The 71491-nt window shown below is 40.5% G+C and overlaps 5 protein-coding genes and 1 non-coding gene across 10 annotated transcripts in view; 4 read left to right on the plus strand and 2 right to left on the minus strand.

The window, feature by feature from the left end:
- Positions 1–387: 387 nt before the first annotated feature.
- LOC115681788 (protein TIFY 9-like) lies at positions 388–3578 on the plus strand. The gene is made up of 6 exons (XM_030605863.2): positions 388–566; positions 705–855; positions 1150–1237; positions 1372–1483; positions 1724–1781; positions 3175–3578. Exons 1-6 carry the CDS (start codon positions 422–424, stop codon positions 3212–3214), a joined length of 594 nt encoding a protein of 197 aa, XP_030461723.1. The 5' UTR covers positions 388–421; the 3' UTR covers positions 3215–3578.
- Positions 3579–7693: 4115 nt separating this feature from the next.
- LOC115681915 (small nucleolar RNA SNORD36) lies at positions 7694–7786 on the minus strand. Its single transcript, XR_004005835.1, has one exon. It is a non-coding gene; the product is annotated as a small nucleolar RNA SNORD36 (small nucleolar RNA).
- A 775-nt stretch (positions 7787–8561) lies between these two features.
- On the plus strand, positions 8562–14761 carry LOC115681906 (putative pentatricopeptide repeat-containing protein At5g13230, mitochondrial). Its single transcript, XM_056308844.1, has 3 exons — positions 8562–11984; positions 14159–14283; positions 14370–14761. The coding sequence occupies exon 1, from the start codon at positions 8768–8770 to the stop codon at positions 11273–11275; it is 2508 nt and encodes an 835-aa protein (XP_056164819.1). The 5' UTR covers positions 8562–8767; the 3' UTR covers positions 11276–11984; positions 14159–14283; positions 14370–14761.
- Positions 14762–37818: 23057 nt separating this feature from the next.
- LOC115681910 (protein LAX PANICLE 2-like) lies at positions 37819–45277 on the plus strand. 4 transcript variants are annotated; one of them, XM_056305634.1, is made up of 4 exons: positions 37819–39073; positions 39168–39242; positions 39391–39463; positions 44720–45277. In XM_056305634.1, exons 1-4 carry the CDS (start codon positions 38187–38189, stop codon positions 44894–44896), a joined length of 1212 nt encoding a protein of 403 aa, XP_056161609.1. In that variant the 5' UTR covers positions 37819–38186; the 3' UTR covers positions 44897–45277. The 4 variants fall into 4 exon arrangements, with proteins under 4 accessions (XP_056161609.1, XP_056161612.1, XP_030461876.1 ...); XM_056305637.1 differs by having other exon boundaries at positions 44723–45277; XM_030606016.2 differs by having other exon boundaries at positions 39192–39242.
- Positions 45278–65483: 20206 nt separating this feature from the next.
- On the minus strand, positions 65484–66641 carry LOC115681813 (uncharacterized). Its single transcript, XM_030605889.2, has one exon. It carries the CDS (start codon positions 66568–66570, stop codon positions 65623–65625), a length of 948 nt encoding a protein of 315 aa, XP_030461749.2. The 5' UTR covers positions 66571–66641; the 3' UTR covers positions 65484–65622.
- Positions 66642–69001: 2360 nt separating this feature from the next.
- The window catches only part of LOC115664919 (uncharacterized), a 6121-nt gene continuing 3631 nt past the window's right edge, over positions 69002–71491 (plus strand). Inside the window, exons 1-4 of one of the 2 annotated variants that reach the window (XM_030586792.2) lie at positions 69002–69252; positions 69335–69437; positions 69528–69641; positions 69912–70009. In XM_030586792.2, coding sequence (XP_030442652.1) covers positions 69160–69252; positions 69335–69437; positions 69528–69641; positions 69912–70009 — 408 coding nt within the window. In that variant the 5' untranslated portion in view covers positions 69002–69159. The remainder of the gene's footprint in view (positions 69253–69334; positions 69438–69527; positions 69642–69911; positions 70010–71491) is intronic. The other variant, XM_030586795.2, reaches the window with a different exon arrangement.

Below are 71491 nucleotides of genomic sequence, written 5' to 3' on the forward strand. Positions count from 1 at the left end.
AAAAAAAAAAAAAGAAGAAGAAAGGGGAAGAAGGAGAGTAGTAAATTGAGTCACGGGAGTTGGACAAAGACCTATACTAGTCCTACTTGCCCCTCCCTTATTTTCTACCTGCTTTTGCCGTAGTTTACGTTCGGACCTCCCTCTCTGCTGCCTATTCTCTCCAAGACAGACCACGTGGAAAACGTGCGCCCCCGCCCCCTCCCCCCCCTTATTTACAATCTTGCCATCGCCCCTCCCCCTTCCTGACCTATTCCTCATATGTAACTCGTGCCCCTCTCCATTCCCCTCCTTCATCATCTCTCTTCAGTCTTCTCTCTCTCTCTCTCATCCTCGTTCTATAATTCTCGCCCTCGCCTGCGCCTTTTTGACCGGCATTCGTTCCGCCTCGCGACCCGTCGGGAAGAAGGAGAAGGAGGAGGAGATGATGTCCAGGGACGCCGTCGAGCTCGACTTCCTCGGCGTGGCGGAGAAGGAGATCGGCTCCTCCCCCGCCGTCTCAGCCGCCGCCGCCGCCGGGCCTCGGCCCCAGCAGCGCCGGCCTCTCGACCGCCTCTCGAGCTTCCGAGGTCGGTCCGGCGTCGCCGGCCTCTCCGCCCTTTTTCGTGTTCTTTCTTATTTTTTTTTTGTTTTTTTTGGGGTTTTCCTGGGTGGTCCCGCGGCGGGCTCTTCTCATCGCGTTCCGCGCCTCTCTCTCTCTGGAACAGGCATGCAGAGCGCCATCTCGAGGATCCACCCCGAGCTCCTCCGGTCGGTGATCGCCGCCTCCTCCGGCGCGGCGGGTCGGTCGGTGCCTTCGACCCCGAAGGCGGACCAGAATGCAGCTGCTGCGTTGCCTGTTTATGCCCCTCTTGTCAGGTCAGCGTTTCGTACGGAGAGATTTGGAATCTGTTTGCAGATCGAGGACGATGTGATTTTGACATATTCCGGGCCCCTGATTTTTAACAAGTCACCTTTTTAAACAAAATTTTAAATTATCATTCAAATTTCGAAATTACGAAAAATTTGTACGCGAAAATTTCGAATGATTTGGGAAAAATAACAAATCAGAAGTGCGTTCACCGCAAAATTTAAATTAAATTGAAAAACAATTTTTGTTTGGGATTTGGTGGTGTTCCAGAATTTAAAATCCTGTGAAAAAATTCGCTGCAGGCCGAGCTTGGAGACCCACGGAGAAGTGGCTCCGCTGACGATCTTCTACGGCGGCACCGTCGCCGTCTTCGACCTCCCTCCCAACAAGGTTCTTTTGCTCGCCGTCCGGCGCCCTTTTCCTAGCTAATTGAGCTTGAACTGAGTAAATGCCGTTCCTTTCGCCGACGGCTTTTCCTTTTTCGTCGTCGTTCTGATCGGCGGCGGCCTCGTGTTTCGTTTCAGGTGGAGAACATCCTGAAACTTGCGGTCCAAGGAATCCCCAAATCCACCGGACCGGAGAGCCCGGAGTCCGCGGCGACCCCGACCGGCCAAGAGCAGCTGCTCGGCAACGGAGGTCAGTGTGAGAAAACGAGTCGGGTCGGTCGATCGATCGATCGATCAATCTGCTAGTGATTTTATTGATCCGGGACGTATCGATCCGTCTTTGCGAACGCATTTTACATCGTTCATAAGTCCTATACAAAGTGTCGTACCACTCGAACACCTAAATATTTTCCGATGAATAATCTAGATCTATTTATTCATGGTGTTTCATTTTTTTTAATTTTTTTTGCTTTAATTTTACTTTTTGCAGATTTCCCGATCAGGGGGAGAAGGTCGCTGGAGAGATTTTTCGAGAAACGTAAAGAGAGGTACTGCCCCCTCAACTTTTATTTATTTATTTATTTATAGTGCTTTTGCCCTCTTTTTTTTTTCTAATTAATTAGCACGTGGTATGAAGAAGGGTATGAATACATTAAAACTTATTTTAAAAAGATTTAAGAAACGTGGCGTTTTGCAATCGTTTTTTTTTCCACTTGTTTTGTTGTGTCGGGGGGGGGGATCGGACGGACGGTCGGGATCTTCGACACCTGGCATTTCGTCCTTTTCCCACGACTCTACTATTTAGTTATAGTATAAGGAAATAGAAAATAAGATTAAAAATTAAAATAATTGGATCTGCAACTCTGTCCTCACTAATAATTTACCAAATGAGTTTTATAATTATATTTTTTATCAGGCGATGATGCATGACAAACAAGCTCCGGACATAGAGTTGAAGGATCTTTAATTTAATTCCCCGGAAAAAAAAAAAGATCGGGTTAAGTATCTTTGGTATAATTAAAACCAGTTAATTATTTTTTGTCACTGATCGATCTACCTAGCGACATAGGGAGCGGGTGGCGTCGTAGCAACAAGAGATTAACCATTACGTATTTCTAGATGTAGGAGAAAAGAATTTAGAAGTCTTGTGCACATTCCTTAGCTCATATTAGATCGAGATGGACATTCTTAAAATATCTGAAGAAGATCATGCCGGTGATGTAGGGGGGCGTACGAGAAAAAAAGAAAAAAAATAGGAACTTGTTCACTGCTCATAGAGTGTTGGAGCGACGGCAGCGCTAGAGTTTCGCTTGCTAGTGGAAATAGACGAGAAACTCGAATTTGGGTTGGCTTTAATTTAGCGTCGATAGTTCTTCTAATTTTCACGGCGGTGGTTTTTTACTTAATCCGAGAAATTACGAGGGGGAGAAAAACATTACCAAGTTTGGAAAAATGTCGTCATCTATGCGCGAGGCGTGAACCGTCGGGAGCAACGACGCAAATGGAAAATCAAGCAAAACACGTTCCTTAAATTAGGGGAAACCCCATAGGAAGAAGATAAGAAAAAGTACTAAGATTCCTTAAGCCATGTTAAAGTCGAGGACGACGGTAGTGGTCGTGGTCGGTCCTCCTCTAATTCGAACATCGGACTGTTTCAAAAAGGCGCCTCGGTCCCATCGGCCCCGCGCATGCTCCCCCCAAAAAAAAGAAAGAAGAATTTGCCGCCCCGAAATTTGCTGTTCGGTCCTCCGCCCAGAGGAAATCCCGTTTCCGCCCCCCTCGTCCCATCCACCGAAAGAGGCTTCGACTGGGTCGTCGCATGTGTTTTTTAGCCGCGACGGCGTCGTTTCTTCTCCGAGAACGAACCGCGTGCGCGTCGTTCGGTCCGAAATCATCGTCGTCGACTGACCAAACAAACGCGCGTGTTTAATGTGGTGGCAGGTTGACTACTTCGGCGTCCCCCTACACCCGCGGCAAGTGAAAGCGCGTCGCCTCGAGGAAGGAGCCGAGGCGAGCCATCGGTCTTTCCCGCACGTGGAAAAAATGCCAAGGAAGGAAGGAGTCTAAGAAGCATACAGTCGTCCTACGGCGTCGTCGCCCTTAGGAGTTAGGTGGACTATTCTTATTTTTTTTTGTCTTTGTTTCTTTTTTGCTCCTTCCCTTTCGTCGGAGGAGTTAATGAAGTGGGCTACGGCGTATGATCGTAGTTTGCCTTTTTGGCCGGCGGCTGATTGGGCCCGCCGGCGGCTACCGCACGTGTTGATTCGCAGGATCTGGGAAGTAGATGTATGTAGTATTCGCCTCGTCCTTTGCTGTCTATATACTTCTTCGGTGGATTTCGTCAACCATACGTGTCGTACCTATGTCGTATGTACACCATGTCCGTCTCTGTCCCTGATGTTTCGTGAAGATATGTATCTATTTGTTTGATTTTAAGGGCCGCATGTATAGTAATACGATATATGCTATACGATTATTGTATACCATCTTCACGAATCTATCTGTTTAATTTGCACGTCACATAAACACACACTCTCTCTCTATCTCTCTTTGATCGAACATAATTTTTCATTTAACGACTCTTCAGCTGACGGTAGTTTTAATGTCACCGTTGTTTCCTTGGAGAATGACTTCGTTTGTTGAGAATTTGTTATATGTTGTTGTCGTCAAGGCTAGACAATTGCACAAATTTTAACCATTTCCGAGTCATTTTGATGATAGCATCAATATTTTTTTTTTCCATTTATAGGAAACAATTATTTTCCGTACGGTATCGGGCGACGACGGAGTACGGCGAATTATGTGTATATTTGTTTTTATTATGACGAAACATGAATGATTGTAGACAGAATTGAATAAAAAAGACACGATCGCATAAAAAGAATCTTAGCGAGCTGATGAAAATTATGATAAACTAATTTTTTCGAGAGAAAGTAATTTCTTCGTCAGACTTTCTTTATACCTTAATTTGCTAAAATGAACTGAATTATTATAAGAAAAAAACAATTTATGGAGAAAAGCCAATTAAGAGCCTAATTGACAAACTAATATATGTGAATATAAATATATAAATGCGTGAGTAGTGTCACTAGCGGGGGGCCATGACAAATAAAACATATGAAGGACCTCTTCTAGATACACCACACTATGGAATGCGAATTAAATAACAGAGAGGTTATTAGTATTACCGATATCATTTGACAATAGTTTCCTAGAATTCCAATCTCTCGACCTAAATTTTATAGGGTTAATATCACGAAAAACCCAAAACTCATACATTTGTGACAAATTTACCCTCCGTTAAATTGGATTAATACCACGAAAAATCACAAACTCGTACACGTGTAACAAACGGAGGATAAAAATCTAAACTAATACACCTGTTATTTATTACATGTCATCCAATTTAGAAATTTGACGATAAAATTTAAAGGAAACAACGGAGGGTAAAATTGTCACAAGTATACCAGTTTGAGGTTTTTGGTGATCAAAAAATTAGTTTGGGGTAAATTTGTCACAGGTTTATTAGTTTGAGGTTATTCGTGATATTAACCCAATTTTATATTTATATGACAATTGGGTTTAGATTAGAAAAAAACAAGGAATGAATCACTCAAACTTGGAGTTGATTACGTAATACTTTCCAAGGCTAATCAAAAGAAGTTTAAAACAAAAGAAAAGAATAAGATCACGAGGGATGCATTCATGGATTGATTTGGAAGTATAGCTTAATCAAGGTATCAATTCCATGCTTAAAAAAAGTGGAAGAACAAAAATATAATTAGATAAATGAATAAAATAAAAATATTCCGTTCGTTTCGCGGAAAATGTGACGTTTCTGGAAAATGTTTTCTAGAAAGTCATTTTTTAGAAAAATGACAATATTTTCTGGTGTTCGGCTGAGACCCGAAAATGAACTGGAAAATATTTTCCATGGTTCAATATCCGATTTGATTTTCAAGGAAAAATTACGAAAAAATTCGAATTTTTTTTAAATTTTTTCATTTTTCTTCTTCCTTGGCCGGTCGCTGGTCACGGTGACTTTAAAGAAAAGCAATCCAAAAGTAGTTGAGCCACCGATAGAGTAACACAGAGGCACGTCTGCGAGGTAATTGAAATTAGGAAGAAATGGATGTACATTTTTTGAAGGAAGAGTTGTCATTTGAATGTTAAAGCCACGCGATTTAAAAGACAGAGCCATGGAGCAATGCCAACGTAAGACAGTTTTCGATGGACCATCACCAGTCACCATCAAAATGAAATCGTAGTTAAAGGCATAACCATTGTAAATAATGTCAAATGTTCAACTGAAAGCCCATTGCATAAATCAAACAAATTTACTATCTTTCGGTATCTTTACTTTGCACTTTACTTTCGTAATAGTAGTTCTCGTATTTGCGTCGTTGATTAAATTCCAGCGTGTATCTCTATCCCGGGTGTCATGTCGTCGGTTAAATTCTAACGTGATATCTTTATGTTCTCAAGTTTCGTCGTTGATTAAATTCTAGCGGGGTCTGTTTACGTTTGGTTTGTTTGTAATGATTACGCCTTCTGGATCCCGTCGTCAATTAAATTCTGGCACGAATCGAGTTCGTGTAATTTTATCCAAAGTGAAGTTGTTGATTCCTTCATTTGCTTGGATATTTTTTGTCCGGAATCACCACAAGACCCGGCTCATTCTAATCAAAAGCCGAAGAACTACTTTCGGCAAATGATATTTCGTCGCCGGAGCAATTCCGACGAAACACAGCCGTACCTTATTCAAAGATCATTTCATTTCTTCCATGTCACAAAAAAAAAAAAAGTACTATAATCTCCATCTTCATTCTATAAATCTGAGTCCCCCTTTTCCCCATGCATCCGCAAGACCCGCTTTCCACGAAGGTTCTCCACGGTGCCGACGTAGACCAACAAAACGTTTTGCCTTTCTGGCTAATGCTGTTCTTGGCCAACCGGCCCAACCCCATGTGATACGCACCAGCAACGTGCTCGTGCTTCTTGATGCAATCGAGTAACATGAGGAAAGGACGTGCACTTCATAGAGAAAGAAGCAGACACACTTTTGCTTAATGGCCTAATTCCACCCTGCGAAGAACTTACCCAATCGATCCCGTGCGGATGCCGAATCAATCTCAAATTTTTTAATTTCGTCAATTGAGCCATAAACCTCTGCGTAATCCTTCTCTCCAATTTCGGCCGACGGTCGGCAATGATTGGACCACCACGTCGGTGACTTCAAGCATAAACTGGCCGGAAGGACTGCGAGAAAGGGTTAGGACTCCATTGGCAAAAAATTGCAAAAGTTCGAAACTGAATTGGCGTCCGCGCACGATAAGTGTAGAACTGATTGGGTAATTTTCTTTTCCACCTATATCTCGAATGCGACATTATCGTCTTGATTAAAATGAAAACGGGGCTTGGATATTCAATCCGAGCTCACTCCGTGGGATGATCAACATCCTCGACTTATTCGATTTGATTGTAGATAGTCGCGTAGTGACCTCAGATTTAGGTTGATTTGAGCTCAATCTAATGGTGATAAGTTTAAGTGCTTGGACTTTGGCGGGTTACATCAGGGGGCAAGAGAAGACCTCAAGGGGGCACTTCCCAAACATCAAAATTCTGTTCAGGATTCCATGTCCCAGCTTTAGCTTCGCCAAATAATGGGCGCATAAAGTTTAACTCTCTCGGTAAGCATGTGACAGTTCACATGAGGAATGAAGAGGGTCGAATGGAATGACATTTGACAAAGGATGATGATGAGACATCCTCAACCAAGTGAAATTGAGTTGAAGAGCTCTTTAAATAAAGCGATTTGCACTCGCGCTCGTCAGATATACACAACCGGCCTACGGTTTAGGTTGCATAAACCCAAACGAACGAAAGCCTGCCGAGAGAAATTGGACTACTTATCCACCAAGCCCTTCGAGCCTTACTTTGCTCAAAAAAGCTTTGACCATGTATCCAATCTCTTTATCTAAATGAAAAGGAAATGCTACTATGCAGTTTATGCCATTCCAAAGGAGAATACTCCCATTTGGCATTTTTTATATTGAGAAATTTGTACGAATGGTTCCGATCATTTTGTCCATCTAATAATGTGCAATTAAGTTTCGGAAAAAAGATCAATCAAATCCTGAATGTATCCTGACGAACGATTGACCGCTCAGGCAAATTCATTTACACACGGCGATCGAGCAATCTCATTTTTTTATGTTTGCAATTAACTGGGATTCCGATTCTTAACGCAATTTACAAGCTCGCTTTGCAAGTCTGAAAAATCTGAAAAAAAAAATTAATGTGGTTTAATTCCCCCAACATTCGACCCAAAAAAAAAAAATAGAAAAAATAAATCCGGCAAAAAGTTGACCGTGCATTGAGGCTGAAAAATTAAGAACCCAAAAAAAAGAACGAAATTTTCCATGAGAAGGCAGAGAAAGAAAGGAGAAGGTGGTGAGCTTGAGCATCAGTTTTAAAAAGCTCGATTTTGGTGAAACTTCATGGGGTAGTGATCCAATCAGTATTCAATCACATCGTTTCTCATCATCTGCTCAGCCCCCCTCACTCATTCACAGCACCTGCGAACTCGCGATTCAAACAAGAAAATAGTCGTATCGAAAGGACGACGCAGGACGCACGCCAACGAAAACATCAGAGCCAGCCCGAGAAGAAGAAGAAGAAACAGAACAAGGCGTCGTATCGAATGGGGAGATTCAGATCTATAAAGAGACACGTAAGACGAGTGCCGCACTTCGATGCGTAAGCGATGTTGGTTTATATATAGAGCAGTACCTCAAGAAGATGGTCTGCCTCAGAAACCCTAATTGCTCCCGCCCCGAAACGCCGCCGTATGCGTCGGGTCACCCTTATCTCGAGTCCCTAAAACTGCGTCGTTTTTAACTACGGCCTAAAAACAGGCCCAAGGTCCAAGGGGGGGACCTGTGTAGGCAAGTCGGAGGCCCCACAAAGGGAAATTCCTTTCTCCAGGCTAAACCCCGGTTCGCGCTTCAAGCCTCGCGGGCTCGAGCAGGGGCTAAACATGCCGCCGAGCTCGCGATCAGGTGTATGTAAGCTCGTGCCATCGGCACGATCGGAAGGTGCCTTTATTGAGTTGACAAAAACAACCTTAAGCCGATCGAAATAATCGAAATAACAAATGGAAAGGATGAATGTTGCTTTTTATTGAAAATGCGAAAGTCACGCATGGTCTCGAAAAATGCAAGATTGTTTGTATCGATAAAAACAATGATATTTTACCCTACCGACTTATATTACTTTCTTTTCCATTTTTTATACAAACCTCATTTCCTCTCTTCTACGTATTAACGTGCTTAGGCTGATTTTTATAAGGGATTTCTTTTAGTAATGATTATGAATTATTATGTAATAATGCGTTTGAATAGATATAGATCGGGTCCATATAGTATAAAAGTCCATGATCGAAAATACATGCCGAAAAGAGACGACGTGAACCGAACATCGAACACCTGGCATGCGGGACTGGGTTCTTCCCTGAGCAGAGGAACACGGTCGCATGATCAGATTCCTGAGCACGAGAGCGTTGCGATGTGTGAGCGTTGCGACACCATGCGGTGGTCGTGCACTCAATAGCTTCCTTCACCCGTCAGCATGTGGGTTCTCGGCCCAAGCCGCCCATCTGCTCGAGCAATGTCCAAACGACTCGGAGCTTCCAACTTCGGACTTCGACTCACATTCCTACGCCAGTATGCTCCAAGACTGCATCCGCAGCGGCGACCCCATTCTGGCCAGGCCTCTCCACTGCGACGTCATCAAGCGGGGTGCTTGCCTGGACTTGTTTGCTTCCAACATCCTTCTCAATGCGTACGTGAAGTCCGAGCTCTTGGGGGATGCACGGACACTGTTCGACGAATTGCCCGAGAGGAATACCATATCGTTTGTGACGTTGATCCAGGGCTTAGCGCAGGCCCTCCGGTTTGGCGAGGCCGTCGAGCTTTTCGTTAAGCTGCATAGGGAGGGGCACGAGCTGAACCCATTTGCTTTTACTACTTTCTTGAAACTGCTTGTGAGTATGGAGAGGGCAGACATGGGTGGGGCTGTTCATGCCTGCATTTGCAAGTTGGGCCATGATCCGAATGCATTTGTTGGGACAGCTTTGATAGATGCTTACTCTGTGGGTGGATCTGTTTCCTGCGCCAAGGATGTTTTTGGTGGGATTGTTTTCAAGGACATGGTTTCGTGGACTGGGATCATTTCCTGCTGTGCTGAGAATGGATGCTTCGAAGAGGCCATGGGGCTCTTCTCTCAAATGAGAATTGTTGGGTTTAAGCCAAATAACTATACCTTTGTCAGTGTTTTGAAGGCTTGTCTTGGTATGGGGACTATACACTTGGGGAGAAGCGTTCATGGATGCACGCTGAAAACGCATTATGAGCTGGATGTACATGTAGGTGTGGGATTGCTAGAATTGTATAGTGGATTGGGTGACATGGAGGGCGCACGGAGGGTCTTTGAAGAGATTCCTAAGAAAGACGTAATTCCTTGGAGCTTTATGATTGGGCGGTATGCTCAGATTAGTGAGAGTAGAAAAGCGATGGAGCTTTTCTGTCAGATGAGACGAGCATTTGTCGTCCCCAATCAGTTTACCTTTGCAAGTTTGTTGCAGGCATGTGCCACTATGGAGTCTTTACAATTGGGTGAGCAAGTGCACTGTAACGTCCTCAAGGTTGGTCTTGACTCGGATGTGTTTGTCTCAAATGCTCTAATGGATGTCTATGCTAAGAGTGGAAGGATTGACATTTCTGTTAAAATATTTGAGGAATCACAAGCTACAAATGATGTGACTTATAACACTCTGATTGTTGGCTTTGCACAAATAGGTGAGGGTCAGAAGGCATTGAGTTTGTTCTCAAATATGCTTGATCATCGACTGACGGCAACTGAAGTGACATATTCTAGCGCTCTTCGTGCTTGCGCTGGCTTAGCATCTCTGGAGCCAGGAAACCAGATCCATTCTCTGACCATCAAAACTACTTATGACAAGAACACAGTAGTTGGTAATTCTTTAATAGATATGTATGCCAAGTGTGGGGCCATCAAAGAAGCTCGACTAATGTTTGATCGGATGCATGCACGAGATGAAGTTTCATGGAATACTATGATCTCAGCGTATTCTATGCATGGTCTTGGTGGAGAGGCTCTAAACATATTTGAGATGATGAATGCAAGCAAATCTCGACCAAATAAGCTAACTTTTGTTGGCGTCTTATCAGCATGTAGCAATTCTGGACTTATGGATCAAGGTCAACGGTATTTTCATTCTATGGTGCATAACTATGGCATTGAACCTTGTGTAGAGCATTACACCTGTATGGTTTGGCTTTTGGGAAGACTAGGCTATCTCGATAAGGCTATGAAATTGATTCAGGCGATGCCATTTGAACCTAGTGTCATGGTGTGGCGGGCTTTGCTTGGGGCTTGTGTTATCCATCATAATGTTGAGCTGGGAAGACTTTCAGCAGAGCGTGTGCTTGAGATGGAACCTCATGATGAAGCAGCCTATGTTCTTTTGTCCAACATTTATGCAAATGAAAGGAGGTGGGAGAATGTCGCTGCTGTGAGGAAAAAAATGAAACGACGAGGCATAAAAAAGGAACCAGGGTTAAGTTGGTTTGAATATCAGGGAACAGTCCATTACTTCACCGTTGGGGATACTTCACATCCTGATATGAAGCTAATCAGTGGGATGTTGGAGTGGTTGAACATGAAAGCCAAAAAGGAAGGGTTTGTCCCTAATTGTAGTGCTATATTACTTGCTGTTGAAGATGAAGAAAAGGAGCGCTTGCTGTGGTTACACAGTGAAAGATTAGCTTTAGCATTTGCGCTTATCAAAATGCCCTATGGAAACCCTATACGTATTATGAAAAATCTTCGAATATGCGTGGACTGCCATGCTGCAATAAAGCTGATATCAAAGGTTGTGCCGCGAGAAATTATCATCAGAGATATCAACCGCTTCCATCATTTTCACAATGGAGCATGTTCTTGTGCTGATTATTGGTGATTGGGAATTTAAAATTTGGCATAGGATCTATTGTGAAATTAACGCAGAAACTAATGGATCTTGCAATTTAGTCTAATGCGAGAAGAAGAAATTATCAGAGAAATCAATGAGAACCGATAAGGACACTAGAGATTTATGTGGTTCGGTCTGAGTGTCGGATGTCAAACTACAAGTCCTATTCAGATTTGGAATTCTTTCTTGGATCGGGTTTCTTTCACAGGCTTAAACTTGAAACATAGTTTAACAGGATCATCACCTATCTCTCCTCCAGACCTGAGGATTCTGCAGGAGAAAATTTAGAACTTCTTGTGAGGTATGAGCTGTTTCACCCATGAGTTGACAATGAAATTTCAACATCAGTTTAGTACAACAATCTGGTACCTCAAATTTCAGTTTGCTTTTCAAGAGCAAGAACGGAGAAAAAAAGGCAGAGCTCAATACTGTCCAGAGACTGAGAGTTGATTTCTACAGCTGTCTCACTTATTGAAGAGATTTATTTTATATCTCAAATCCCGGCGCATGACATCAACTGCTGGTAGATTCATCATTGAAATGTGTTATTGAAGGATATTATTTGCCAAGTTGGAGACTAATCAGTCATTCCCACCATTCAGTGTGGAGTGCAGAATGCTGGGACTGGTCTGAATGCTAGACTCGGCATGTTTTTTTGGTCGGAAGACTCGGCATTTGAATGGGTGCAATATTGCAGGTACTTTCTAGCATATTTGTCTGCCTACTTAGATATAGTCAGTTATCTTAAATTTAATGCTTTGTAAAGTAGCATGACCGTTGTAGATAATGATGAATGTGTTTTAAGTAGAGCAGTGCATGATCCTTTACAGGGCTGGGGCTAATGTGGCTTATCCATGGTTTCTCCTTCCCCAACCTTGCTCAAGGGAAATTAATTTCCGTCCATGACCTGCAAGAATTGCAATCATTAATTTGTCTTTGCACTGCCTTGCCTTTCTTTTTGTTTTTCTTGTGTTAGCTCATCATATTAAACGAATCTAAGTACCGCTGAGGAAAATCTCATTTTAGGCCCATTTAATTCAGGTGATACAAAGGCCAGAGTAATTTCTGCAATATTCAAATACATAGAATCAGCAAGAGTAAATATTTGATTGGTCTATTATAGTTCAAGCAATACTGAGCCTTCCTTTATCATTCACAAAGAAAGGCACCTTTGAACAGAGAAAACATCATCTTATATGCTAATGCATTTTAATCGGACAACAGATCATTCTTGTCTAGTAAATGTTGCATTAATCCAAGTATGAGAAGCATTTAAATCATGAGTTTGATTGACAATGACAACAGTCTTTGTAGTTTGAAAACATACACCTAGGTATAAGTATTCATGTATATATCTATGATATCATGAAATACTTTATAGATATGTTCTACTCTTTGCAAGCTATAGTACATCAATCTTCTATTTACTGGTATATAATCACATAAGGGTGAATAAGAAATAGATAATGATAGGTGTTGATACAAAGGGTCATGTATGTGCATCATCTAATACTGCACATGCATCTAATAATACCAGCCTTGTGATTGTGATTTTAGTATTTTGATAGCCTTTCAAATTTCAACCCCTCTGATTTTAACTTAGACCTGGTTGGTCGTGCTTGGTTTTGCCACGCGCCTCACTGCCTCTGTCCCATCTCTCTCTCTCTCTCTCTCTCTCTCTCTCTCTCTCTCTCTCATGTGCGTACTCTTAGAGCTGGATATGAGGTCACACCTTCAGCCTTGGATGTTGCTAGGCTTAGGCAACCTCCTCTGTGCAAGCGATTTGCGCAGTGGTCTTGAATCACCCGCACGGAGGTTGCAAGGAGAGGGAGGGGGGGACAAAGCTGCTCAAGGACGTCCATGGTGAGCTGGTGGCTGTGAGCAAGGAGATGTGCGATGAGGCAGAGAGGGGATCGACACCACTGAGCGCAAACAATCCTATGTTTTGGTCACCCACCTGTGTTTTAACTTGTTATTATTTGGTCTATGAGGTTAGTAGCATATTTCATGATTGGGGGGTTTGTCTATCTTAAGCAAGCCTCCTCATCATATGAAAAAGAAGAAGAAAGGCTCTCTACCTTGACCGACTTTTGCTCCTATAGTGCTAGTAAAGTTAATGATGTTTAGCTTCATGAAAGGAAATTTGCTGGATAGGAATCAATTTACTCTTCATTAGATTTGTATATTTGACATGCAATTGAGATGTACATGGAAAAATTATGCTTGTTTGTTCTAGAAAGGCTGTTCCTGTGAATAGTCATTCTCCGAGGCCAAAACAACATTATTAACTGTTTCCAAATGAAAATTCCTTTTCCTTCAGCTATATTGTATCTTTTAATTCATTTTTAGTGGCTGGAGCTTTTTTGGGCCGTTCTCCTGAAAATGGTCACACTAATTTTCCCAGGTGGGCCAATATCTCCAATGACTTTATTAAAACTTCATGAAAGCAATATTTCAGCAGAAGAACATGGCATTTGACTCAGTTCCCCGTTGGTAGGATTACGCTTTATTGACAACTGACTGACTAACAATGTCTTCTAGTGTTTCGACATCACCTTGACCTCGTCCACTCTTCCCAATTGACCCGATCATGGATTTCTCCTACTGATAAGATACATTTAGCCTTATTGTCCCGAGACAGCACACCTATTCACTATATCTACTTGTCCCTCATTACTGGTAATGAGTGTATTGGCTAGAATCAAACGATCTGACGAATGCTTTTGCTTTTATGCAAACTCATATAATTCAGGATCAGAGTTGATTCTTCAGGTCCGGTTCTTTGAAAGCTTGGCTTACTTATCGTGTCCATTTTCGTAGAAATTCTTGATTTGTTACGATTCATAATGTTATTGGTATTCATTATTTCAGGTTGATAGCTGTCCCTCGGTCAAGCATTCTCATTTTGGTGGAGTTTTATATGTACATAATCTGGCTTCTGTTCATCTAGAAGATCGCTTTATTCTCGACTATCATCTGATCACATGATGAGTCATGTATTTCCAAAGTTCCCCCAGCTAGCAGCTCAACTTTATCTGAGCTTTTTCACACTTTCACGCATGAGATATTGGTTGTTCTGCAGAATCACGAGAGCCATGCAAACTATTATGCGAATGATAAGATGCATCTGTGGTCGTTGTTGCTTCTAGAGATTACCGAGTCATATAAAGTTGGAATAATTGATGTTCTTGTATGTTTTCTGACGAATTAGATGAAAATCATTCCAACAACCACTCCGCTGAAATGACTTTGATTCTCAGCTACAAAGTGGCAACTTTCGTTTATCGTGACGTGTTCAGAGTGATCTTTGGCTTATTGTATTACTAAATCTACGATACACTTCGTCCTAACGTTGTAAAATGTGTTTTGCCTTTTTACTTTACGAACGTCATAAACAAGTGTAAGGCATCGTAAATACATGATGCAGCATTGTATCATAGAAAATCTCAATGCAGCGCAGAGGTTAGCTGAAAAGTGCGAGAAATTCTTGTTTTCTTCCCCATGTCCACAGTTCTCGTTCAATTTCATCTTTGGTTGGAAGTCCAATATTTGTTTCCTTTCCTAGGAACGAGCCTGAAGCGTGAACTTGCACGTGAGGCTGGCTGAGAATTCTTTGTTCAAATTGGATGATGTAAAACTCTGGATGTTTGCAGGGGTCTCTTCTTCATATTGTTGGCTTGGATATTTCAAAGGGGCAGCATGGGCCTTTGTCTCTTATTGGGCCCTCACGCTTTGCGGTCCATGGATCCAAACTCTCTTGGCCCTCTTATTTGATTTTTCGTTTTGTTTTTTGGGTGAACAAGGCTAATTAGTATAAATGAGCGACAAGCTATCGGTAGTTTGTCGTAATTCAACACGGCACGAACATGGGCATCGTTAATACACGACATGTATGCCTAAGTTGGAGGCGGGAAGTCATCGGCCCGCGACGGGGCGGGCAAGGACATCCGCCCGATTCGAGCTTTCATTGCACACAAGCATATATTTCCATGAAACTCGATACAAGGGAGGCTTTTCAAGCCCAAGGCTTTCATTGCCGGACAGTTTCATGGGCAACAAGCGCACGGAATCAGTATTTCCAAGGCCGTAGCAGACTGGCCCAATTGCTCGGTCGGATAGATCGACATCGAAAATCACTTAAGTGGCTGCTGTGTCTGTTCCATCCTTCCTCTTTTTTTTATTTTTGCCTTTTTGGATATTATTAGAGATACCGAGACTCGACCGGTATACAAATTTGGTATACAAAGTGATGTGACAAATCGTGATGAGTTCTTTCAATATGACCCACATACTCGAGTACCCATCTGGAGTTGATCGGGTAACCTTGCAAACTGCTCTCCCATATCGATTTCGGTATCTCCAGCGTTCCCAGTCCTATGCCCGCATTCTGAGTTGTGGACCATCATTACCAATCTTTTACTTCTCGTCCCTACATAGGTTTTGCACAAAATGGAGCAAAGTGCAGGGTCAGCGCTCGAACTATTATGTTGCTGCAAACGTTGATAGCCGATCAATTGGCTATTACACCATCCGGCCGTCACTCGATGTTCCGTCCGCCTTCCTAGTTTTTCTAGGAATATTGATGGCGGCTGGTGGTTATTGCGGTTGCCCGTTGTTCACAACGACGCCACCAACACCCAAACCCGTCTATCTTTTGGAAGTAAGGTTCAAACTTTCATAATTTTAGCTGGCCTAAGTGAAAGACCCTTATGTTGTCAACTAACCTTGCCTACTTAAACTTGCTCGCCAATCAGGTTTACCTAGTCACGGAACAAGGAGATGCTATAAGAATCGGCTTAACGGCGCGGCAATGTCTCTAATTTGAACGTGGCCCGACCTTTCTCAAAAGATTACTTATGAGTATCATATCAATTTCGTAGACCAAAGTTTCCATACATCGGAATCAACTAGCATACTCTATACTTTTGCCATATGAAACAGCATGACTCGATTCATTAGAAAATCGAAGTGGACAGACACGTTTCTGGGGATCTCTCCTCCCTCTAAAATGCCCAACGCATGTCGACTCTCTGAGCCCAAAGTCGACCAACCACACACCCCAAGATGCATGCCATGAAAAGTATACAAGAAAAAAAAAAAAAAAAAACGGAGGAAAATCGAGAAAAAGGGGGGGCCAATTTGCAATTTCATTTTGCTTTTCCTCAGGTTTAGCCCCCTTTTCTCGCATCGCTTGACAAATCAAACGTCGACGTGACTCAACCGTGACAGAGCCCATCTCCCCCATGATGTTCTCGGGTCTTTCTTAATATCTTCGCATAAAGGAAAAAGCCAAAGCGCTCTCATTCCAATCCACGACGTACATGAACAATCATTCCTCGGTTTGACAAAACACGCAGAAAAAGAAAAAAAAAAAAAGAAGAAGGAAAAATCCGTGGGACCCGCTCTCCATTGATTATCCATGATCACCCAAAATAAATAAATAAATAAATATAATATTGGAAAGAAGAAGCATCGCACAAGTGAAACAAAATTTGATCGTTCGTGGCCTCCTTGGCCTAGGATTATGATGACGCGATTAGAATATGTGATTTTAATTACATGCTAATTGACTAGAGGTTGTGGCGTGTGGCGTGCGGGGGGGTCACATTTGAGAAGGTGGATTAGTAAGAGTGAAAAAAAGCATGGTGATTATGGCGGTAATGAAGGGCGGAACGAAAGTCGCGAGACCAATTAACGTGGTATACCGATCGAGCTTAGGTTTTTTTTCTCTTTTTCGTGGTGCGTTACACGTCGAGGGCGCGTTTACCGGTCTTTTCCGCCTGTCCGGACACCAGGAAATGGATCGGTCGACGGAAAGTCCCACTCGCCAGAATCGATATGCTGAGATTTTGGAAAATGATTTCTACTTTGGAAAATGATCGAAGGGGAAATCATTTTCCTCCCGAAGGAGACGTCATTGCGGTGGTGCCAATGCGGCACCGTAAACATCTCTGTCTATTACTACTACTACTACAAGTAATGCTTCCCTCCCGTTTTCACGATCACATTTAAACAAAGAAAAATCAGTAACTTTTCTTGAGAATGAATTCCGAGTCATTTCCTTGTCCGTGAAATAAACGTACTCCCAAATCTGCCAAAATATCCCGCGTCTCTTGTCTATAAGATTCACATGCTCTTTATACGTGCATGTTCTTTCTCACTAATCGGTTCAAGTTTTTGAATCGAACCTTCTAATATGACATCGAGAATCAGGTTTCGCCCCAATTTATTTCGATCGTGCAGACATCCATTCGTCAAATTCCGTGTGCCATCAGTATCTGTACGTATCCCCGTGTCACAGGTAGGTGTACATGTATTTACAGAAAATAGGTCATGTAACTCTTTTCTTTTACGTGGGCTTGGAGATTTTTGCGTAGAAAAGGGTAACATAACCCGTGTACTGCACCGTATATACGTGTACGTATACTGTACGCCCCACGAACGGGAGTTAGATGGACGTGTGGAGCCCACAGGGAGAGCCCCCCCACCATGAACTCCGGCTTTGCACGCGCAGTCAGGGAGGCGGGCTCCACAAACCAAACGAAACAGCACCACGCACGTCCCATGCAAACATAATAAAACTTTTTTCCTTTTTAAAGAAAAAAATAAATCTTTTTTAATTCGTTCTTTTTCTTTTTTTATGAAAAAGAGGGAAACTAATTAATTTTCAAAAAAAAAAGGGGGGGAAATATATAGGAAAAAAACGGGAAGGGAGGTGTGGAATTCTATGGCCCCAGGCCTCTCGGGAACTACGAGGCCCTGGAAACAGAACAGCGATCCTTTGCATGCGGGACTGATCTCTCTCTCTCTCTATCTCTCTCTATCTCTCTCCATAACCCCAAACACATGTCTGAAATGTTTTTGGTCAATGCAGCGAGGAGGACAAAGTTTTGTCCTAACACGACGACACAAGCACATGACAGTCGAACACGGCACGAAATCGGTCGACTTGGGTGAGGGCTCACCGTCTCCCGGGGTCCATCTCGTGGCCTGTCCTCGTCTTCAAATCATAGTTGCGCGTCAAATCCGCCGGATACGGAATCGACCGGGGTACAGCACGTTTGAGTTCATGGGTTAGTGTCGAGTCGAGGATGGCATTCGTCGCCTGGACACGATTAGCTAAGAAGATTGTTCTCTCCATGTGTTTGGTGTTGAGATTTTAAATTGATGATGTTTCGGTGGTGGCCGGGAGCGATGTATAAATTAATCGGATTTGCTAATATTTCGTCGACGGATTGCTTCGACTTGGAAATTGATATTAGCAGTTGAGGATGTTTCGTATCGAGTTCGTTTTGGCGGGTTGATTTCGCGTCGGCGAGTCTGTTTTTGTCATGTCGTGTCTTGTAATTAAGTCGACCTATCAAGTGATAATTTAATTGTATTACATGGGTCCTGTCATGTCGCCTATTAATTTTCGCATTGTGTTTGTGTCATGTAAGTCCACATGATTAGCTAATCGTGTCACAGTCGGGTTGACCTATTTTGTAATTACCCTTGTGTTGACACGACTGCGAACAAAACTCGTCATCTCCACTATTGGCCAAAAAAGAAAAAAAGGTACGTACCATAAGCTTATAAATAATTCTTAATATGAAATAGTGAATGATGACTCTGGGGGTACTTGTTGTGTAGCTAATTGCATCTATATTATAATTTTCGACGCATTAACTATAATTTAAAAATATATCACGAGTATTAACCGAAAGATTCCTCATTAATCAAGGAAATATTGAAGTTTCATGCACTAACTTTATTATAAAGTGTGTAATTTAGGGATGATCATGAGCCGAGCGGGTCGAATCTCGATGTTTTCTTTATGGTTTGACCCTAACATACAAGGCCTAGAAATTCTTGACCCTGCCTGCTGGCCAACCCAAATTTAAATAAAAATGCTCGAATCGAACTAGACTAGGTTAATTCGACCTAGCCTGATTTTTATTATTTGTTTTAAATAAATGAGTTGTTATATTTTCAGCCTTAAAATAACCTTTTCATATGTTTTACTTTTTTACTTATTTATGACTTTATCAAAGTGTTCTGAGCATATATAATAAATTTTCTATTACTTACTTTTTTTTTTCTATTTGATATCTATGAAATATTTTTTATATTTAAAAATAGTCCAGGCCATTTCGAATCTAAATATCCTAGTCGATCTGGGCTCTCTCAATCCTCTTTGTTGCCTCGTATGTAATTTGTTTTGAAGATCGAAACAATTCTTAAGAACAAACTTGATAAGTGCCTTGAAGGTACTCATTGAGAAAGTCCTACTTAATAATTTATATCAACATTGAATAGCTTAACTTCTTAATGTTGAATGATTGCCATATAAGAAACATTTATCAGTTCATAACATTGTACATCATGTTAAATAATTGAGACTTGTTAGAATTATTGATTAATGGGTGTTGAGACAGAAATCGTTGTATATTTCCATTAAGCTTAGTTGGGTATTTATATACCCAAGAGTACATACTAGAAGATTTACTAGCAAGAAAAGAAATACATAAAATAGAAAACTTTCTAACTTCTAAAGATAAAATTCCAAATCTTCCAAAACTGATAGCCCTATATTTAGTAGATATATATTTGGTTGATACACCCCCTCAAGTGGAAGAGTCGAGGCTGCGAATCTTCAACTTGTCTCGTAAAAATGCAAAACGTGCTTTAGGAAGAGTTTTGGTGAGAGCATCAGCTAATTGGTCAGCTGTGGAGATAAATTGCACACTAGGTTGTTGTTTGGCGACACGATCATGAACAAAGTAGGAGTTAATTTCAACATGTTTGGTACGGGCATGGAAAACCGGATTTGCAGACATATAAGTGGCACCAATATTATAACACCAAAGGATGGAAGGACCTTGAAGAGGGAACCCAAGCTCTTGAAAGAGTGACTCAAGCCAAATGAGTTCAGCTGCAGCATCGGCAAGAGCTTTATACTCAGACTCTGTGGAAGAGCATGCTACGGTTCATTGTTTTTAGGAGCTCCAAGAGATCAAATTAGGACAAAAAAAAAAATAGCATACCATCCAGTTGACTTCTTGTCATCAGAGCTACCAGCCCAATCCACATTGGAAAAAGCTTGCAAGCGATTATTATTGGATTGGGAAAGAAGCAAACCAAACGACCTTGTATGTTTGAGATAGCGCAATATGCGTTTCACCATATGCCAGTGGTCTTTAGTTGGTGCATGCATGAATTGACAAGCTTTATTAACGGCAAAGGAGAAATCTGGTCTTGTTAATGTCACATATTGCAGGGCGCCAACTATAGGCAGATAAAGAGTAGGATGAGACATTAGAGCACCCCCTTTCTCAGATGGTTTTGTAGTCGTGGCCATAGGAGTTTGAACAGGCTTGCACTCATACATCCTAGCCCTGTGAAGAAGATCATTAATATAACGTAATTGAGAGAGAAGCATCCTATTAGAGTGAGGGACAACCTCTATCCCAAGGAAAAAGTAGAGCAGGCCGAGATCCTTAATGGAGAACTCTGCAGATAATTTCTCTAAGATTACGCTAATAGTGGAAGATGCATTACCTGTAACCAGAATGTTATCAACATAGACCAAAAAATAAATGACATCAGTGCCTCTTCGATAGATAAATAATGAGGGATTTGTTTGTGACGCTGAGAATCCCAAATGAAGCAAAAACTGTGAGAGTCGTTGAAACCAGGCTCTCGGAGCCCTCTGGAGACCATATAGAGAATGATGCAACTTGCAAACATAGTCACGACAAGTTGGGTCTTGAAACCCAGGGGATTATTCCATGTACACCTCTTCAGAAAGAACCTATAAGAAAGCATTGTGCATATACAGTTGTCGCACTTGCCACCCTTGAGAGACAGTTAGAGATAATATTGAGTGAACAGTGGTAATTTTCACAATTGGATTGAAGGTTTCCATATAATCCAAGCCATGTTGCTAATGAAAACCCTTAGCGACCAGGCGAGCTTTATAGCGCTCAAGATTGCCATCCGCTTTGCACTTAACTCTGTAAACCCACTTACACCCAACGAGGTTTATGGAGGAAGTGTGAGGGACCAAAGACCATGTGCCATTTTTTAACAAGGCATTAAATTCATAGGTCATAACTCCATGCCACTCAGAGATCTTGTTGGCTTGGGTGAATGAAGTTGGTTTCGTGAGAGGGGTTGTGGCAGTATTAATTTGAGGAGGACGAGAGTGAAGTTACATGGTGTAGGTGCGTGTTGGCCTAGGTGGGGGCCGTGGCAATGGTGGTGGAGAGGATGATGAGGAGGAGGAATGATAAAGTTCATGAAAGGGTCTGATTCTTAAGGCAAGGGAGATGAATGAATCGGTATTGGACGACACTGCGGGAACCGGTGTAGGAGTCTGTGATCTCACTATATTGGTAGGAGGAAGAACGCCAACAGGGGCCGAAGCCTATGGTATCATGATAGGTGTAGGAAGTGATGAATTAGGTGATGGACCGAGAATGGAAAGAGTTGCAAAGGGAAAACAAGTTTCATCAAAATGAACATGTTGAGCAATGTATAAATGATTAGTGACAGGGTTTGGGCAACTATATCTTGTGTAAGAGGAACTGTGTCCCTCGAAAATACAAGGAACGGAGCGGAAATCCATCTTATGGGCGTTATAAGGACGTAGATATGCGAAATAGCGACACCCAAAGATTTTTAAGAATGAATATTCAGAGGGTGAATGGTTTATGCGATTAGTGACCTTGGATGGCATCCGGTTGATAAGGTAGACCGTCGTTTCAAATGCGTAGTGCGGGTATTGGTGAGGGACAGAGTCATGGGCTAATAATGTTAAACTGTTTTTGACTATATGCCTATGACGATGCCCAGCCGCCCCTTGTTGTGCATGAGTATAAAGGGCAAAAATGTGGTAAGCAATATTAATTTTTGAGAAAAAGGAGGGGAGGGCACAAAATTCCCCACGCTAGTCCATTTGACTGGCTTTTTATTTTTCGTGAAAATTGACGTTCAACAAGAGCTTAAACGTACGAAAAATAGAGTAAACATCTGACTTTACTTTAAGAGGATAAAACCAAATAAATTTGGTGCAATCATCAACAAAAATAATGAAATAGTGATGACCATAAGTTGAAACAAAATGAGAAGGACCCCAAACATCACTATAAATTAAATCCAACGGAAATAAATTACGAGTTGGAGACAATCCTAAAGACTAACGACTAACCTTGCCCAATTGACAAGTTGTATATAACTGACTCAACAATGTTGACTGACTTGGCAAATTATTCGTTTTGATCATAAACCGTAAGAGACGCTCATGGGGATGGCCAAGACGTTGATGCCAGCCATCCATGGAAGTTTGTTTCGTAATACTGGCAGTAGGCATTGAAGGTTGTTGCGGTTTGGTGTAAAAACCACCACTACTCGGGTCAGAAAGAAGAACCGCCATGGTCACTAGATCCTTAACAAGAAAGTGGGTAGGATAGAATTCAAAGAAGACATTATTGACAGACGCAAAATTTTGAACCGAAAGTAAACGCTTAGAAATGTCAGAGACATGGAGAACATCATTTAAATGTAAAGAAAGATTTGAAATAGAAGATGGAAAGATAGTTTGGCCTCTAAACTTAAGCGGATAAAGGACATTAATAATTACATAATTTTAGTACGACGCTTCCTTTACTACTATAACTTTTCAAGCAATCACTTAAACGCTTTAACTTAAAAAAAAATGTTTATTTGAGTTGCGTCGACTATTTTCCAAATTGATGATTTAAGGCTAAATTAGAATTCAATCGAAAACCCTAGACCCTATCTTCATTTGCAAATATAAAAATTGCAATGGAGAACAGAAATAACAGAAGCAGCTCACATTTGTTTCAACAAATCACTCACCTTTTCCCAATTGCAAGATTCCTCGCTTGTCTCCAAGCCATCATTTTTTCCATCCAAGCCGTGGCCTTTTCTCCCTTTCAGTTTTTGTTTGGAGAGAAAGAGAGTTTGTAATGAAACTACTAAACCTCCATTAACTCATCTTCGATATGTCATCGTTTAAGGTTGGTTTGGCCCCGTCAGTTGGCCGTTTTTGCACTTTAAACTTAACTGTCTTTGAAGCTACATTAGACATTGTTATTATTAAAATAAATCCGACATGATTTGTTCTCGGAGACATGTTACCGGAGTAACTGAAGCGGACATTTTTTCATAATTATGATACTTAAATGACCGATTGAAAAATTGTGATATCAAAATGAGTATTGTACAAAAATTATGATACTAGTGGTGTCATTTCTTCAAAATTAAGCTAATAAGCTATGTTATTGAGTATTAAGACAAAAAAGACAAGTTAAGTAAGCACTTTTCGGGATGAGAACAGTGCATCGGGAACGTAACTTGAAAATGTAATCATACATTTCGGAACTTGAAGTGCCTAACTTATCTAGTTGAACAAAAGTTACCCGAGATAACTGTTCTCGTCTCGGCAAAGTAATAGTAAGACAACTTAACAAATAGGATGTACTAACAAATGATGATGCTCACCAATAATACTGTTAGCTGTTGTGCGCTCCATTTTGGGGATGATGCACCAAAACCAAGATTAAACATGTGCTTAAGATTATATATAGAAAGGGTTTTGCTAATGCATGTCTCCGGCACTTGTTCAATATACTTTATTTGAAATAATTCGATATTTAAGGTACTAATTGTACATGCTACATGGAAAATCGGTGCCCTGAAAATCGTAAAATTTTCTTAATCTGGTGCTCACCAAATGCTCTTTCAAAAGAATATTAATAGTTTTGGCTCTGGGGTTATCAAGAGAGGGTTGAGTAGGTTATGATTGCATTGTAGATGATGATTATGTATTAGCTGGTATCGTTTACGGAAACCTAGCAGTAGGAGGTCCGTGATCATGATTTTAGACTACATTGTACATTGTACCACTTTATTAATGTGCATTATTGATTATGCTCTACATACACCTTTTTCATGTTGCAGCACTAGGTTTATGATCACCAAACCGTACCCAAATCCGTATTTAGAGATATATGCGTGGCTTTCTTTATTTTAGCGATCTATAAGTTTTAAGTGTAAAAGATATAAGATATAATAAATCTCAAGCCATAAAAATATAAATCTTATCTTATTATTATCTTTGAAGCTTGACATTACCGCATAATTAGTATATAATGCAAAGTGCCCATTGGCAGTAGAAACTAATTATGACCACGCGGGCACACGTTCAGGGGAAAATAGGGATCCTATGTGGAAAAGTGGTAGGTTTTGAAATGATCAGTTCCAAAAGAAAGTTAAGTTTTGAGACAAATGCACTGCAAGTCCTAAAACTTGTCACAAAAATGCGTTTGAGTCCTAAAACTTACAAAAAGTTCATTTGAGTCCTAAAACTTGTCAAAATGGTTCATTTGAGTCCTAAAGTTAACACCGTTAGATTTACTAACGGAAAATGCTAACGTGGCACTAACGTGTCATTTTTAATTATTTTTCTTGAGACACGTGGCGCCACGTCAGCAAAAAATAAAAATAAAAATAGAAAAAGCTGAAAAAAAAAAAGGAAAAAAAAAGAACCGGTGGTGGCCAAGCCCGGCGTCCACCGCCGGTGGCCGAAGCCCAGCGGCCGGGAAGGACCGGCGGAGGTCGCCTAGGCCTTCCCGAAGCCCGGCGATCCTCGTCGGCCCCGGGCGAGTCCCCGGCGAGGGCCGGCGACCCTCGCTCAGATCTGGGGCGAGGGTCGCGCCCTCCCCCAGATCGAGGGTTGCCGGCCCTCGCCGGCCCCGGCCGAGGGTCGCCGGGCTTCGGGAAGGCCCATGCGACCTCCGCCGGTCCTTCCCGGCCGCCGGGCTTGGCCACCGCCGGTTCTTTTTTTTTTTTTTTTTTTTTTTTTTTTTTTTTTTTTTGGTTTTTTTTCAGCTTTTTCTATTTTTATTTTTATTTTTGCTGACGTGGCGCCATGTGTCTCAAGAAAAATAATTAAAAATGACACGTCAGCGTCACGTCAGCATTTTTCGTTAGTAAATCTAACGGTGTTAACTTTAGGACTCAAATGAATCATTTTGACAAGTTTTAGGACTCAAATGAACTTTTTGTAAGTTTTAGGACTCAAACGCACTTTTGTGACAAGTTTTAGGACTTATAGTGCACTTACTTTTCGAGCTGTTTGTTATGCAATCAAATCCCTTCAGGTTTTTGCAATCGAGTCCATACATTAGTATGGAACCGCCAAGACGAAAATGTATCATTCGGTTCTGATGAGATGTTGACATGGGGCCGGCGACCCTCGGCTCAAGTCACCGATGGTTTTGGCCCTTTGCCAGCTTAGCAAGGGCCGGTGAGCCCTCGCCAGGGATCATGCCGGAGAAGGTCTCGGCTCTCCTCCAGCGGCGTGTGCGCAAAATCTCGCCTCTTCCTCTCGTTCAAGAGTCTGTAAATTTATTCTGTATTGCTGATGAGATATCTGACATCGCGTACGACGTCATCTGTATGATCAGAAGACCAGGTTACACGCGAAGGAGACTAGACTAGAGAGGACTTGACCCTTGAATAAAAGAGAAACTTCGGCCGTCCAAGCAAAGGAAAACGTTAAGGAAAAACAGATGATGAGGCTGCTGTGTAATGATGATGGCGATTTGGAATCAGCAACGTAAAGGAAAAATAATTACGACAGAAGGGGGAATATTTTGGGCCGAGTGACATGCAAAAGTGCCCTCTTTTTATTTTTATTTTTATAATAACACGAATAATTTCTAAACTTTAATCTAATATATAATGTGGTCCATAAACTGCAGCTCAATGAGCAATATATTCCATGAATGGGGTTTGTGGACTTTTGGTACATATTCAACTTAGTCCCCAAATTATATAAAAATATTTAATATTACCATTTCATAAATTCAATGACAACATTAAACATTTTCATATAATTCAGGGACTATATTAAACATACCACATTGAACAAATTAAAAGTTCATGGACTACATTGTACATTGGGCCAAAATTCAAAAATCATTTGTGTCATTTTCCTTTTTTTTTCCCCTCTCGCTAGCTCTTTACGAGAGGCGGGTCTATGATCTTTGAGCGACACCGTGTCTTTTGGACTTTTTGACATTGGATCGAGAAATAAAAAATCGGAACTGTCTATGCTGAGATCTAATAAATGGCTGAAATCTATTGTATTTCAATTCAATAATGAAAAGATTAGAAGCAGGCAATATTTACTTTGCTCTTTAATGAATAGAGGAAAGGAAAAATCATGGCGGAGTAGAATCGCCGTTCATCATCATTACCATTTTTCTACTATATTTTTCCTCCTATACTAGCGCGTCTTGAGCAATAATGAAGGCGTTCAAAATGATTGTTTAAAAAAGAGAGGATTTTATCCGTGATTTCTAAGAAATCTTATTATTACCATTCACTAAATATAATTATTTCTTTCAACAATTTTCTTGTCGTCATGATATGGTTTCAAGAACTCTACCCTTTTATATACTATAGATCGTGAATAAAATGAGACGCTCATTGATAAATTTTCTTTGTCACAGTAAATGGTCAATTATCCTATATAGAAAGTAATTGATCAATATGATGTGGATGAGGTGAGTATGTTAATCCTTAAATCAGTGAACATCTACCAAGTTATTATTTTATTTATATTAGATTTGAGATAATTGGGAGAATCTTGTTCTAACTCGCCTACTTAAATAAGCATTAATACCGCATTTGGAAATTATTTTACTACCATATACTATGTAGATGCACAATGAAAATAAGAGAGATTTTAAGAAATATTCAAGGTAATTAAATTCCAAGTGACAATAAAGAACTGTTGACGAAATGAAAGAAATAAATTACAGATCGACGAGAAACATGTAAAATTACTTATTTCTTGGAAATCTAAATTGAAAAAATTGAAAATAATAAAAGTGACGAGAAAATGAAAATAAAATTTTAATGTAATGTACATCATATAATGGTAGAGGAATCTATTAAAAGGGAATAAGAAGAATAAGAAAATGTTAATATAAGGTAAACAATCAAAGTCCACCAGCATTAATTCCTTACTCTCACTACTCTTCGTCCCAAAGCTAGAAAAACCTCTTCTTTTATCCTCTTTTTTTTTTTTTTATATAGATTTTGTCTATAAATTATGCGTCTTGTTTTATGTACTTCTGTTTGCCCATACATCACTGTTTTTCCTCTCATCCCCGCAAGGAAAAAAAAATCACCAATAATATTTGGATATTTGTTGCCACATTAAAAGATGGGGTTTTTCAAGATGCATCTTTTACAAGTAGATTAAAAATTACCAAGTCTCGATTGCTCAGACGAAGTGGGATCTTACTCATGGATCGAGACCTTCTAAATTTATATGATACATTTAAAATGTAATTTTTCTCTCTTGAGAAATTGACACGTTGGCATCAAGAAATTTGGACGGCTCATGTCTATTCTCTCCCCCTTTTTTTCTTTTTCTTTTTCCTTTTCTTTTCTTTCCGTTTTCTCTTTTCTTCCTTTGCATTTTTGCCCTTCTCCTCCCTCGCAAGCACAAGCACAAGCACAATCATAGCTTGCTAAACCTTGCACAAAGTCACCACCATCATCGGTGCCCCGTCATTGTCATGAAGCCGCACAACACCACGGCATGTTGTGTCACCATTAGGATCACCACAACCATCCCATGCTCGACCCTTCTCGCTCTCCATTTCTCATCCTTGTCGCATGCCCTTTTTCTCTGCTTTGCCCTTGCTGTGGCGAAGGTCACAGTCTCCGATTTGTGACAGATTTGCATAGCGATCACTACTGCGTGAATCTAGCCCCTGTTTGTCATAGAGGCAGAGAGGGAGAGATGGTGTCATTGACAGTGGCAAGGACATAAAAGGGTGACGAGTGACAATCGAGAGAGAGAGAGAGATGTGTTTTTGGATACGTGCTTTAATTTTTTGGGTGAATTTTCTCTAAACCTAAGGGCGTTTTGGTCTTTTCGGAGTCACTACACTTTATATAGTTACACCTTAAGTGTAGATAATCACTAAAAAGGAAAAAAATTCCGATGTGCATGCTAAAAATTGTTTAGTATGTTAATAGTTAGTTGAAATCATATATCCTTTGGTACCACCACTAGGCGAAAAGGTAGAGAATATTTCCTCGGACGTGAGGGTTACTTGCATTGCATTCAAAGGGGGGCATGCAACGCAATAAAAAGCCAATTCCAAACAAAAGGGGGGGCTCTCGGAAAGGTGTCCCTCTTTTCACTTTTATTTATATCATACACACTTTGGGTAGAATTTAGTTTGCACAAATTCTCTTATGCAAGTCCAAACTAAATAATCGACTCTGCTTTTCGAATATTTACTACAACATATATATGCATACATTTAGGTCAGATTGTGCACAAAATAACTATCAATTTTTATTTTTTTGACCCACCTAACTTTGGGAAGGCCACCCCCACAACCCACTTACATGGAAGACATGACAGAACTATTAAAATGAGCCTACAAAAGGCATGTTCCTCCCGGAAATCCTTCTTTTATTCCCACTATCGAATTCAAAAATCACACAGAGAACGTACCCCAACATTTCTAGCATAGTCATGTCTCCATCACAAGATTGCAAAAGCAAGAATATTTATGTGTGTGTATGAGAGAGAGAGAGAGAGAGAGAGAGAGAGAGAGAGAGAGAGAGAGAGAGAGAGAGAGAGAGAGAGAGAGAGAGAGAGAGAGAGAGAGAGAGAGAGAGAGAGAGAGAGAGAGAGAGAGAGAGAGAGAGAGAGAGAGATGCTTTCGCTACCTTATCATCCAAGGTATGTAAAAGCAAGAGTGGTGTAAAAGCAAAATGGTTTTGTGTCTCTTTCTCTTGTTTTCAATAGGGTTGGTCTAGTTCTAATCCATCACTTTTAGACAGAAACAATCAAGGGTGTCTATTACAGCCTTGAATGCTGCCAAAGGAGCTTCTGTTGCTTGGAATGTCAATGAAATTGGCGTTGGTCTTGCTGTTCAGATAGTTGAATGCTTGTTCATGAACTAGATATACGTTCCGCTGAATAGTAAACACAAAGGGTGCAATCGATTAACCAAGTGGTTAACTAGTGTTTTACAACGCTTCCTGAAATAATCGACTCATCAAGAAGTAAATAATTAGAGTTTTAAATTTAGTAAGATCACCAAAATAGAAAGCTGCTCAGTGGGGATTCCTGGCCGTTCAACGTTGAGCAACGATTCTATTGTCCGGTTGAAACATATCTCGTACTTAGTGATTTTGAAACTTCGAAATTTAAAATCTACTATGCGCTGTCTAATATCTACTTGGTACTATCCTGCCACGTCCAGTTATGCCGATCCCACGAGTTTTTTCTTGCACAACCCTAGTTTACATACAATTGATAGAATTTAAACGTGGGACTTTCAATTCTTGAGCTGGAAATCTCTTGACATTCTACCCAATTACGCCAAATCTGAAATTATAATGATGATCACTTTAACAGTAAATCCTACTTAATTTAAAATATTTGAACACTTAAAGGCGCTCAGGGCAGCTAATTGAGAGCCCTTTTGCTTGCAATGGAGTTTGTGATCGTTGCCTATGACCGCGTGAGGGTCATCTACTTCATCCTGCCCTTGCTGTTAAAGGAAGGGCGATGATGCCATCTATGTGTGTCGACTTTTTTGGGCAATTTCTCTTTTTATTTTTAGATTCATAAACTGAAAATATTCATAAACTTAATAGATACATGAATTAGAGAGATTCATAAACTGAAGAGACCTGTGCATTGAAGAGACATGTCTCGTTATGCTCACTTTTGTATATTCATGAACTCATAATTACATTATTGGGCAATGCAACATGTACTTGAATAAACGTTATTAAAAATTTGATTATTGAATGATGTGGTAATTTTTCATTGGAGTTTTAAGGAAATCGATTGTCCAATTCACGGACCTCACTTATTCCACATTCAAACATCGTTCAATACATTTTAATAAGATTTGTACTGCATCCAGCGCTTTTCTGTGGTGAATTTGTGAAAAGAAATCGATACAGAAGAAAAGAAATCACATAAAACATAAAAGGGGCTCAGATCATGATAGCATGTTTGACTAAGTTGGGTTGACGGGCTTTTCACAGGGGGCAAAAGGAAGTAAAAATGAAAATCGGAAGCAAAGTACACACATGCACTCCAGCCCCAAGAATCAAAGATGAAACCCTGACAAATTTACAGCAGCAGTAGCAAGCAGCAAGAGAGTCGCCATGCACTCTTCCCTCGATTTCAACACTTTAAACAAAAGCAAAAGCGACACTAAAACGAATATCCCACTTGTTTACAATCCCCACAAATTCACATGCATGGACTGACATTGGCACTCATTATACCCACATGCACATGCAAAAATGATAACCCTCTAACTCTCTCTCTCTCTCTCTCTCTCTCTCTCTGTCAAGCAATGTCGTTTTGATGGAGCTTTGATGATGATCATGATGATGGTCTTGATGATGAATCGATGACGAGATTAAGACAATTCCTCCTCCCTTTCTTTCCCACCCTCATCACTATCGCTGCGAGCTGAGCTCCAACTATTTAGTGGACGAAAGGCAGTTAACGAAAAGAGGTCACTCTTTTTGGTCTCACGGGAATATGCAACAACATCAAAAAAGTTACAGTGCTATGATACATATTGGTCCCCCATACCATCTCTCTCTCTCTCTCTCTCTCTCTCTCTCTCTCTCTCTCTCTCTCTCTCTCTCTCTCTCTCTCTCTCATGAGGGGATCCCATGCATGATATTTACGTATACAGCAAAACATGCTTTTCACATCTATCCGTCTTCTTTTTGTGGGGGAGTTCTTGAGTGATGGTTGAACTTACGGCATTTACTACTTCATCAGTGGACCTTAGAAAAAATGGCTTTCGGGTCCACACACCCACAAATACACACACAGATGGACGTTTCCCATTGATAAATATACAAGGTTTTCATGCGTCCTTGACATGCTTTATTTGGCATATGATGTCCAATGGTATGTATAATCCTCAGAGTTAAGCATGGTTGGTTGGACATCAAGGATTTCTAGCTTAAGAACTAGAGATCATATATTCAACTCTCACAGTCTCACCAATTGCTCTTGGATAGGCAATTTGCATAAGCCAAAAATTTCGATTTAACCGATCATGGGACCATTAGGGTACTCCATAAAACTTCAAGTAACCTGAACTCACTATCTAGTTGCTCGTGTTCGTCGCCTCCCTCCCTCTCTTTATTTGAAAGCGTCATTATACTGCGACCTAAGGTTGCCAACCATAGGAGACCCTTAGTCGCGAGAAAATTATCATAAAAGTCCTAAACTTATTGTGCTTCTGCCAATTCAATCCTAAATATTTTAATTTGGCCAATTTAGTCATAAATCTTTCGATTGTGCTAATTTTTTTTGGTAAAAATTGTGCCGAATTAATCCTATACGTTTTGAAGATTTTCCAATGTAGTCATTCTATCAATTTTGGTTGAAAATTGTTGACGTGGTGGTTTAATCAGTATTGACCGTCTTACGTGGCTTGGTCGGCACTAACGTTGAGGATTTTTTTTGAATTTTTTATTATTATTTCTTATTTTCTTTTTTCTTTCCTTTTCTTTTTATAACCTTGGGCTGGCGAGGATAAGCCGGCAACCTCGCCAACCTAAGGTTAGGAAAAAAAAGAAAAGAAAAAAGAAAAGAAGAAAAAAAAAAAAAAAAAAAAAATTACCCATGTCAGTGCCGATTGTGCCACATAGGATGATTAACAATGACTAGACCGCCACGTTAGCGATTTCCGGCCAAAATTGGCCGGAAGGACTAAATGCAAATTATCGAAAGTTTTAGGACTAAATTGGTACAATTGAAAAGTTTATAACTCAATTGGCCAAATTAAAAGGTTTAGAACTGAATTAGCACATGTGCAATAGTTTTAGGAAACCCCAAGTCGCCTAAGGTTGGGCAGTCATTGCTTTGTGGTCATGATTTCTGTGGTCGTGACTTCATTTGTCTTTGTGACGGGGGAGGGGTAAATTTGTCTAAACTTAAGGGTATTTTGGCCATCTCGACTTCATAAGATCCACATCCTATGTTGTATTTATATGCCGGTGTGTATAAATTAGTGAAAGATGGAAATCATCTTTATAATCGTGTAGAAAGATATGTGTTGAATCGTAGGAAAGGAAGTAAAATCAATCAATTAGAGAGAGAGAGAGAGAGAGAGAGAGAGAGAGAGAGAGAGAGAGAGAGAGAGAGAGAGAGAGAGAGAGAGAGAGAGAGAGAGAGAGAGAGAGAGAGAGAGAGAGAGAGATGCCAATTTAGTGGGGAAGAAGAAAAATCAAACTTGACAATCTCAATAACAAAAATTATTCATCACTGTTTTTTTTACTAAAAAAAATTATTCATCGCTTAGTCTAATAGAATTGTTGTCTTGTTCTATATTTGTAGGCAATATTAACAAAGTTAAACGGAGAAAGTAAATCTAACTTGAAAGAAATAAATTAAGATAAAGATCCCAAATCCTAGATAATACCAAATTATCCAATGAAAGAAGGAACCAAGTCAGTTAGGTGGTTGGGAGAATTTTACCTGTTGGGTCGTGTAGTTGAAGCTTGACCTTCGTAGAGGGAGATCTCAAGAAGGAGCACGATTGAACCTATCAACATATTTGGTTGGAATCACTTTCGTTCAAAAGCTTAGATTAATGGGTAGGGGTTGAGTAGGATATATGAACCGCTCAATCTTACATTGCATCCCCGATCTAGGACTTCTTTCACCAAACACTTTTTCGCTCGCACCTTAACACTGCGCATAAAATTAGGATAAGCTCGGTCAGTGAGCAACAATTTTCTCTCAAGAGAGCTAGAAAATGCAAGAAAAAATTTCTTTACCAAAAAAAAAATGCAAGAAAAATTAAGTATTGTCTATCCCGACACCCTCTTGATCCAATTAATATTCGTGCTAATTAATTAGAATCGCGGTAATTAAGGAGGGAGAAGAGAGGAAAGCCAATCACACATGTACCTTTTGCAAGAATCTTGAGGGTGAATATTGAGTAGAAAAGTATCGGCATCAAAGTCCCCTTCTTTGCCATGCTTTATTTGCAAGCTTAAGTCATTCCATGCCCATGCACTGCCTTCATGGGCCACTTCCTCTCTTTTTCAAACTCCTGCTTCTTTATCAGAAGAGCCATCACCCCATTTGTCACTTTCTTTTCTTTTTTCCCCCCTCTTTCTTTTTTTTTTTCCCCATACACCATCCAGATTAGATAACAGAAGTGAAATATAATGCACTATCGGGTGAGAAATAAATCGAACAATTGTCAGGAAAAAAAAGAATTATGCTACTTGAAAGATGGTGCAACATCACTAAAAACTACTTGAAATACATAAAAAACCCTAAACCCCATCTCAGCCAGGGACACATCATATATTAAGAAAGAAATACAGGCTCGTTGGGTGAACTCCCCCAAGGAGTTGTTCAAATATTAAGCGTATTCATTTTTTTCGCTCAATTGCTCTAGATTTGAGTTCGAATCATCGTGTCTGTGCATTCTCTTGGGTCGCTCCTAAGAATACAAACAAAAGTGTCTCCGATACATTACTTGGAGTGTGTGGGAAAGGAGGATTATCACGCTCGAACACTCACCTATATGAAAAAAAGAAGAAGAGAAGATATATTTGTTTCATTTGATCCAACTATGTCTACATGAAGGTTATTTTAATGTAACAAGTATATAAAATGATGCGGTAAGCTAAACGCAAAGCTTTAAACGAATGGATCGTGTTCAAAACGAAACAAAACTCTAATCCCTTTCGTTTAGTGTATTGGGTAAGTTTATTCTTAGGTCGACCCTAATAAAGATAATATATCTCAGTCTGTACTCAGTGGCACATCATGGTCTAAACCTGTCTTAGACACCTTTCAGACTTCAGTTGTTGGAGAGTTCAGTGATTGACCTCTCCATGAAAAGTCGCCTTGACGAGAGAGAGCGCATGTCTGGTATGGGCTGGAAAGAGGGTCAGCTTTTCAGGAAGTCATCAGTTTGTGGAATATCATTAACTCCCTCGACATTGCAAAAATTTTCTAACTGAAAAAACGAATATTGTGTACACGATAGCAGAGAAGGGCCAACGGAGACGATCAAAGTATATAATATTCATAACAAGTTTTAAATGTGAACATCGTTGCCTTTTGAAATTGGGTGGAACACCAGTTGCATAATGAATATGGATACTCGATATGGTGTCTTCGTAAAAACTATTGATGTCATGAACGGAGTTAATCACAATGCGAAAAACACAACCGTTTTTTTTTAAGAGTGATGTGTTTTGAACAGTTAACGTGTAGAGCAATTTACACGTAGATACTAACATATAAACATATGATCTCTAGTTTATGAATTGAAAGTTCTCTCATGCCCGACCAGCTACCTCAACCCTAGAAGGCTAATTTTTCAATAATTTTCATGGAGAAAGATTGAGAGGAGAAAGAATGAAGGGGCATCATTTACATTCAATACACATGTAACCTATCCACAAATATATATGTACACATATATCTGAACTTATATATATATTCATATCTGTTTTTATATATATATACACAATGCAGAGTCCGTATAGGTGTTGCAGGGAGGGTGGGAGGCACATGCTGTGGAAGCGAATGTCCAAAGAAGTCCCACGTCGCAGTGTTTTGGTTCTCGTAATTATGGGGAAACACCATCATGCATGCCAAAGTCCCGCCCCATTAATTTGTTTATAATCACCCGATTAAATAACCTACCTTGTTGTAAGTGCTTCAATTAATATCCTTAATTAATTGATTAGTTAACTGTGTTAATTAATGCCAGGCAAGTGTGTCATCTTGCAGAGGTCAGACATAAGGGCCCTGTCTTTTCCTGATGAATAGTGTGAGTTTGTGCAAAAAGTTAGGATTTATAAAAGAGTATTGTTAACGAGTGGCTCTTGTACCGGTTAAAATTACTAGAATTAGCAATAACCTATATAAACGCATTTTGAAATTTGAAAGGGCATAAGTTCCAAAAAAGTAACGCGCTTCAAATAGATATATTAACATTTCAATGGATGAGTTAATCCTTAGGAACACTCTTTGATATTTTCCTTTATGAAAAGGCGTCATGTTAGCAAGTGTACCTTGAGCAATTATCAAGCATACTCGATTTAAATTTTCCTTAATCGAGTGTTTGACTGTGCTCCAAGGCATTTGTTGGCAAAATCCTTACAAAATAAGGATATGGCCGGATTGCATTTTACTATTTTTCACCTTTTCTGATTAATATCTTGCAATTCACGTTCTCTTTTTACCTTTCTAACACCCGAAACACTCGAAAACTTCACATAATTCAAATAATAACACACGGATTTATTTACGATGTTCTCGTAATTCTAGTATTCTTTTTCTCTTTTAATTAAGTCGAAGCATAAATTTTAAGTTAAATAATAAATTCACATAAGATTTAAGTATGAACTCTTTTTCTTGCAAAGCTCATTTCTAACTTGTCATAGCATTACTCTCTTCCAATAGAGAGCAGCTAAGTAAAAATTATGTTTAAGGTATCAAGAGAAAAAGCACGCCCATTCCAAATGCTATAAATAAATCACTTTGTCAGTTGACTGTAACTCCTAAGGTTACGCCCATACTTTATTCCCATTTTCATGTCATAATAAAAGCAACTTTTCTTCTTTATCCAGACATCGGAACAAGCGTACCAAAACATAAACGCCGCCCATTATCCACCATGACACGAGCAAAAAATGAGGAGAAATCTAGAAATAGGGTTAGAAAATATCATGTCGGACTTTATTAAATATCGAATTTATGCGGACGAAACTGTTTTCCTTCTTAAACAATCCAATTCCCTCGATGGTGGGATCTTGACTCAAATAGGAAGTTCTTGAATGAAGTCCTGATTGCTCAAAGCTCTGTGTTCTTGATGAAGATCGATCGGACTTGGAGCTTGATCGTGCAGAGATTCAATTAACTCGATTCGGTGAGAGATTGCTTGGGCCTTGGAGATCCGACAGAGCAATTCGATTTGAGTTGTGCAGCTTGGAGCTTGATCTTAGAAGACACATTGATCAGTGATGTTCGATCTCTATGCGAGACTTGAAGTAGAGGGCACTCGATGGTTTTTGACTGAATGAGCACCTCCCCCCCCCCCCCCCCCGTTTATAGGACCCAATAAGGGGTTTCGGTGTAACGAAAATTGCATTTCGTGAGCTTACGGAATTTTGGTTGTTTGAGATACGAGTTCTTTTCTGCTGATTAAAAAAGGTGGGAATGGACAACCAACAAAGCGGCAGTGTTATAGGAGTTCCATATCCAAGGTCGGAAATTTTTTGTAGAGCCATAGCATTTAAGCCCACACAAGAGAAAAGGAGAAATGTACTAATTCAGTCTTAAATTTTTCAATTATGCCAATTTAGTCTTTAATATTTTCACATTTTACCAATTGAGTTTATCCGATCAATTTTAAATGGAAATCGCTGACGTGAATGTCAATCATTCTATGTGGCTAGGCCGACACTGACATGGACATTTTGTAATAATTTTTTGGATTTTTTTATAATTTCTTTTCTTTTCGTTCTTTTTTTTTTGTGGCTTTTTTCTTTCTATAATTTTCCTTTCATTTTTGTCAGCGAGGGTAGTTGGTCGCTGGGCGAGGGCCAGCAAGCCCTCGTCAGCCACTAGCAAGGGTCGCTGCCCTCGCTTGCATTTGGCGAGGCCGCAAAAACGAGGGCAAGAAGGCTTGAGGCCAACACAACCTTACTAGCCACGGGCGAGGTGGCCCTCACCCAAATCTGGCGAGGGCCTTTGCGCTCAGGCCCGCGGCCAAAATGGGGGGTGAAGGCCTCGCTCAAAATCTGGTGAGGGCTTGGCGGCCAAAATGAAAGGAAAAAAAAGAAAGAATGAAAGAATAAAAGAAAAATTAATTTTTTTTAATTGTAAAAATTGTCCACGTCGGCGCCGGCCATGCCACGTAGGACAACGACCTTTACGTCAGCGATTTCTGGCCAATTGAAGGACTTAATTGTCAAATTATGAAAATATTTAGTTTAAATTGGCACAATTGAAAGGGTTACGCCTGAATTGGCACAAACGCAATAAGTTTTTGACTTTATTTTTTGGTGCTTTTTCCAAGAAAAAAGGAATTTGTCCACCTAGTTTCTTGAATTCGAAAGGCACATAGTGATATCATAATTAAAGCGTGTTTCTAAGGTAAAAAAGCAGGAGCTCTACTTCTCAAAAAAGGATTGTCATTTAGGGCTAAAAAGGACCTTTTCGTGATATTCCAAAAAGCAAGAACCTCAAAAGGTAATTTTGATCTCTTGGGATTTAGCCCTACTTAAGCCATTAGCTGGAGCCTCCCCAGATATAGTTTTTCTCCTATTTAATACAGGTGGAACATTTTCTTTCCGTCTGAATAAAGTCAAGAACTTTATATTACTAACCTTCCACCACCCTTAGGAACATATAAATGACAATGTACTTGTTAATTAATATTCAATTTAACTCACTGACCACCATCTCCCTCTCTCTCTCCCTCTCTCCTCTCCACAAACTTCCAAACCAAGAGAGAATTGATGGAAAGGGAGATTCATTGCAAGTTTTATTCTCTTTGTTGTCCTCTGATAAGTCCACGATGAAACAGCAAGCAATCACTCTTATCTGCTCAATCAGCCCTATTCTTGATCCCTCCTTCGATTTTGACAGTCCCCAGAAGACATGCTTTTGGTGAACCACAAACACCTCCCTCCTTGCCATTTCACAAATTGCAGATTCAAGAATCCTCAACCCCATGGCTCACCGTGAGATCAAGAACAGCGAGACGAAGTTTGCCCGTTGCGGAACAGGCTCGTGCTCCACTGGGTCACTCTCGGCTTCTCCAATATGACCATGGTTCCTGCTCAAAGCCTCTCTGACAAACACCACCACCGTCATCGACAAATTTGCAGCAGCTTCTTTGGTTATGCTGATTGTTGTGACACAATCGGTAGCAATTACACAGCTAGTTGCAGGGTTATGAGCCGAGCCGACGCCAGGTCACATGATTTTTCCGGTGAAATTACTTGCATAGGAGGATCTGATCTGGTGATTGGTCCGACAACAATGGCCGAGGACGAATCAAGAATCACAAGCAGTCTCAATGAAGCAGCAGCCTCTACCTCAAAGGATGTGGCTCGTCACGACAACCACAAGGACGATGAGGGTTGGCTACAGTTGAGTATAGGCGGCGGTCACGTCTCGACCACGATTGCCACACGGGGCGAGAACCACGACCGGACAGATTTGAGTGTCAAAAGAGGCACCGGACTCGTCGAGCTTGATCTGCTATCCGGCGGAAGTTTGCAACGAACGGGGCCATCGCCATTAACCCCGGCCCTCGCTGTCCCTAAGGCTGAACTCAATCCGTCTCCTAGAACGCCGCCGACGAATTTCACAAGTGCGGCAACTAGTTTTAGTGCGTCATCGTTTAGCTATTTTCACCACCCGGTTGGCGGAAGTAGCTCTACTAATTTCCCTCATCACCAAGAGATTAACTGGGCATTTAGGCCTCCTTATTCGTACCCACAAAGCCTCGCAGCTTCTCCGTCGTCCTTGCCGTTGCCGTCATCCTCCTCTTTATCTTTGATGCCGCTCAGACCATACTTCGCGCGACCATATCAGCTACAAATGGGAGTGGACATGGCGGGGCCAAGCTCGGACATTAGGATCATCGATCCCCCGAGAAGACCCCATTCTGGGATTTGGTTTATGCTTCAAGCATCCCAAAACCAGTAAGTATTTCATATTCGTAGAAATGATGTAGTCCCATTCGAGTCTTGATCGACCCTCAGTTTTCACCCAACGATGATTTTATTTGTAATATAGTTTTCATTTTTTTCTCGAATGCAGGGCAAAAGAACCGTTCTTGCCTCAAATACCTAAGAGCTACCTGAGAATCAAGTAAATACTAAAACCGTCTTGGCTCTTCAATTGTTCTTGAAATTCATCTAGCTGTTCTTGTTCGCCTCGTTAGTTTCTATTGGAGTTCCTGCATTATTGTGGAGTTTTGGTCAATGGTTAATTCGTTTTACTTTTCTCAAACATGAAGAGACGGAAGGATGACCGTAAGATTAATAATGAAGTATTTGGTCAACAAGCTGAGACTCGATAGCGAATCAGAGGTATGTCAAATTAAAACCATCACATTCTTGCACTTATGGCTTTGTTCTTCTTAGAAATGCTGCTATTTAAGGAAGAAACTCTAAGAAAAATGCTGTTTATTACATTAGTTCAATTCTTGCATTTTTTTTTGTGTGTTAAATTCTTGCATTGAAATGCTCCTTTTTTCTTCTTCTTTTGTTGAGTGGAAACATGTATGCCAAGGGTGCGTTTTAATCTTTCCATTAATACTTGGTAATATTTGTCCAAAATAACCCAAATTAGCAAAAGTGGTTGGTGTTTGAAACTTGACAAACATAGAATAACTAAGTTAATCTTCTCTGGTCCAAATAATTTCTCTCTTGATCTGTCACCACCATATTTAGGTGGGAAGTACATGTCCGAGAGTCCAGTCGTCTTCTCGTTTTGTTCTTATTAGCTTTCGAAGTCATTCATCGATGGGTCATGTTGAGAATAAGAGATCAAACTCAACTATTTCTGGACTAATTAAGAGATTAGATGAGTCTATGGAATGGTCGTGAGAGTGCTGATTAGTGAAAGGATTACTGTGCGTAGGGTTTCGAAGAGGAATGTCCGATAGCTCAGAAAAGCACCTACCACCAAAAAATGTGAAATGGGAAGAAACGTAGCTCTCATTCTTTGAGCGAATGCCTCACTGTATTAACCCACATACACTAGTGACAGTAATGTTTCAATCATTCGACATGCCTTGCATTAGAAACAGGAGAAAGCACGCCCCAACTCCCTTCTATGGGCAAAAAGAAACTAATTCAAGAAAATATATACAAAATAAGAAAAACAAGCCACTACTTTATTTAATCGTATATATGACTCATAATAACATGTGCTGCTGTATGTGGTTCCTTGATAATATAATGGGGTCTCTCTCTTTTTGCCCCGTCTTTTCCTTTTTTAAAATTTACCTTCTCCACTTTTGGGTCAAGACAAAGCACAACTGAGTTCTAGGGTTCTTGTCTTCATCATTATCGATCAATCATCATCACCGTTCGATGGATGTGTATGAAATCTTGATAGCATCTGTTGTTGCTTGATCCTTGGGAAGAAGGTGTCTTAGAGTCCTAAGTTTATATCGAACTTACAGCCACCTCTCGTATATGTTTTTCTCATTGCTTTTAATGAGATTATCTGCGAGGACGTTGGGAGTTTTTGTGGGAAAATGAGAACTTGTCACTAGTGTAATGAAGGGATCCAATGATGGTTTTTCCAAGTAATTTTAAGGAACAATCATTACTAGAAAAACGTAGTTCTACAAGGCCAATAATGTTTGCCCGAGATGGAAAAACCAATCATTCGAGAATTGAGTAGATAGGTGTGCGTCTATTTGTGCATTACAATGCGTCTCGGGCACACTAAATCATGTCATACATTCCAAATTATTGTGCATACTTCTTTTAAAGGTGCTTAACGAAGATGAGGATCTATGATCAAAATGTGCGCAATAATATATAATGATTATGTAATACATTCCGAATAATGCCTGCTTCTTTTAAAAGGCGCTTATAGATACATGATACCCTGATCATCAAAATTAGCATGCTTCATGTGATATTGTTTATTTATTCAAGGATGTAGAGTTTTGAGCCTTAGGCTTGGATACCATACATAAGTTTTTTTTTAGACTTCCCGAACGTAGTTCAATTTAGAGGAATGTATTCTGATAAATCTAGGTTTTAATTCTATTTACTAGAGGTTTCATGAGGAAGATAACCTTAAATATTTGAAGATTTCATTCTGTTAGGCTTAAAAATGGAGTCTCAGCTTAGCCAGGGCACCGTCCTCTGAGATTCATCACTAGAGGAGAGCGTTGAAAGTCTCATCCATCTAATGAGATATATAAATCAGAGAAATATATTTCAGCTATATTGGTTATAGTTTCTCTTACAGATTCTGAGCATATAATACACACCTGAAAAATTTCCTCCACAGGACAAGAAAAATAAGAATTTTTTTTCACACATATGTTCTAAATACGTAACATTCTCATGTTTCCCTATAAGCAAGCCAGATGTGCTTGGACTATAATTGAGGAGAGGACAAGAGACCCATCAACAAGTTAGGGATCATAAAATCCGCAAAAAGCCAATTCAGTTTGCTTCGCTTCCAGGCTAAATCTGAATTTTGTGTCTTTGTTTGTACACGAATCTATGTACCTTAAATCGCTTGCTTTTGAAATTATCAAATTATTAGTCACGCACATAAGCCAAAAAAAACCCAAAACTTCAACTTTCTTATGGAGGGAAAAAAACAAAGAATTATAAATGTTTTAAATCATATATACAAAGATTATATTTTCTCTCTTCTATTCCATTTTTCACCCACATACATCATGCACATAAAAAATATCGATTGCGTTGTTGTTGGGTCTTGTGTCACCTACTAACACATTCCCTCGGGCATTATAAAAAAAACCACATGATTTGTATATGTTGTGGTTGAAGTCAACCCTAGTACCGTGATTCGGATGCATATGATCTTGTTCTCTCTCTCTCTCTCTCTCTCTCTCTCTCTCTCTCTCTCTCTCTCTCTCTCTCGTGGGTCTTTGTCTTTTGTTGCATTACATGCCCATGAACTAAGGACATGACACTTCCTTAGCTAATTTTCTAGTTTTGTTTATTAATCACGTCCGGATGGAAAATAACTATATGGTGCAACCGCCCAGAATAAGAACCATACAAACCCATCTCCTCTCTCTCTCTCCCTCTCCCTCTCTTTCTCACCTAACACCCATACACGTAATCTTCACATAACTGTCATCTATCACATAGAATATAAAAAAACATTTTTTTTATTGCTCTCAACATTCTCTTTGGTTGTTCTGTCTGAGGCTCTATCGGGCTGATTAAGTTGTCAGGGTCAAACATACGTGCCAATTATTTGGCATTTTCTTAGTACAATCTTGGCACCATTGCCAGCGTGATGACACACAATACGTATCCAATCATCTATAATGCGGGTCATGTTGTTTTGTGAATTGAGTTATATACTAATGTGGAAACATTGCCGACTTATTATATACATATATATAGAAACCAACTAGCTGCCGGCCAAAATATTGAACTTCTAACTTTCAACCTTCACTGATGGCATGCAACTAAACTATATTATTAGTAGCTCATTGGTATAGAACGCTTCTAATATAATAGAGGCTGAATTTGTGGAAACTTTCATTAAACCAATTATGTTCGTTCGAATAGTTAGAGCAATGAATTTTGTCTAGTCATAACTCAAAATCATGTGAAGATTTATGATTTTTTTTTTTGGTGGTTTGAGGTTCAATCCGGTAGATTCTGCAAAATCAATTCAATCTAGCTCAAGAAGTAGTTGATTGTATTTAGGTTAAGAATGACAAGTAGGTTCTCACAGAGTCCTACCATAGACTTTTTAACTTTCTGTTCATACCATGGTCGGCATTATTGCGGGGTATCTCTTAGTGATGATTGGGCAGAATATGGTCGCAGCACTTAGAGTACGTTTACGTGCGCATGAATGAAAGTCTGGGGGAATCATCAATACAACGAAAAGAAGGGTTGATGTGATTGATTGGTGGGAAGGCAAGGATCGTTTTCCTATTAACTTTTTCTTTTTCCTCCTCTTCCCTTTTATTTAACCCTTTTCTCCTCTCCCTCTGAAAGAGCATTGACTTTAACATGTATAAAAAAAAACATCATCGACTTGGGACGATCGATTCTGGCCGTAGTTGACACTCATGAACAGCAAAAAGAAAATCGAAAGTAGGAGAATAAGCACGTCCAAATCCCATCGTAGGGCCTCAAAGATCACACGTGGACCCCTGTCATCCTCAACCCTTCTTCCTTTCTTTATTCTTTACTCTCCCTTTCATTACGTCTCAAATGAATACTTCCCAAATTCCTTTTAATTTCGTCATGCTTTCGCTTCTTTGACCTCAGCTTACACATGCCTCATGTGGGTCCCTTTGCAAACCCTGTTCTTCTTCTTTGCCCCTTGGTGCTTAGAACAAATCCCCATCAAGAAACCCCCCAATAGTGGTGCGCTTCGATGGGATCACAGGAGGCCCCACCCAGGGGCAAAGTGGGGATGAGCCAAAGGGAAAAAGGATGAGAATTCCTTTTCTCCTTTTAAAGAATTGACGTCGGAGGAAAGCAATGCATGAGGGATGATTCAACAGCAGAATCATTCCAACATGCTGAGAAAGATACAAAAAATAAAGCTAGGCAAGACAAATGGACCTCTCCACCACAATATAATAAGCCCCTTGAATGGAATGCATGCACAGATATAAAATCTGCAGAAGGGTAGGTTCAATATTCATAATTAAAGGGTCATTATTACTCGCTGAGTGACGACTCTAATCAAAGCATGATGTCCATTATTTTATGCGAACAATCTTGAGATGGTGTGGTTCGTATGAGCGACTATCGATTATGGTATTAAACTTAGGTCACTCTAGGGCTATTGAAGAAGGAAAAAGGAATAGATGAGAAAGCAACGTGAAGAAGACGTGCATGAGATGAGGTGGATAGAATATGTTTGTGTGAGTGTAGATGTCTACATGCAAGTAGGTAAAGGGATTTTGATTATGAGGGCTTATTCGTCGCCGTGCTATCTGGTCCTCTTTTCTTTTCAAAGATATTACTGATAATAATGCCGAAAAGATTAAGGAAATCTTGGTATTTTGTTTACGTTGTAGTGGAAGTCTGGGGAGGGGATCATGATTTAATGTTTCTTTTTTTTTTTAATGGCTTAGGAGCAAAGTCTTAGGTGGGTCCGATGCAAATGATTAAACTCGGGCAGGTTTTGATCGTGGGGTGGCTGGGCAGCCCCAATCCGGTCGGTTTCAGCGGCTGACCGCTGCCCCTCTTTTTTTTTCTTTTCTTTCTCAAGCCTAATTTTCTTGGGCAGAGAGAGAGAGAGAGGTGTAGTAGGGTTAAAGTAGACGTTACAAGGATGTGTTCTGAGCTGAGATATAACCCATGAAAGCGTATGATGATGAAACACATTGCTTGCCATTCAAACATTTCGATCGATTTGCGTGCGTGCGTGCGCTTGTGCTTTTTTGGGTCGATGATCGATTCGTTTGTTGATATTTTCGGAAATCTTTCGTTGATAACTTTGGCTATTTCAATCATATAAGTCTTTGCCTGCTTTCCTTCACCAAACTCCGGTTCACATAAACTCTCCCGAAATCCTAACTATGCGCATTGCGCTCACGACGGGACCTTATTCATTTTGTGTTGCTTTGTTTTGAATCAATGAAGCAGGTCGAGATAACATGTAGAGGGCAAAATTTGTTGCCGAGCTTGACGTTGCAGCATGTGAGGGACCAGATTTGGAGCATCGGCCAGAGAGATCAGGCTGTGACTATGCTTCCTGAGTCTACTGCCGCCGTGGATCATCTCATGGTGCTTCACTATGGCAGAAGCAGCGACAGTTAATTAATCGCCACGACCAAATTAATTAACTTGGGAAAAGAAATGTGATTAGTGTCATTTCCCCTATCATAATCGATGTTGATTAACCGATTAATCGGCTCTCTCACTTGTCACACGGTCGAGTTATCTCGTTTAAATTATTGTGGTCAGCACCCGGCTCTTCATTCTTTCTTTCTTTCTTTTCCCACTTTTTTTTTTATATTTTTTTGGCTACTCTCTCTTTTTAAATTAATTCTCTAATTGGTGGAGAAAGAAACTCTAAAGTTGTTGTACTTGGAAATAATTTTTTGAGTTTAGTAGAATTAATCTCCGTGGGACCCAACTTGTGGAAGGGTTCGTATTTAGTATCTGATGCTATTATTGCTTGTGTTGATAATTTTATAATTATTTTTTGTCCTGCCTTTCTTTACTTTTTCGCAAAGTCAGATTTGGGGGGCATTTCCGTGGTACTAGTGTTGGAAACTTTTCTTTTTTCCTCAATCGTTGAATGAGGACGAGCATTTTGCTGATTGTTTATTGATCCAATCGTCATCTTCAAGCCAAAAGTGCTGAATTTGAGCTGTAGTGACTACTTCCATATTCTCCACTAGTATGGTGAGTCTTTTGGCGCGAGATTTTACGCTAGGAGAAAAAGTAAAAGTGCCAAAAGTTATGTACCACGCTCATTTTAATACCAAAATCTTTTTGTCGTATCACTTAAGTGCCACTTAAAAAAAGAGCGATCACTTAAGTGCCAACTCCGATTTAGATCGCCGGAAATCCGATGTGGCCAAATTTTTTTAATTTCTCAATCCTACATAGCTCGTTGGCATGCCCAATCAGCATATAATCCCTAAATAACGTTGTCTAAAAGTTATAAACAATAATTGTTTAAGTGCCAATTTTTTTTAAAGTGATCATTTCGGTGCCAATCGTTGATAAAAAATGATCATTTTAGTGCTAATCATTGTTAAAAAGTGATCATTTTAGTGTCAAGCACGCACTAACATAAATAAGTGATGGCGCAGTTTTGTGCTTGCATCAGCTGCACAAACACGTGTTGATGCAAGCAAAAACCAGCAGCATCAACCCACGGGAAAATTCCAAAAAGGGATCTGAAGTGGAGTCATTTTCTCAAATAAGGGCATGAAGTGGACCTTGTATCAAATAAGGGCCTAAAGTGAATCTTGTCTCAAATAAGGGCATGAAGTAGCCACATCGGTCTCAAATAAGGACTTGACCTCACCGACCAAAGGGTATTTTCGGCTTTTACTTTTTCGAATTTTTTTTCTTTTTTTTTCCCTTTTATGTTTTTTTTTCTTTTCCTTTTCCTTTTCTTTATTTTTTTTCCTCTCTTCCCTTCGTCGGCCATCGCTGGGGCAGGCGAAGGCCGCCCTCTCATGGGCTCGCGAGGCTTGCCCTTGCCGACGTCGGGCGAGGGCGAGGCCAGCCCAGGCAAGGCAACCCTCGCCTAACGCCGGCGAGGGCAAGGCCAGCCCAGGCAAGGCGACCCTCGCTAGCCCAGGCGAGGGCAGCCCTCACCCAACGCTGATGAGGGCAGCCTCGCCTGAGGCCGACGGAGGTCGCTGACCAGGCGCAGTGAAGGCTGGGAGGGAAGAAGTAAAAAAGAAAAAAGAAAAAGGAAAAGAAAAAGAAAGTAAAAAAAAAACAAAAAAAATATGCTTATAATGTTTTTGACTAAAATACCCCTTCTCCGGCGATGGAATAGTCACCGGCCGGCCAAAGGTCTTTTTTTGAGACGATTTGGCCACTTCAGGCACTTATTTAAGACAATGTTCACTTCGGGCCCTTTTTTGAGAAAATGACCCCACTTCGGGTGCTTTTTTGGAATTTTCCCTTAACCAACTGTAGCTCCTCGTGTAGCTTGACCGGTAAGCGCAACCAAGAACCCCTTCTCGACAAGGTAATTTCATTCCTCTTTTTCCTGCCTTATTGTGGATAAATGTGAGACCAATTTCCGTCCACGAAACCCATGCGTAAATCACTGAAAATCTGGGTTGTTAGTTGTTGATTGGTGACGGCATTGTTGTTCTAAATATTGATTTTAGATGGAAAATAATTTCGATTTCATAACGAGATCTAATAATCTCTTTGCACGCTGACTGTTCATTGAAATGTCTTCATGAAGTTGTGAAATATAGTTGAGAGAGTTGCTTGAATCTATTAGCTGAAGTGTTCATCACATGTTCAAATCATAATAGGAACCCTAGATTCATTTACATCGCTTTTGTTTTGTGAGACTTGAATATGAAATTGAGAATAACACAGAGGAATAGATTTGATGGAAGATGGCCATGGACTGCCAGCTCAAACAACAAAAGAAAAAATAGAGGACTATAGAGTAATAGATTTTATGGAAGAAGGCCAGAGCTTGAACAAGGCCATGGACAAGCGGGGGAGAGAGAGAGTGAGCGATGGACAAAGTCAACACAAAGACAGTCGTTTTGAGTTCGATTGCCATTTTTTTCCCCAAATTGACAATTGAGGCTAAGTTAGGGCCTAGAAGCAAATCAAGCACCGGAATCATGTTCTTTTTCACGTTGCAACCTAGGACGAGAGGATAATTATTGATGTCCTCAATCATCAGCCCCATTTGTGAAGAAAATCAATTCACTCCTTCATGACCTCGACCGTGACCAGAAGCCCCAGCCCTTTGAGGACTATCCCAATCCCGTCCGACGAAAACTTTCGGTACTGAAGTGAGCGCTGTACACAACTTTTGATACTTCTAGTGTCATTCTCCCCAAATTCGGTGTTGATGCTTTTGGTAACATTCAATATATTATTGTAGAAAGAGAGACTGTTTGGTAAAGCGGTTATCAAGTTTAATTTGAAAGATCTTTTACAAGAGAAAGGTCTTCTTTACGAGTGCCCCCTGTTAAAATGTGTCTCAAGTTTAAGTCCATTATACAAAGCTTGACCCATGTCAAAGTATGCGGGTGCATGTACATATGTGAAGCACACAGTACGACTCCTTTGTGGTATATGAGTCTCAATGAAGTTGGTTTCATTAGGGGTGTGCATGGTCCGGGTGGGTGGTTCCCACCCCGGAACCATGGACCGCCCGTTACAGGACCGGTTCCAACAATTGGAATCGAGAACCGCCCGTCGGTTCCATGGACCTGCCCGAGAACCGGACCGCCGGTCCGGTCCGGTTCTTGGGCGGGTCCATGGAACCGGTCTCAAGTTGAACTACCAGTTAAACTACCATGTGCTAGTAGCACTGCACGTGCACATCGGTGACAAACCACCCTTTTTCTACTTTGCACCAGGTATGTAAATGTAGGAATTTCCTTCTTTTTTCATCCCTTAAAAGACCATATCCAAAAGTAAAATCACGGATAAATAGCCCAGAACATGAACTTTACATGCTTTCTGACCAGCACACCAGCATCAGAATTTACGAGCCCACATGTGTATATTGACAACTATCCCGTTATGTAATTGACATAAAAGCATAATGCAATAGTTGAGAAAAGCATTTGTAGGATGTCGATCTCCTATTAGATATGCATTAAGCGACACAGCCTTCGCACATAAAACTCCGGCAGTAAAAGAAAGGCTCCGTTCAACAGAAAAATCAGCATCTGCTATTAATGTAGGCATTGAGCTAGCAAAGTTGTGTCGGATGAATGTGTCTAATCAGGTAAAATGTTGAGATAAACAGAAACAGAATGACAACATGTTAAGTTATAGTAGCTAAAAAACATGCTCCGTCAATGCCAAAGGAGAAGAGTAAGAACGGTCAATATTAAAAAGGCAGCTCATGTTGTCGTCATAGCATCATGCAAACAACTTAAGAGACAAAGGGATTTAGCGAGTAGATTAAAAATTAGGGATTCAAACTTACAGCAATTAGCCAATTGAGGCGACTGAGAGGGCGCGGCCGTGTGGGAGTCCACAGTTGAGGCCGTGAGTTGAGGCCGAGATGGAGCGCCGTGAATAGGGCGTCGGAGATGGAGCGTCGTGAACGGAGCGTCCGAGACAGAGCGTTGTGAACGGAGTATTGGAGACGGAGACGATGCGAACGAGATGGTGAGAGCTTGAGACGAGAGAGTATTGATCGAGAAGAGTGAGAGAGTGAGGCCGTGAGTCGAGGCCGAGATGGAGCGTCGGAGTGGAGACAATGAGAGTGAGAGAGTGTTTCTCTGTTGATGAAGATTCCAGAAGTGCGACTGTGCGAGAGTGAGGGGAGGGTATTGAGCATTTAGTGATTTAGGGTTTCTATTTTTTTGTAATTAAAATTTAAATAAATAGATAATATATTATAATATTACCGGTCCGGGTGGGCGGGTGGGTGGGTGGGTCCGCACCTGGAACCGGGAACCGGACCGGTACCCATCGGTTCCAATAAATTGGAACCGGGAACCGGACCGATTCCCTTAGGAACCACCGGTTCCGGGCCAGTCCGGTCCGGTTCCGGTTGGTCCGGGCGGTTCCCGATTTTTTTGCACACCCCTAGGTTTCATCATGGTTTCGTGACTTAAGCTTTTGAGTGAAGGTATGCCCAACTGAATTTGTTTATGGGCTCGGACTTAAGCTTCATCTCGGTGATCTCCCATGTAAGGGTATCAAGCTTTTACTGCACGACCTAGCAAATGATATCGGAGCTAAGTTAGGATGAGATTAAGCGAATCGTTGGCGACTTAAAGAAAGAAATGTGAAAATCAACAGGTTTTATGAGCAAGATTACAATTTTTGGAAGATACAGATTGAAGATTACTTTATCAAAGAAATCCTCACTTGCCTCTGTATGGGAAGCAGCCACAATTGATGAAGCAAGCTGAGTGTGATTTATTGGATTGATAAGCGTTGGGTATAAGTCAACAAATGTTGGCTCGTAATGTCATTTAACATTGTCAAAGAGAAAATCACTACAGAAATACATTCCTTATCGAACATGTACGAGAAGCTCTCTGCCATTAAAAAAGTTTACTTGATGCAACATATACTTTACTTAATGATGGGTGAAGCTACGATGGTTGCTAAGCGTATTGACAAATTCAATGTGATCATCAATAAATTGAGTTCAATTGAGTTTAATTTTGTCGATGCAATACATGCTTTAATTCCATTATCATCATTGCTTAATAATTGGAGTGCTGTTGTTACTGCTATTATAGTTTTTCAAATAAAGAAAATTGACGTTTGATGAGGTTCACAATTTGACTCCGAGTTGGTATATCCATCGGAGAGAATATGGTGAAATGTGCCTACTGTTTTAATGAAAGAAGGTGGAAGAAAAACTAGTACTTGTATTACCAGCAATAATACAAATTTGAACAGAGTTTGTCAACCTATGGTTGGTAGTATTGTCTGTTACGATTATGACAAGATGGGGCATCATAGAAGAGGTTTCCTAAAGCCAACAAACAAGAACAATAAATAAATTATAACTGAGTCTATTGATGACAGTGTTAAAATATTTGATCATAATTCAAATAGTGCTGATTTTTTTGTTTATCACTATCCTTTGTCGCTTGACGAATGGTTATTGGATTCGTTTTTTCTCTTCATGCTAAACCAAATAAGAACTGTTTTACTACTTGCAAGTGCACAAATATAGGTAAATTGTAGTTAGGAAATAACACTGAGCACAATATAGTGAATGTTAGTATGGATGATTGGTTTTAGGGTTGGTTGGTTCTAGGTCTAAAATCTACCATGTCAGAGCCGATTCCCAGTTTTTGGTATCGAGAACCAATCCTATAGATCCCAAAACTGGCCTAGAACCAAATTGGTCGGTTCTAGGCTAGTTCCTGATTCTAGAGGTGAGCATCGATCCTGGATCAATCTGGTAACCGAACCAAAATACCCAGTTCTATGGGGTTTCCGTGAGAATTGGTCCGGTCTAACTAAATTGGAACCAGCAATAACCAATTCGGCTCCCTGTTCCTTGTGCAAAACCGGATCAACAGAACCGCCTTTGTTTTGTTTAGTTATTTTATGAAGCTTGGGTCACATTTTAATTCTGATTCTCTTCACTAATTCTTCTCTCTCATTCCCACACATGATGAAGAGTTGCTCTTAACTCGTTGAATTTCTGGGATCTTCTTTGTGCCTTCATTTTCAGCTTGCAAGCTAAAACAAGCACAATCCTGACACAACAAAAACAATGAAAAAATTTGCCAAAACTAGATGTAACCCACCAACCATCCCTCTTCTTGTAAAACTTGCCAATTAAAAGAAAAGTTCCTTTAATTGTAGCTCCCGAAATTAGCATAATGCTTAAACAATCAAAATAGCTCTCTTCAATAGAAGAAAAAAAAAACTGCCGATCTCGAGTTGACCTTGGAACTGGACTGCACCGGACTGATCGATTAGGTCCAATCTGGTTCCAAGGTAAATAAGGTTAGTTCCCAATTCCACAAATTGGGAACCAACGCTGTTTGGCCTGATTCCAAGTTTCAAGGTGGGAACTGACCAACCTTGAAACCAATTACCTTTGCTCGTTCTACCTTAGAAGAGGCCTAAAATTTTTTTACTTATTTAAATTATGAAGGAACAAAAGTCTTGACAAAAATGTTTACACGAAAAAAAAAACGCTTGAATGAAGAGGCATTTCATCAAACAAATAGTGTGACATCCGGAATTCTCTATGTTTGATTATAATCTTTATGTTTAATTAATAATTAACTTAGAGTTTTGGATGGCACATGTTGTCACGCCCCGAACCAAGACCGTGGCACTCGGTCCCGGCCCGGTTATGATCATCTTTGTTTCGGGAATTTTCATTACGACTTCCCGTTTCGTTGCTCTTTTGTTACGGGCAAGCGAAAGCAATTATACTTAACAAACAACAACAAGAGCAACAACATGAGCTAGAAAACATATTTCACAAGCACACTACTTATTTACATGACACGTGCTATCTTATAAGCCCTTCCACTACGAGCCTTTTGTTCGTTTACATTCGGATTGCATCCGGTCTCCTACATACTATCCGTGCGGCTGAGGTAGTCCTAGCTCCACTACCACGGTTCCCTTCACAAAAAGCAAAAGTCAGTTTTTCCCAAGCTTGGTCGACTAGCTACGGTCCTTCTGCATTCCCATTGGGCCCGTTATCATTGGCAGGCCCAGGTGGTCCGCTAAATCTGGGAAGGGATCCGAGCAAATCTCCATCGAACCAAATAAAACATGCTTTGTAGCGATGGGAGACCAACTCATTGGCATCCTCTTGTACCAAAACCGTGGTGACACACTTACGATAGGTGACTTCCGTTTCTACATGGACTATGTCAATTATGGAAACATGCATTTCTATTGAAAGACCCTAGCGAATCGGGGGTGATGTAGCCATACCTACAAAGCTAAAAATAATAAAGAGTGAGTCACAGCTCAATAAGTAAATTTACTAAACTTCGGCTAAAAAATAGCCTCGCCATTAAACAAGAGATCAACCATTACAGTTTTGCTTGTCGACGGTAGATCAATAGCAAATGTTTCTTACCTTGCTTATTTGCTAAACATGTCATGCGCACCAAGCAAGAGAACATCAAACATGGTATTTAAACGTTGCACACAAGATTAACACACGAGATTCGTTATTTCTTAACCGAAATCCATCGGTTCTTTCAGTATTCACCAGGCATCCAAAATTCATCAGGCATCACCTCGAAATTCATCGAAGGCGGCATCGTCTTGAAATCCATCAATGACAGCATTGTCCCGAAATTGATCGGTGGCAGCAACGTCTCGAAATCTATCGGCGATGGCTTTAGTCCCTCGTGTGATCATGCAACAAATATCAAATAATCCGGGTTTTTATCTTGTTGACGTTAGCCCATGCATTCAAGCCCGAAGGCGTGCCGTGCTCATGTGTTTCATGATCTATAGAATAAATGCCTAACGTACCGAGTGCGGTCTAGGGCTCGTGGCTTGGTCCACCATGCCGATCGCCGGCTTGGAGCCGAACTTGGCCCGGCTCTATATGCCTCAATATAAACCTGCACCAAGCCAAACTCGGTCCATTACGCCACAACATGGGTACGAGACCATACGATGCCTTTTTTTCGTGACCCGATTGTGTCTTGACTCATGGCCATGATGCAAGAATAACAATCACACATGCGAGCATAAATCACTACAAACAAGGTCATCACTCGAGCTCAACCATGTAACACCACATCCTAATCAAAGGATAGGAAATTCACTCACTACTAGGGTCACGGGGTGATCCTAGAAAGGGTGTTCGGTGATGGTGAGGGCGAGTGAGAGAGAGTGGCCGAGAGAAAGACCGAGGGAGTGACCGAAAGAGAGAGAGACCGAAGGAGTGAGGAGTGTGTGCTGGTTGAAGGAAAGAATGGAATGGAATGATAGCTCTCTTATTTATAGCCCAAGTTCTAATGATGATCTTGCCAAATGGACCAATCATTTGCATTAGGGTGGCGCCTAATAATAGAAGGGAAATCTTGCCAAATCTTAGACCTAATTAGTGTTGATCCAATTGGTTAACAAGTGTCATACTTGTCTTGCAAGTCTCTTATTAGGGTTATTATGCCCTTTGTTTAAGGTATATGAACCACCCTTCTCATTAATGACTAAGAGGACACCTAAGCCTCTAATAATGGCTTCTCAAATAATTTCATTGACTTGGTCTTCCATTTGTCTTGTCCTCCAAGCTTGGGCGTGTGGCTTGTCTAGAACTCTCAAGAACATTTAATTATTGGGTATCTTAGAAGATAAGATCTTCTCTAATGATTGGCCCTCAATTATTGACCTAAGTTTGACTTGATTTTCTTGGCTTCTTGTTCCCCAAGCTTGGGTCGTGTGAGACTTGTTCTTGTCCTTCAAGAACACCCAATTATTCACTAAGAACAACCAACTTATGATTCACCTTTTTCATTAAGTACAAACCTCCAAAATCCATTATGATACTAGTAAAGGTAAACTAAGTGAATGGAAATTTACGTATCTAAAAACGATCAATTATCCTATTCGAATCGAGATTTGGTGTAGAAATATGTCTAAGCACGATCATACATAATTGAGCCAAAGTCCGAGTTGAATGGTGCAAAGTCGGACCAGCTGGATTGACCAAGTGCATGGCCTGTTCGATCGGGTCTAGTCAGGCGCAAGGCCTGGCGCAGGGCCGGGCCACACGGGCACAGGGCCGGGCTATACGGGCATTAGGCCAGTTGCACAGGCATAAGGCCGAATGCACAGGCATGGTACCGGACTACGTAGGTGGTGTGCTGAGTGCAAGGCCGGGCCACATAAGCGAGGGACTAGTTTATGGATTGAACACATGCATTGGTTCACGAATGGGCACAATGCATCGCTCGTGGCCAAGTATGTTTGGCACGGAACTAGGTCGGAGCCGAATCTAATAGGCACAAGGCCTGGCACAAGGGTCAAGCACAATGATTGGCACACGATCGGACACAGGGTCGGTCTGTGGCCTAACTAACGGGCATAAGGGTCGATCCATGACCGGGTACAAGGCCTGGCTTGCACGGCCAACACAAAGCCTGGTCCGCGATCAAGCTACAAGGCTCCTGGCCTGGCACATGGCTCGTCCATAGTCTACCCAACTGAACGCGACGATCCATGGCCGATTTGCTACCGGTCCACGTTCGAGTATTAACGACCTATGGTTGATCCTCGGTTGTTATGTAGCCGTGTGGAATCAAGTACTACGGGATCAATCCATGGTCATCTGCGATCGATACATGGCCGAGCGAAATCACCCCCGACCGACACATGCCCGCATGGCACTGTTCCATTGTCGATCCATTGGCTAATCCATGGACAATCCTTCGATCGAACCATAACCAACCCTCAGTACACTCGTTCCGACCATACTATTCGTTCCATTACCGACCCTCAGATCGGACCGCTCGCCAATTCCTTTACTATTTACCTTTGGTCGTCTTGGTCCAAATTGGGGATATCACACATGTGGAATCTCACGTGAGTCACCATTTTATAACATGCGGAAAGTTCAAGGAATGACTTTTCCAATCCATAGCTGCCAGGACTGCAATGCTTTGAGGTTAAAATGATGGATACCAATGTATAAGATGATGGTGTAGAGTGATGGTAATTGATTTACAGTCATATTAGTTGTAGAAGGGGACTGATATGCTCCGAAATACGAATTTGATGATTTTCAAGTTCTAAATTTACCGAGTTAAGATTTTCATAATGTTTGATATCTTTCGCTAATAATTTTATTGGGTTCAAAATATTTTTCGAATTTATCGATATTGAGAACAGACATCGGTTTTCTTGTTTATTTACCAGAGTACAAAATATATTTGGTAGATTATCAAAATATCTACTTTGGAGTCACACATGTTAAGCTATTTATGACATTCTAATTTGACCACATCACCTCTAATTGTCACCACATATTTTTAACTTCAAGTCATCATTATTTTTAACCTTAGTTAATCAATCTTATCCCTTTTTAACTCTTATATAATTCTCTAGATCCATTGGCCCTTCTTTGAAAGTATGAGCCACTACAAGTATTCAAGTTTGTAAGTGTTTTTTTTTTGTCGGAGATATTTCAAGTGTTTACATGGTGAATTATTAAGTTTCCTCGTCATTTGATCAAATTAGTTTCGTTACTTAAAAAGAGTTATTAATTTATATCCTTGATTATTTCGCTTTGCAGATAATTAAAGCCTTGATTTTAAGCTATTTATGACATTCTAATTTGACCACATCACCTCTAATTTTCACCACATATTTTTAACTTCAAGTCATCATTATTTTTAACCTTAGTTAATCAATCTTATCCCTTTTTAACTCTTATATAATTCTCTAGATCCATCGGCCCTTCTTTGAAAGTATGAGCCACTACAAGTATTCAAGTTTGTAATTTTTTTTTTGTCGGAGATATTTCAAGTGTTTACATGGTGAATTATTAAGTTTCCTCTTCATTTGATCAAATTAGTTTCGTTACTTAAAAAGAGTTATTAATTTATATCCTTGATTATTTCGCTTTGCAGATAATTAAAGCCTTGATTTTCTCAGGTTATTTATTGAAGTAAGTGAAATTCTAGGGGTTAGGTTGGATTGATCTACTTAGTACTTTTGACTTGGTTGATTACTTTTGTTAATTTGGTTTGCATGTTGATAATGAGTGAAATTAAGTTTTGATAATGGTATGTTGAGTTATTATGTATACTTGACTTGAGTCGATAAATATTTCATGTGTAGAAGGCATTTGATCGACTTCCCAAAAGGCTTGGTCGTATATTTGAACTTGAAAATGATATTCATGTGATTCTGATTATGTGGTGGCTAACTAATCGCTTTACCAATTTTTAACGAGTTACCGAATTTTGACTAATATGTTGATTTTCTAATTATTGTGAAAAACTGACCATTTCACTAATTATGGTTATTCCATCAATTTTGACCACCTCATCGATTATAAGTATCTTACCAATTCTATACCAAATCGATCTTTCCTGATTGACTTATCGATTTTAAACAACTTGTTAATTTTCCAGTTCTCGATTTCTAAGTGTCAAATTCCAAAGTTGTCAATTTCAAAGATGTCAATTTCTGACTAAAGTTGCCCAATTTAAAGTTGTCAATTCCTAAGAACCCATTCTAAGTAGTCAATTTTTGGACTGAAGTGTTGATTTCAAAGTAATCGATGTTTAAGTATCGATCTCTACAAGTTGTCGATTAACTAAAGCCTCTTATTAAGCATGTATAACATGATAAGAAGGGAATGATGGTATACATGTCGAAGTGCACAAAGTATTTGGGTTATTGTTGTGTATATGGAAAATGCTGAGATATCAACACACTATTAGTGTCATGATGATTGTCGAGATATGCATGACATTTACTTTAAACAAATATATTGTGTGTGAGTGATATTATGTGACAAAAACGTTTACCACAGTCTATTCGCCAGAGAGCCAATTCCCTTGTAAGAGTTTGTGTGAAAGACTCCAGAAAAGACTGATATTCTACCAGCTAGAGATGGATCTTTACAAGGTTGAAGGAACTATAGTTTACACACTATATGAGTTGGCTTGTGTAGCTTGAGTTGACCATCATCATGCGGTTGTACAGTAGCGTATTTATCTTTGCCGATGCAGAGAATGATCATGATGAATAGGCTATGTGGCGTGGCAAAGAGGTATTTATAATTTCCCTCATAAGTTGGTAAAGACGATGCCTCATTAGTCGAGATGGGTCTTGGCCGGTGACCAGTGAGGAATAGATACCTACCTATGTATATTGGTGAGCTATTATGTAGTATATGTCCATCATGAAAGAACATGTCCTATGCTTGCATTTGAGTGAATAATTTTATGCAATGATGAAATGACTTTTTGCTTTTCTTGAACTCGTGTTTCTATTGGTACCAGATTGAGTAGTGAGAGGATCTCTCACCTTAGACTTAGAGAATTTATTTATTGAGCTTTGACACACTCCTTTATTTTTACAGGTATGTAGGATGGATCCTCCACCGCCTCTGTTTTTGGAGCTCCCATGTATCCTGATTGTGAATATCAAGATATGCTTGTACAGGAATCACCATTAGTATAATTAAGTGTAGTTCTATTGTATGGGTTGATATGAGGCTAAAAGAGCGGGTTCCCCATCGATCTGTTGCGGTGAGCTAGTTGGACTGCTGAGGAGCTAATGGTGACAGTGACATGTCGATGGGCGAGGTTGTCAATTCATAGTATATAACTTGACTTTTGTACGGGTAAGTTTTTGGTGTAGGAGTGGTTTGATGTTATTAGGTGACCCCAATCCTTTCCAGGACTTATGTAATGTGATTATGTTATGTTTGAACGTTGTATCAAGATAGTAATTAATGGTGTTTATATAAAGAATCATATGTGTATTAAGATTTCTCATATGGGATGATGTGAATATTTTATTGTGTTTTCACATGCTACTAATAATTCAAAATATAATTGAAAAGGACACATATTACGTGTGATGTTCTGGGGCGTCACACATGGAGTGCATGAAATTTTATGAATGTAATCTTCAGCAGTCTAGACAAAATATTCATGAGGTTTAAGAGCTCAATATGCTTCCTACGCTATGAAAAATACACCGAACAAGAATCGAAATATAAATGAACTAGTTTAATGAAATTTCGAAACAAAAGTGAAAAAAGGTGGTGGGTATGGTTAGTCACGACTCACAGCCATAAATTGGCGGCGGTAAACCGCCGAAAAATTTGGAAACGAAGAATCGAAACCATAACAATTGAAATATTTGATGAAGAAATCGAAAGCGAAACTGACATAGAGATAGTACTTAAGAATGGCCTGATTGACAGTTGAGCGACAAAGGCAAGGATGCAACTCGCCAGACGGAGAGAGAGACAAGATGAGATGTCATCAAGGTAAGGCAAGACTCATGAGAGAGAGAGAGAGAGAGAGAGAGAGAGAGAGAGAGAGAGAGAGAGAGAGAGAGAGAGAGACATCATATTTCATATTTAAGTTAATAAACTCTAACACCGATGGAGTGGAGATGGAGAGGAGACTAGAGAGTTAAGAGTGAAAGTGAGAAATAAGAGAAAAAAGAGGTTGTGACTGAAACTGCGAAAGTAAACTTCAGGCTTTTCTCGCTAATGTGCCCTAAACGCATATGCCACAATCCAGACTCTCGAACCGATGTATCCGACGTCTCCGTAGCGAATTCCATCACTGTCTCACCTTGAAGGTCATACAGGCCACTATGCTTGATTCCTTTCATTATCATCATGGCACCTCGAAGAATTTCAGAACTCCACATTCTGAAGAATACCGATACCCAACTGAATTTAGGGCACTCAAGGAAATCAGATTTTTCTTCAACTTTGGAACATGCCTCACGCCAATCAATATCCTCACAATACCTTCATGCATTCTGATTCTGACGTCACCAACACCTACAACATCGCATTCAGCGTTGTTCCCCAGCTGCACTATACTACTATCCGTGCACTGATAAGTAGTAAACCAGTTCCTGTTTGGTGTAGCGTAAAAAGAACAATCAGAATCCATAATCCATCCATCAAACGACGAATCATCAGTGACAGACAAGATATAATCAGCACTATCCGAATTACCATCAACTATAGCTGCAACATCATCCGCAGGATCAACTCTAATTCCCTTACCCTTGTCGTTTTTCAGCTTAATGCAATCCCTTCTAATATGCCCCCTCTTGCCACAACTCCAACAGACAATACCACCAGTCCTAGACTGACTTCGTCTATTCGAGTTCATACTACTCCTGCTAACACGTGTACCAGTTCTTCCTCTATTTTCACCTACTAAAGCAGCAGATACATGTTCACCAGATTCTCTTCTACGGATGTCTTCACTTAGAATTAAATCTCGAACACCATCAAACGTCAAACTTGTCAACCCAGAGGAATTACTAACAACAGTAACAGTAATATTCCAACTATCAAGCAATGAGGATAATAGAATCAAAGCACGTACCTCATCTTCAAAGTCAATCTCAACTTAACTCAATTGACTAACGATCACATTGAATTCATTAACATGATCAGCAACTGACGCACCTTCGCTCATCTTCAAATTAAACAGACATCGCATCAAATAGACCTTGTTGATTGTAGAAGGCTTCTTGTACATGTCCGACAGAGCTTTCATCAAACCTGCAGTGGTCTTCTCATTCATGATGTTAAACGCGACGTTACAAGCCAACGTCAGCCGAATAACACCCAAAGCTCGTCTATCCAGCAATTCCCAATCAGCTTGCTTCATCGTCTCTGGCTTCTCCCCAGACAAGGGCAAGTGCAGTTTCATCTGATATAGATGATCCTCAATCTGCATCTTCCAGAAACCAAAATCTTTCCCATCAAATCTGTCGATTCTCACTTTTCCTTCTTCTGTCGCCATCGATTCGCTTCAACTCAACCAAGTCTAGCTCTGATACCAATTGTTGCGGAAGCCAAGCGATCGAACAATAAAATTGATAGAATAAAAAAATAAATTGGACACTAGATTTACGTGATTCGATCGTAGTGATCTACGTCCATGGGGAGAGTAGCACGAAATTCCACTATAGATCAAGCGATACAACGGAGATTATAACCACACTCGAGTCACTCAAACACTATTGCTGTTTCCTAAGCCCCAATTACACCCAATAACGCACGTAGTGTTTAGCCTCACAATTCCTCACGAAATAATCTTTCAATCTCACGAATAAATTGACACAAATCTTACCACAAGATTTAATCGCTACAAACACTTGAATTGTTGATGTAATTCCACGACAAAACCACGAACCCACTACCAAGCACCCAGCACCTATGGATGTCACTCGGAAATTTGGCACCCACGGCACTCAGAGAAAACGATGCTTCAAGTCTGCTCACATCAACAACTACGTGCCAATCTTGCGGCAAAAGAACAGCCCTTATATAGCCCAAGAAGTGAACGCACGGTGGCCGACTCCAGCTTGGAAAGGGATTCCATGCAATCCTAATGGGATGCGGTCAACAAAGTCAACTTTCCTCTTCTTTTCTTTGACCGGCTCATGAAATTTGCCACGTGTCCATAATTTCCTTTCTTTCATGATCAGAAGCCCAACATCCACACGGAAATAAAATCGACCACGACTCATAAAAGAAAGTTTCCGTATTTGCATTGCACTATTCCGAACTCGCACAGGAAGTCCAAATTTCGGACTTTCCTTTTCTATTTTCTTTGCATCAAAGCAAAACGAGAAATATTCAATTCGGAATATTCAAATCTCCACAAATAATAATTAATCTCGGATCAGGTTTCGTCTATCGGGCTCAAACTCGAGACATATTTCAACAGCCACAACTGCATGGAGGGTATAAAGATCCCGAATTTTCAAGAATATCTTCAGAAACAACAATAAAGAAGCATAGAAAGAACAGATTTCATAAGATGACTCCCAGTAATGAGGATGAACCTTAAAAAGGGAGAAAGCAAGAGCCGGACATTTCTATGTTCCTTAATCTAAAGAGCAACCAGATGAACATGCATGTATAGTTTATTAATCTGCGGAAATGAAACAGGTAGTTGATTCAGAAACAGTGACCAACATCTAACATCCAGACTAAAACAGGAGGTGATCCTTCAAAACAGCTCCTCCTTAGGCAGACCAATAACGAGTTATGCTAGCAAGCTTTCGGTATAATTGCTAATCAGACATGCAACTTTTGCCATAGACCCGTAGGTTTCATTCAGAGGAGGCAATTCATATATTTTCCCACAAACAACTGCTTTAATGGAAGAAAGCACATCATTTATCTTTTCATTTAGATCCGGTGCACAGACAAAACTGAAGCACTGCCATATAAACTATCGCCAAATTCACCTGGCATGCTCCATAGTCCGTGACCTATGGAGTTTCATTCAACGGACTTTCTTGAGTTGCAAAAGAGAACTAGTCAGAGAATTACCGTGTGGGCAAATGACTATACAGGTCTAAAATCTCCCAAAACAAGCGTCTCTAATGGCAGTTTATTGAAAATTCAAGTAATCATCTCCATTGTAACATTGGATAATCTGAAGATACACGATGTCCACAAGTATTTGTGTCTACCTCAAGATCATCCAATGAATAAACAACTGTTGGAAGAAAACTTGCGCTTCTTGGCTAAAAAATATGAACTCAGAAACCTAACTATTTCTTCTCCCTTCCCATCCAAAAGTACAGCATAGGTGCTTGGAAATGTAGAAAGCCAGGTAGGAAGAGCTATGCTTGAATCTTTAGGATCGAAGCGACCACCAAAGCATCAACCGGAAGACTGAGGATGTTGCACAATCAGCTTTCTATTACCTGGTTCACTGCTTGGAAGAAGCTGGGAAGACATGCTCAAGACAGGAGGAGTACGATCGTTAACAAGCTTTCTTGACCTGTTAAAGAGGCAGGCTAAACTCATGGAAGAGTGCGAAAAGAAACGAATTTGGGAGGCTGTAAAAGAAAGGAAAATCATCTGTAAATTCCTCATATAGTTATGATCAAGGAGGCAGAGAGAGAGACAGAGAGAGAGAGAGAGAGAGAGAGAGAGAGAGAGAGAGAGGCGCTGCTCAAAGGCCTTCATATTGATGAACCCTGTCCACTGGCGTTGTTCAGCTGAGGTAAAAAAGGAAAAATAGGATTTGATTGGGGAACCGGCAGTGGCTAACATTTTGACCTATTATAACTTAAAAGAAAGAGAAGGAACTTGCAAGTAGATGCTTAAGATTCAGGCACTAGATACTGTAACTACCAATCATTCAATGGGTGCAGCGTCACTAGTCTTAACATATTCCAGGACTTGGAGTTAAATTCCTGAGGTTTGGAATGATATAAAAGCAATTGAAAGCAAGAAGTATATTCCATGTCCTGTTTACTTCATCTACACTTCTGATACTGAGTGGCTAGAGAACTAAAAGAGCTTTAGTAATGATGAAGTCCAAGTTCTTTCCTTAAAATAGCATGAGTCAAGGTTTGGCTTTAACAGTAGTGTTCTTTAAAAGATAGAAATGCTGAACTATACATGGCTTTTAAATGATTCTCATAAATGGGTTGACGTCCATTAGATCCTTACTAATGGAAAGATGCTACCCAGGCATAATATCTTCTTAATTAACTCAGGAGCCACTCTAATATATACCAGTGGGGAAATGATATGTTAAGGACATAAGCTCTCTCACTGGTGAACAATTAATCACTGTTACTTCAGTTTCACTATCACACATGCAACAGCACAATCGCACTCACCAAGAAACTCAGTTTCAAACACAAGGCGAGATATCCCTATCTGAGTTCAAATTGCCCAAATATAGAACATGATAAGCAAATTGACCAAGCAGATCCCATTTGACTGAACTCCAATCAACTATATCTTCCCTTTTGCCATTTGCAGTAAACTGATGCAGCATGTCAGAAATTCAAGCAAACTCTTTCACTGAAATGTTAAGTTCCAAGCCAATGCCTTACCGTGAGAAAAAAACATTCTCTGGTGGAAGCTTACCAAGAAAAAATCATCCTATCAGACATTCGGACACACATAAGAGCACCAGTCTGTTCACAACAGGATAAGTTCATTACCCAATTCTAACATTATGTAGTGATTAAAAGCTTCCACACTCATCATCCATTTCTAAGCCCTCAGAGAGGTATCCAAGCACCCCAAAAGAATAAGTTCATTGCTCAGTTCCGAAAACAAAGTAGCGAGCCAAAGTTTGAACATTCATTTCTCATCTGTCCTTAGTCTCTTGGGAATCTAAGCAAATTGAATATATTTTCTTAGAATAACAAATCTATTTGAGACTAGACAATAGAAAAAAAAAATTCAAGAATTAAAGGATCAAATCATGGGTCTTGTCATCCACACATTTTGGAGATTATAAATTTGTATTGAGCTAGCACTACGCAGATATTTCAAAAATAACTATGAACGTTGACTATATTTCCCTTTCTACGTAGAGTGTAACATGTGCAAGTCATACCTTTGTCATTTTTTCACCCTCACTATCGTTCACACCAAAACTGTAGAACTTTTATCTAGACTTCTCTCTTGTATCATAACCATCCACAAGAAACCTACAGTCACATCCATTACAAGGCTAATTGTCATCACAAGCAAAAAAAAAATGATATCATACATAATCTTTATTTTACCAAGCCTCATCAAAATACTCTGCAGATAATCACATAACCTAATTCTTGTAGAGTCATTTTCTAGTGGAAATTAAGTCAATGTGTTTATGTTCATTCAACAGCTAGATCCTATCCTCTCTATAGGTTATAAGCTTTAAGCAGAGGCTAGACATGTTTCAGTAACATTACTGGCACAGAAACTTTCGCTGAGCTGAGCCAGCATTAACTTCACCATATATATGCGGCCTAATGCTTAACCAAACCCAACTAAGAATCTGGGATTTTATAAAGAAAGCACAAAGAACTTGCTCCTAATCAAAAGGAAACTAAGGCCTTTATATGATTGACAATGTGGTTCGAGTTAAGTGTTAGATGAGAAAAGTTCTTTGTATATGAGAAGAACACATCAATGCTGGCAATAACAAATTACAATTAACGTTTTAGCAAAAAAAAAAACAAATTACAATTAACATTGTGCACCAATGTTTTTACTCTTTGAGATTGATAAAAATGCTGGCCTTGTGAAAAGATTAAAGCATAGTGGATAAAATTTCTTAGCATTTGAGATGATTAATAGAAATGCCAGCAATGTGCAAAACCATATTCATTGTGCTCATTGAAGTGCTTGACAAGAGTGCAAGTGCTTGAACCACATTTTAGTGCCATTCCACTCTTCAAAAACAGTTCCAAAGGACTAACACCGGATAGATATAAGTAAGAACTTCTCAGGTCAAATAGGACTTTCCATAGGCTAAGAGACGTACATTTAGCTGCAGACCCCTTTCTCTTCTTTCCTTGAGATGACTTGCTCATCCAACGTTGTGTCGAGTTCGTATATGTAACAAATGTATTACCTATTCATTAATCCGATCACAAGCTCGAGACACACATTTATCGTTTAATTTTTCACCAGTGGTAGCGCCAATTTTGCTTCAGAAGGGTCAATTCACCCAACTGAAGCAAATGTTTCTCAATATTTAATTAGCTGTATTGGTGAAAAGCTAATTTAATTGGTCGATTGTTAGTTTAGAATCCAGTGAAATTGCGACCACAAGAACAATTAAGTCTAGAATGTAATATATTATGCCTTTTACAGTAAACACGTGTTGTAGGCATCTTGTATACAGTAACATGGTTCTTTAATCAAGTTGTAGCACAATTTATGAATAGAACTCCAAATTTTCATGAAAATCAAGTTCGAATATCAATTGGAAGCACTAACTCAATAAACTCTCATATGTGGTTATGCCCTCCTCTTTTGCTGCTCTGCTCTCAAGATCATTGACAGTGGAAAAGAAGAGAATTCCTGTCATTCCTACAGCATAACTTAAATTCCATGGTTGAAAATAGCCATTGTCTGGTCAGAAATTTCACTACAATATTTGCTAAAAGCAACAGATATCTCATTCATTTCTCTTGAGCAAAATGGCTTTATATCAGAGCATCCACACATTCAAAAACTGCCTATCTTCAAATGGGCCCTATATTGAGGAGGACACATGTACAAACCACAGACTCCAATCCCTAAACTATGAGATATCCCCTCCCAATACCGAAAGTGAAGTATGCAAACAACAGCAGCGTTTTAAAAGGTCGTATTGTGAGACAGAGAGAGTGAAGCATATACAGTATCTTCAGCCTGGTGAAGGGCTTAATTAGAGCATCAGCCAACAAAAACCTGCATCAACGCATCATAGGCAAGATTGCAACACATTTGGAACATCGAAGAACTTTGCCAATATGAGAGGCAAGCAAGATACGATCTCAAAGTACGCTTTGAGTAAACCAGCGAAATGTTAAATAGTCCATTTTGACAAAGCTAATGACGTCGATTAGCAATATCTAGCTTGGGATGCCACTGGATTTCGGTCAAATGTCTTGCTCAACTTTTCTGCACATTCTTCTTCCAATGTGATGAAGATCAGTGAGATGAATCACAAATTTTTCAACCTTGTGTGGTTTGTGCTCTTACTTATCAACAAAATGTATTCAGCTCAAGTAGGCACCACGATTTGATCAAAGTTAGAGCATTTATTTGCATCTTTATTCATAATCAGGAGGACAAACCCAAAACCATCTAGGACAAATGCTATCAGTTACAGAAGCTATCACTCATTATCTACTGGGTTGCATCAAAAGAGCAACTCACATCACGAGAAACCCTTGCGAAGCTTCAGGATTGCAGCGTACATCTTCCTCCTCGATCCCACAGCATTTATCCCCATATCCTTCAAATCCTCCAGCGTCAGCATCGGCAAAACCTCGTCGTCAACCTCATGAATCTCGAAAACTGGGGCGTACCGGCTAAGCCCCAATTCCACCAGCCAACTCCGGACCCCGTCGCTGCTTCCTCCTTTCCCGTCCCTATAGTCGGATTCTCGTGCAGCGTCGAACTCGTTTCCGCCATTGTCGCGGCTCAGAGAGGCTTTGCCGCGGCTCGGCCTTCTCCGCCAGTTGTCGAGCGCCGCGGCATCGTCGATGGAAGCCGGACTGAGCTCCTTCGTCGGGGAGCCGGAATCGGCGGCACCGAAGTCCCGGAAACCCTCGTTGATCTCCTCCTCTTCCTCCTCTCTGATGTTGTCCGCGACGTGGTCCAGCTTCGACGACGTCCAGCTCGATCTCGGGCGCTTCGCCGCCACGCCGCGCCTCGCCTTCACCTTCCTGTTAGGGAAATCGAAGCCCGAGCTAGCGTTCTCCAGGTCGTGAAACTGACCGTCGCCGTTGACGAGGTGCGTCAGCGAGCGGGCCTTCACTGATTTGGAGGACTGCGGATTGCCAGCGTCCTTGGGGAGCCTCCACGACGACGTGGGCTTGGGGCGCCGCACGTGCGAGTCGTGGGCGACCGCGCCGGGCTGCTCGCCCCCGATCTCGCCGAGGCGGACGCTGGGCCGGCGCTGGCGCTTGGGGGCGAGCGGCGCGCCGGGATTGTCGGCTGTCGATGGGGCGAGGGCCGGGGCGGCCGCGGCGGCGCCGGCTGCTGCGGCTGCGGCGGCCGGCGGAGACGGGGCCGCGGCGGCTGCCGGCAGCGCCGCGGCTATGGCGGCGGAGGCGTCGTCGTCGCCGAGCGGGGACTCCAGCAAGTGTAGCTCAGCTGCCATTGGAGAGAGAGGGAGAGAGAGAGAGAGAGAGAGGGAGCGAGAGAGTGTGTCTGAGCGAGTCTTGAGGGTGGGACTCAGGTGCTCCTGGTCAACGAAGATTTGCCTATGTGCTTTTCCCTTTTATATGGAAAGAATTGGTAAGAAATTGATTTTAGATGATATAGAAATTTTCTTTTTCTTTTTTTTGGAATTGAGATGCTATCTATAGATATTGTGAGACACTCCAACCATCAAGATATGGTTTTTTCTTAAATTTGATGCCATTAGGGATGTGCAAGGAAAAATGGGCAAGGACCAAAACGCGTACCGGCCCGGCTGTTTCCAACCTGGATAGGACGAGGCAGCGCTTTTGGGCCTGTAGTTACTTGAAAAGGCTGGTCGGCTAACCACGGACAAGGCAATCGACAGCTGTCGTTACAAATTTTTCAGATATTGAAATATTGCCATCTATGAACAAGATAGAGTTTGCTAGCGTGTCAATCGAGGATAGAGACGACGGATAGACATGGACACGTAATTGCTAAGTGGCCGTTGCGATATTCTCGAATTTCGTAAGTTTTTTGTGCATAATCATGGCTAGAACCTCGTGACGTGTAACTAAATATCAATAGTATTATGAAATTACCCATCGATTTAGAATCCACAACTGTATTATGAGAAATGTTGTCATTGGGATATAAAAGCACTCGTTGTAGCTATCTCACATAAGCAAAGACAAAACATTTGTTCGTTTATAGTTACTTTCATCTGTAAAGTGTTTGCATATTCATCATTTCAGCATTTCAATTTCCCGTACCCTTTACATTTCCCACTACCTTTAGTTTTCAGTACTTGCATTGTCAATTCCTTTGCGGTACAGTGTCTTGTAACTGGGGTATTGGTTGGTAAGTCGGTTATAAGACACTATGCTAAGAACAGGCCAACCAGCAGGAGCCAAAACTCCCCTTCTACCATCCCCGGGCACGAGTGATTACTATACCAGCCTACCTAGAAAATAGTCAGCCGAAGCTGACGTGGAGTTTACCCTCTCCACCTAAGAGGCCCCCAAGTTCTCTCCCATTGTTTTTCTTCTCGGGAGAGAAGGAATACGAAGAAAACTTATAGGGAGATCTCTCCATCATACCAAGAAGTTACTGTCTCCCCTTGAGCTTTTTAAGGACCTACTCAGGTCCGGTCATTCACTTTTGTTGTCCAAAATCAACAAAAAAATCGCTTTCCTTAAAATTCATCAAATTCATCCATATTTTTAGATTTTCACTTTTTCTATGAAACTTTTTTTTGGCATTGCCCAATGTGACTCTTTTGTTAATTTGAGGAGATCGCATGGCAAGAACGAGAAATCAACAAGAGATTAATAATGTTGCTAGTAACAACAATCCGTTGCCACACGTTGGTAATGAGATAGTTCTACATCGCCAGCCGCTTAAAGAACGGCAGAAGATAATCGCCCAACAAGATAAAATTACGCTACACTGATGGTTCAAGTGATATTCACCGACGGGCGAGTAATTTGAAACTCATGCCTCGTGCTTTTACTAATCGTTTTGAAGGGTCTCGTGACTCTCGTGAGAAATTTGGTAGGGTCACATAGTCCTCAAAATACATTTTGGAACGCTATGATTATACCACTCAAATATGCCAATAAGTTTTAAAAACCAAAAGACCAAAGAAGGCAATGAACTTTGCGCCCAATTAATTAGGGAGAAAATTAAAGCATACACAGTTAGTGCAAAGAGAATATCGCACGAACAATCTGATCCATCATCGATATCGATATTTACACTATGATGTTTCTCATTAACCATTAAATCAACGATGAATTGAGACTTCTTGGAATTTTGTGTCATTATTTGTGTATTTTATAATTAATTACTTTTAATTTGGCTAGAACTTACACTTATCAAAATAGGTCATAGACCTATTTCTTAACTCATGTTGGATGGATTGAGTTGTTATATGAGTTAGTTATATTCAGTAAACAGATTATAAATAAGTTTAGAATAGTAAATCTCAAAATATTGTATTATTCAATCGGTTCAAACTTATTTAGACCCAATTTACCTCTATGACTCTCTTGCCTACACTCGATCTCGTGCTCGTTCACTCCATGCTCTCACCTTAATTTTGGTACGATTTATTATAGATTTAGTTAAATATAGAAATGTTTTAACAATATGGTTCGAGTCAGGTATATGTTACTATATTTATATTGTGTGAAAAATAGGTTCAAATGTGTCAATTTGGGCCGGACCATCTTCGACCTGACCCGATACACACGTCTAACGAGTCTACTCGAAGCTGTCCAATAAATTGCTCCTCATTGGACCCTAAAAAGCCCAATTCTAGAGCCCCGGCATCGGCTTAAGCCCATTTCGGCCCATTGACATTATCCACGGCAAGATCATCTTCATCCTCAGCACATTTCCACGGTTTTTCAATCCTACCGAAAAGCCGCCACCGCCGCTTCGCAGTTCCGCCCTCGCTCGCCGCGCTCTCCGGTGCCGGGCCACCGATTTCCGATCGGCGAAACGCCCCCCACCCCCACTGCAACGCCCATGACATGGTGAATCACCCACGCGGCACTCATCGATGGCGCTCGCTGCTGCCGCCCTCGGCTTCTCGTGCGCATTCTCGCGGGTTTCGCTCTACCGTCATCGCCCCCTCGTTTTCTGCATCTCCAAGGTCGGTACCTCTCTCTTGAGCTTCTCCTCTGCCCTTTTCGTGGCGATGGTTAGGACAAGAGGATGGTTGTGGGAGTCCGCAGGTGGGAAGCAGCAGCAGCAGCTGCGCCGTTGGAGTCGAATCCTCGGGCTTCGTAGAGGAAAAGCGGACGGAAAATGCTGGTCGTTTGATCGGAGAGGGTCAGTGTGAGCTCGTTGGAATCCTTTTTTCTTTTGGTGAAGTTGAAGTTTTATGTACTTATGTGGTAATCGAATGCTGTTTGTTTTGTTTTGTAGACGGTGACAGCCGGGCACCTCGATGGAAGAAGCTGAGTTCTGTGGAGCTTGGCATCAGAAGTTCGATGATTTCGAAGCCCACGAGAGTCGTTCTGAATGCGTTAAAGAAAAAAGGTAAAGACTTTGTGGGGGTGTTTTCGACTTCGTGCGCAATATACTATGTTGGTCAGTCGAAGTAGCTTTAGTTGCTAAAGGTGATGTAATGTAATTAGCTGGCATCAAGGTATCTTTTCATATGCTGCAAACGATGTGTTGATAGAAAAAGATGACAAGGCAATGTACAATTTCGACTAGGGCAGCATATATTTTGCGTATTTCCTGATTGCGAAAGTCGCACATTGGGCATTGGTTTGTGCATGGACATGATCTCACTTTTTATTGTAGGTTATGAGGTATATCTGGTTGGAGGCTGCGTGCGGGATCTTATATTGAAGAGAACGCCAAAAGACTTCGACATTATAACCTCAGCTGAGCTCAAACAGGTTACTCTTTTTTGGATAATTGGTTGATTAAGCACCTCTTGGCAGCTGAGATGCTGTGTATGCCTGGAAGAAATGTGATAATACTAAAGGCTGTACTTTAGAAACTATTGATCGAACACGGTCATGCTAAATTAAAATGCATATAGTGTTGGACACTCGCCTAATCACCATTCGTGTCTACTTTGCTGTGATATTAATTTACGATAAGAGCCATACCCTCCCAATCTTATGTAATATCGGCGGCGCCCTATCTTTAATATTTGTTCTTCTTTCGGTCATGTCCCTAATTTTCTCAAACCACATTGACTGGGTCTTCTGCTATGCCACTTAATCGGCAAAGGTTCACTTGATGATAGTACATTATTTTGTTGGATGGTTTTTAAATGTGCTCATGATTAGCTTAAAGTATTAAAACCTTTGACACAAACTCCAAAATTGACAAAAATTATGACATCAGACCAAGTTTTTTTTTCAAAAAAAAAAAGAGTGTCCGAACTGTATTGAGCATGCAACAAGCACAAACTTTTTTTAATTACTTCTTAGACATTTTCAACCAAGGTTAATTTTTCACGACCCAGTCACTACACAATCTTAACCTTTTAAGTCTGGACAAGTTGTGATCTTCCTTAAGTTTAAACTAACTTAGTTCTATTTCTTTGATTGATATAACTGAGTTCTAATTTATGTTGTGAAAGTGACCGAAAATTAATGCATGTCTTAATGGGATTCATTAATATATCTATTGTAGGGTATCCAAATGGATGACTCAGAGATAATCTAGATCCGTAGGTGTACAACTTTGGTAGCTTGGCAATCCGTAGGCTTTGAGGTTTGTTACGAAGTCTTGCCAGAGGATTGGATCCAAATAGTAGATGCTATGTTCATTTATGCACCTTAGATTTCTCAGATGGAGTTACTTTCTTATGAGCGTGATTGAGGAAAATGTCAGTAATCTTACTGTTTTTATGTAAAAATTAAACTACCAATTTTCCTCTCATTCTTTTGCTTAAAATTCCAGCCACCTGGAAAATGTTGGGACTGCTTAGCCTTCCTAAGGATGAAAATGTCTTTGTGGCCATGATGAGGCGTTGGTTTTTCCTTCATTAATAGGGGCAAATTTTAGAGGGAAAATTATGCCTGAAGTCCTAAACCTTTTGCTAGAGATGTAGTTGAGTCTTAAACCTTTTTAATTTCCAAAATGTAGTTATAAATCTTGTTTAGAATTTGCAATTTAGACCTCCCATCATCAATGACCTTGACTTTTTTGCATGGCATCCTGTAATAGGTGCCACGTTGGAAAAATTGGGGAAGTTCCATGTGGGGAAAATTGGGGATGAAAATTATGGAATGGTCACATTTGAACTTTTTAAAACGGTTTTGAAGTACTTTGTGCAAATGAAAAGGCTTAGGACTTGACTTCTAGTGACGATTATTACTAGTCTGGTTATTTCATGGTAATTTGAATTGCTAAAAATGTTGAGG

This window comes from Syzygium oleosum, unplaced genomic scaffold (genome assembly GCF_021117445.2).
Source record: "Syzygium oleosum isolate NSW1041296 unplaced genomic scaffold, Sole_v2.1 Sole_v2.02, whole genome shotgun sequence".
Taxonomy (NCBI): domain Eukaryota; kingdom Viridiplantae; phylum Streptophyta; class Magnoliopsida; order Myrtales; family Myrtaceae; genus Syzygium; species Syzygium oleosum.

Excerpts from the sequence above, each read along its gene's own strand:
- LOC115681788 (XM_030605863.2), top strand. The coding sequence starts at position 422 with ATGATGTCCAGGGACGCCGTCGAGCTCGACTTCCTCGGCGTGGCGGAG. Across the intron at positions 567-704 it reads CCGCCTCTCGAGCTTCCGAG|GCATGCAGAGCGCCATCTCG; the intron begins GTCGGTCCGGCG and ends TCTCTGGAACAG. Across the intron at positions 1,238-1,371 it reads TCGACCTCCCTCCCAACAAG|GTGGAGAACATCCTGAAACT; the intron begins GTTCTTTTGCTC and ends GTTTCGTTTCAG.
- LOC115681906 (XM_056308844.1), top strand. The coding sequence starts at position 8,768 with ATGATCAGATTCCTGAGCACGAGAGCGTTGCGATGTGTGAGCGTTGCG.
- LOC115681910 (XM_056305634.1), top strand. The coding sequence starts at position 38,187 with ATGACCATGGTTCCTGCTCAAAGCCTCTCTGACAAACACCACCACCGT. Across the intron at positions 39,074-39,167 it reads CTTCAAGCATCCCAAAACCA|TTTTCATTTTTTTCTCGAAT; the intron begins GTAAGTATTTCA and ends TTTGTAATATAG. Across the intron at positions 39,243-39,390 it reads AAGAGCTACCTGAGAATCAA|AGACGGAAGGATGACCGTAA; the intron begins GTAAATACTAAA and ends TCAAACATGAAG.
- LOC115681813 (XM_030605889.2), bottom strand. The coding sequence starts at position 66,570 with ATGGCAGCTGAGCTACACTTGCTGGAGTCCCCGCTCGGCGACGACGAC.